The 72,089-nt window shown below is 41.8% G+C and overlaps 1 pseudogene; it reads left to right on the top strand.

Annotated features, from left to right (window-relative positions):
* Positions 1-24,158: 24,158 nt before the first annotated feature.
* LOC147429398 (very-long-chain aldehyde decarbonylase CER3-like) lies at positions 24,159-65,360 on the top strand (annotated as a pseudogene).
* The last annotated feature ends 6,729 nt before the right edge of the window (positions 65,361-72,089 follow it).

Raw genomic sequence — 72,089 nt, 5'->3', positions numbered from 1 at the left:
GTGACAGAAATGAAATGAATTCACGGGCTTGAAGTGCTCACTTTGTGGAGCATGTCAATCTTTTCAGATCAATGATCGGAGTTCCGATTACCAAGATATTGGCTGATAAAGATTCACCAAGGGCTGGTTCCGCACCACTCGGGTCCGCTTGGTCAATGAGCTGCAGCCAGGGTTTTGGAATGAAAAAGAGTAAGTGCTCAAGGAGAATCTTTCCAAAATGTTATCTCTTGCAATGCATTGCTAAGCAAGGTATACTTCCACCAGCGTCACTACTACAGTTTACATGTACGCCAAGCTTGGTGTACTTCTCATAAAGTATAAAAAGTTCTTGAAGAGCTTCATGTTCGGAATGTGATCTCTTAGAATGCATTGACTGCGGGATATACCCAACAAGGCAGTGCCAATATGTATGCCAAATGTGATGCCCTTGTGGAATTGCTAGGCTGCCCATAAGCCTAAATAAAAGGCCGCCCACTATGGGGAGGCTGCCTACTTCATAAATAAGTGAGTGTGAAGAAAAAAGGAAAAAGAAAAGCATGAGCAGGCGTGGACAAGCAGCGATGACGAGCTGCACAGGGGAAGAATCCCATCGTGGTGGCCGAGTCGAGCATGGATTGTGAGCATGGAATGAGGTCGCCGCAGAGAAGGAAAGCAAAGAACAGGCCATGGTGCTCCCTTCCAGCACGAGCGGGGTCGTGATCTAAGCTGTTGAAATCATCGATTTCCACGTCATAGCGGTCTTTCCCGTGCCACGTCAGTGGTGGTGCCGGCACTATTGAGGGAATGCTATTTTTAACAAGTGGGGAGGAAAGAGTAGGGCATGAAGGAGGGCATAACGATAACAAGAGGAGGCTATCAACGAAGGGGAAGAGTTGACGAGGAGGTAACGAGGAGAGCAAGGAGTCGAAGGGCGAGAGGAGAGGAAGCTCGCAGCTCATCCTCGACAAGAAAGTTCTTTCTCTCTCCCTCTCTCTCTCTCGTCCTCGAATAGGAGCAAACTGAGAATCTTTCTCTTGCTCTCGTCATCAAAACAAGCAAAGCTCAGAGGAAGGAGGAGGTGAAGAGAAGCACTAAAGAAAGGCTTTCTCTCTCGAGAAGGAGAAGAAAGGTGAGGAGCTTGAACAAGAAGGAAAGCATGAGAGGATCTTGGACAAGGCAAATCTTTTCTCTATCCCGCTCTCGACCTCAGCTAGCAAGCCGGCAAGAGAAGATTTGAAGCAGGATACGGCTATCTCGCTCTCGTGCTGTGATGCAAAATCAAGGGGCTCTTTCTCAACATAAACAAAGGAATCGAACTAATTAAAGAAGCAGAAGGAAAGCACAAGACAGGCCCAGCAAGGGTTAAGAAAATCGGAGTAATTGAGGAGCAGGAATCTGCAAAATAACTGACAGAGTTGAAGCTTGTTGAATCTAAGGGTAACCGAAGCAGATGAAGCAACATGATGGAATTTCCATCACCGTTATCCATTAGAGATTGAATTACCATTTTGTTAAGTTTGGTGTCATTAACGGCCCAATTAATCTTGTAAACGGGAGCTTAAACTCCTAGTTAACAGCTGATCCAAGTGACGGTGCTGTTAAGAGCCCACCTTGGCTAAGGACTAAGTTGTACTGAAAGTAATATTCAATTAATTGATGATTGTGGTGATTGCCAGAGTTATCAGTTGTTCTTGTTCTCTCTCTTTTACACATCCCACAACTAGAGGCCCGGTGCCTGCCCGCCTCACGTAGCGAACACATATCCCTCGACATCTTTGGTGAACTCAACGCAAAAAGAGCTGGGGTGGGAGGTAAAGATGGAGATGCCAGAACAATTAAAGCAGTTTATTGAGGATTTCATTTCTAGTGGATTTGATAAAAATCTAGCAGTTACAGATTTTCCAAAAATGATGGAATTAGTTTAGGGATGTCTGTAGGAAGTGAAAGCGATCCAGATAAAAAAGCAGATTGATGATGCTCTAGAGCTAGCACTTGATGCTGTTTGGGAGCAGTATTATATTTTTCAGAGATATGATCCAGAAGGTTTTATTACATGTTACGAAGCTGAGATGAAGAGCCAAAATGTTCCAGAAGATCGGATGATTGCATCTTCTGAGGAGGTTGTAAACTCGGATTTTAAAAAGCAGGTTCAAGAACTGACAGAAGCATATCCCACATGGTGGGAGTATTTTGCAGAGGAGTTTATTTACGAAATCTCAAGGATTCTAGATCAGGAAATAAAGGAGATTACTGAACGAAGTAAGGTTGTCTTCAATAAAGGTGAAGGGGATCAGATGCAGTTCCTCAACTATGATGAATTCTGGGAGCATATTTCTGCAAGAAGTAAAGCCAAAGAAAATGCTAAGCTGGAAGTAGCAGATTCAGTTTTAGAGGAGCTTAATTTGAGCAATGAAGAAAAGGTAAACAATGAATTTAATGCTCGAACAGATTTATATGATTTTTTTTCAAAGATTGCTTGCCTGGATGCTACCTCTAATAATGGTTCCAATGAGGACATAGACTTTACAGCAAGTGGTTCACAAGCTATTGACCTTGACATGGGTTATTCTAAAGGAGTTCATCAAGAAGATGAGCCTCTATAGGATATTTCTAAAACTATCAGCACTATATGCAAGCAGGATAACATGTTTGCTGCAGATGATTGCATAAACAAATCTATTATATGCACGGTAGCTGATGAAGTGACCAAGATTGTGGACCCAGTACATGATGAACCTGAGGATGTCAATGAACCTATGATTGCTAACTAACCATATGTTTGCAGATGCTATCATCATGGAAGAAGATGCCATAATCAATGATTTTTTGTCTAGATTTGAAGGAGATGATTATGACAGTATAGAAGAGTTTTCTGATGCATGTACCTCTTCAGAGGGGGTTCCAGATGAGCCTTTACAGTGCTATGATGTATTGCTAAGTAACATGGATGCAAATGAGGACTTAGAGGATGACATGGATGACTATGAAGACTGTCTAGATCATGTTGATTGTGAACAGGTTACCGATAGGGATTTTACATCTATGCTTGTACATGGGCTGCATGAGGAGATAACTCCTACAGTTTTGATTAATGTTGAGACTTCTAAGGGTGATTTTCTCAAGGATGCTACAGATGAAGATCTACATGATAAAGCTGTTTTTCACGATCAAGATGAAAACCCAACAGGTAAAAATTCCTCTGATGATACAGGAGAGACTCCCAAGGTTTTCAATGATGGCTATGAAGCTAGAGGGGGTGACGATACTAATCATCCTTGATACTATATAAAGTGAATAGGGTTTTTCATTTCCTTGGACAATGTGTCAAATGTAGATGGATTTGGATGCTATTCCTATTGATGCTTATGTCAGTGATGTCTTGGCTGCCAATAAAAGGGAGTCAGATTTCTTTAATGCTTTCTAGTAACGAGCTTAAGTTGTCAATAGTTTACGGGATGTGGGTGTTGCACTATGCTTCAGGTGAAGCTCTAGTATATTGTGGAGCCCATCAATGCTATGTGATCTCAATGGTGTTTGATCCAGGAGATTATAAGGATATTCATAAGCAGATTCAATATGCATGGATGCTGTTAAGTATGCATAGTAATTGCGTGCTATTTGAACCAGGGGTAGCATATCTGCACGCGAAATGCTTGATGTTGATTGATACAGGAAATGTATGCTCATGTGGATATTATGTTGCTCCAATGTGTGGACAATTTCTTATTATCCCATTTGATCCTGGGGGCTACTAAAGGGCAAGTTGCAGATGCGGAGGATACCAGATGTCTGTTGTAGCAGGTTGACACAAGATTTTGGTTTCTAGATGATGCTAATTCAGAAGAGTTTTTGGTTATGCATTCAATATGATTACATGGCTGGCTTCTAGTGGACTTCTTTGGATAATTGCTGAAGTATCTTTACATCTTTTGAGTTGGTTCTGCTACCAAAACTTGAGATAAAGGACTTGACGACCATTCCGTGTGCAGACAGAGTAAGGCATACTTGATCTTGATAGGGTTCCTTAAAGAGAGATTAATGGTCCATCCGTGTGCATCATTAACTGGAGCACTTGAGTCTGGCGGGGTTCACTAAACAAGTTATCCATGATTGAATGCTTTGAAGATACGGCAGATACAGTTCAGAGATTTTTGATGGACAGCTACCTAATGATTAAGCTAGAACATTGATTATAGGGTATAAGCCTTATTTCACTTTTCATATGCTTACTAGTTATGTGAGTCTGATGATGGAAAGAGTTTAAGGTACCTATAGCAGATGCAAATTGAAGTGCTGTTGGCACAGATCGGAGGCTGTGCAGGTTCAGAGGGGGTGGATGTCATGAAGATCTGCTTCCATGATAAGAAAAAGAGCAGAGAAATGCGAGCTAAGATTATTTGAAGCCTACACATTTTCTAAGCAATGATCAGGGCTTGTTAACAGGCCAAGTTTAATTATTAATGTATGCCAGATGCAGCTTAAAAGGGCCAACAGATTCCTTAATGATTCCAAAAATGATTATGGTTGAAGTGAGCACAAATGGGAGATTGTGATCTAGAACTGTAGTGCTTGAAGTGCTCTACCGGCCTGTCTTTATGGCTCGTCGATTGGAGCTACAATGAAGAAGTTATGGAACTTTGAAGTTTGAGTTAATGCAGATCTGTACCGGATTGGGCAACTGCAGAGCTGAGGTGACAAAAATGAAATGAATGCACGGGCCTGAAGTGATCACTTTGTGGAGCGCGTTGGTCTTTTCAGATCAGTGATCAGAGTTCCGGTTACCAAGATATTGGCCAATAAAGATTCAAGGGCCGGTTCCGCACCACTCCGGTCCGCTCGGTCAATGAGCTACAACCAGGGTTTTGGAATGCAAAAGAGTAAGTGTTCAAGGAGAATCTGTCCAAAATGTTACCTCCTGCAGTGCATTGCTAAGTAGGGTATACTGCCACCAGCGTCACTACGACAGTTTACATGTACGCCAAGCTTGGTGTACTTCTCATAAAGTATAAAAAGTGCTTGAAGAGCTTCATGTTCGGAATGTGATCTCTTGGAATGCATTGACTGTGGGATATACCCAACAAGGCAGTGCCAATATGTATGCCAAATGTGATGCCCTTGTGGAATTGCTAGGCCGCCCATAAGCCTAAATAAATGGAGGCCCACTATGGGGAGGCCGCCCACTTCATAAATAAGTGAGTGTGAAGAAAAAGGAAAAAGAAAAGCGTGAGTAGGCGTGGACAGGCAACGAGGACGAGCTGCACAGGGGAAGAATCTCATCATGGTGACCAGGTCGAGCATCGAGTGAGGTCGCCGTAGAGATGGAAAGCGAAGAGCAAGCCATGGCACTCCCTTCCAACACCAGCGGGGTCGTGATATGAGCTGCCGAAATCGTCGAAGACTACCATGTCATAGCGGTTGTTCTCGTGCCACATCAGTGGTGCTGCCACTACTGAGAGAAGCCTATTTTTAACAAGCGAGGAGGAAAGAGTAGGGCATCAAGGAGGGCATAACGATAACAAGAGGAGGCTATCAACAAAGGGGAAGAGTTAATGAGGAGGTAACGAGGAGAGCAAGGAGTCGAAGGGCGAGAGGAGAGGAAGCTCGTAGCTCATCCTCGACAAGCTCTCTCTCTCTCTCTCTCTCTCTCTCTCTCTCTCTCTCTCTCTCTCTCTCTCTCGTCCTCGAATAGGAGCAAAGGGAGAAGCTTTCTCTTGCTCTCGTCATCAAAACAAGCAAAGCTCAGAGGGACATTAGGAAAAATATGAACCCTCTAGGGGCCCTTTGGGATTAAGCTTAATTAGAGGCCAGCCAATGAGAAGAGGGTGGTGGACACACTCTATGCCACCAAAAATGTAGGGGGACAAAGTAGTCTTACACTTCTTAAATGGGCTCTTACCTAGTGAGAAGATGGGCGGGGGGGGGTGGGGGTTGGGGGGGCATATGGAACTTCCAACTTCCCTCCTTTTTGATCCGGTTTTGAAAAAATCCCAAAAATTTGAAATTTTTCAAAATTTTCAAAACTCAAATTTCATCTTCTTAAAACCCCCCTAAAACTATTTTATGGTCAAAAAAGCATTTTTTGACCTCAAAAAGTCAAAACGTGCACCCAAAAACCCTAAAATTCAAATTTTTAAAAAAACTTTTGAAAAATATTTTTTTGCTATCCAGAGCTCCCTCAAAAGTAGTTCTTAGGCAAAAAGTGATTTTCTCTCTCTAGAACCCCTTTTCCAACCCCTCCTTGGTTGCAATCATCACACTCATCCTCTACTCCAACACTCTCTCTCTCTCTCTCTCTCTACACCATCTCCATTGCTGCAGCAAGGAAGCTCCTCTCTTCTCCCCTACCACCTTCCATTGCCACACCAAGCAAGGGTTATCCACCTTCTCCTCCCATTGTCACAAGGGTTAAACACCTTCTCATATCACTTTATCCCACCTACATTGTAGCAACAAGCAAGGTCCTTCTCCTCCTCCTAGTTTTCTTTTCTCAACCATGGCCAACTCTACTTCGCAAAGGCGGCCAAAGGATGAGGTCACAACACTTGCATGCCACAACACTAGAGGTGTAGATGATGAGTGGGTGCCACAAGAGTTCACCAAAGGTGCTTGGGTATACATGCAACCATCTGCTATTGGCCCTCATCGTGTACGGAATTGTACAAACCTAGATCTTCATTGGAAAGGAAAGCTCCTTGGCTTCAAGAACCGCAAAGACAAGGGGACCGTAGCCATTGTGCAACATGTTTTCTCAATGTCAACCATGCATTTGCAACAACCACCTCGATTTCCAACACATTGTAAGTACATGTTTTGAGAATACAAAGCTAGGTGTGAAATCACAATGTAATGTTATTATGGATTCATACTTAAGATTTGTCATGCATTTATAGTCATATTTCCATCCATGTTGGTGGAGGAGCAGCCACTACATAGTCTCTCCGGCACATTCAATGTTATACATGCGGATATTGGAGCAATAATTTTCCACATCTTTGCCCAACCAAACTGGTTCAAAGAAGTATTTTCTTTTATTCTCACTCCTATATTGTCCCTACTTCTACACAAGCGTTTGGAACGCTTGAACCCATCAAAGTAACTTCCTTATTAAGTATGGAGTGGCCGGTGCCAGATTTGTGGTCGGTAGTATCTTTCAAGCAAAAGATGATAATGGATGTCCAAAACTCTTTGAAATACTCTAAAGATTCTAGGTTTGTGGGCTTGAGTTGGTGTTTGCCTATTCATTGTTTTGTGCACATTTATAAAGAGTTTGGATTTGTGGAGACTACCACAATGCTTGTATGTAAAGATGCGCATTACGAGGAATGAGGAAGGTTTTTAGAAGAGGACTGGGGTTTTGTGGAAAGCATGCACAACGGGGACCGGTACCGTTGTAAGGTTGGAGCTTCAGGTATTGGAATGCGCTATTTGAAATCCCGCACCTCCTTGTACATACAATTTCACTATGATCGTTGGATGTGCAAGCTTGGAGTGTGGACTCCCTTACAGAGTGTAGACGGCGCTACTGCAAGCTTTGACATTGCAATGAAGATGTCCAACGATGCTTTGGAGACAGTCCAAGTGAACAAGCATTGGACTCTCAGTAATGTTCGAGAACATTTGGTTATTATGGGTTTTGAGGCCCTTCAACAAGCACAATTTCGTTTACAAGGTCACAAGGTGAGAATCCTTCCACCACATTTTCAATACATCATGGTTTGTCGATCATTGGATGCTTATTGTAATGAATTTCTGCAGATTAGGAAGAGAATGGAAGACAAATTGAAGGTCGAGGAGGACTGGGGGATGGATGGAACTATGCTATCGATCTTATAACTTTGGTAACTCTTGAATTTTCAAACTGATCCCCGCTGTAATCAACATGATTTGCTTCGGCAAATCATGCCTTTGAATATAGTTTTTTGCATTGGGATGAGAAATTATTTTTTGGTGAAAGTGCCTTTTTTTTTAATGTCTTAAAAAAAGGGTCCATTATAAAAGGGGGCCACCTAACTCATTCACTATTTTCACTTTTGAAACTCTTGAGCTCCTCCACTCTCTATCCACACCCCAGGCTAGACATGGATGCTTCCACAGCCTCTGCATCTGTAGCCACATCCACCCCTTTGTCACGCTTCATCCTCTTCCTCGAGGACACCAAATACAAAGGGAAGTTGGACCTCCACACCTTTTTAACTCGTCTCCCTGACCTTGACGCCACAGTTGCCCTTCACATGGATGCATTTTCCGAGATTTTTGCGTTCATGGAGGAGCACATCATAAAATATTCTCTATCTATCCCCCCATATATAGGGATCTGGGTGCCTTGCGATCTTTTGCGCTATATACACAAAGGTGATCGCCCATTCTCCAAGCGGTTGCAACGATTCCAAGAAATTGCAACCGATGCAGGCCATTACTTGGACGAGCAAGCCCCAGGGGTGTCAGCGCTCAAGAAGCGCAAGTTGGGGGTGGAGTACCTTTCTCGGCTCGCAACATTTATCTTCTTGGTGAGCAAGGAACCTGATTTGAAGGAGATCTGCTTACCACACCTTCAGGCTGGGTCCTTTATCAAGGACACCAAGGAGCAGCACGTTATCCCCATGAACCCTGCAGCAGAAGGAAAGGCACACTGGCTCGAGTATCCTAGGGGTTTTGAGGAAGTGGTTAAGAAATCCATAGTTGCGGCTGGCCCTAGTGACACTCCAGTGCCACTACCACTGATGAATGTGGCTATCCTAGAGGTAGAAATCAGCCGCTTCTCCTCAGTGTTAGTGGATGGGGAAGAGTATGTGTTCCTGCATGATTTGGAGAAAGCATTTGGCCTGCGCATGGATGAATTCTTGAGCGTGCTATGCAACAGCACCAAATGTCCCTTAGACAATACGCCAGATGCCCTAGAAAGCAAGCTCTTGCCAGATGGGGACTCTGTTTCTGACACTATTGCTGTTGTATGTGCGGAGGTCCTGGAAGCAGAGCAGTTGCACGTGGCTAATGAAGAAATCGAAGCCACACAAGCCAAGGTTGAGGCTGCTAGGATGCCTATGCCATTATGCAACCTCCCATCTGATGATCCAAAGCTCGTATCTGTGGTGCATGGGAGCATTGACTTGGATGCAAAGGGCAACAAGGAGGAGGACGACAAGGAGCAGAAGGTAAACTGTCTCCTAATTTTCATGTTACTATTTTATCCTTCATTGTCTTTTTTCTCAACCTTCATCGGTTTATGACAGGATGTCGTGGAGGTTGATGATTTTGCTGCAAGGATGGGTGGCAAGAGGACGGGCTTTGGACCTCAAGCTTCCCTTGCGCATTACCTAGGACAACTCCCCCCTGGCGATGTGGCCATTATCCATAATGAATTTACTCCCCAAGCCCATTTTATGACTTGGTCGTTAAAAGCTTTTAGCAAGTTTTTGTGTTTGAGCACCATTGCTCAAACTGCGCATCAAGTGTTCCTAGTGCGTAGATCCCTTGTATGCACAGCGTTTGGCACTAGCTTTCGTGGTAAAGTGCTTGCCCACATAGGGATACATGCTTCCATTGGCTCAACTGACCCAAAGGCCATAGCACAGTCCCTCTTGACTGGGGAGTTGCCTTACGCGCAAAATAGGCTCCAGAAAATGGTCAAAAAAATTATGAACTCCTCAGATACATGATGTAAAATCACTCTTTTGGAAGTAATAAAAAATATTTGAAATTTCTCTCTATCTTGCAAATTCTTTTGAATGTGCTTTGTCAATCTTGAAAATTGTTTCAATTGGTGATATGAAAATTGTTTTGATTGGTGACTTTGTTATTTCAAGTTCTGTATGTAATTTAAGTCAATTTCAATAAATTTAGGTATTTTATGTTCCCTAGGGGGTAGATAAACCTACCAAGGGCCAAAAAAAGCCTGGCCACAAGGGCGGGCAAATGGCCCATCCATCAGTTTTGGATGGGCCATTTGTGCGCCCTTGTGGCCAGGCTTTATTTTGCTCTTGGTAGGCTTATCTACCCCCTAGGATACTTACAAAGCACAAATTTATAGAAATGAATTGGTATGGCATCATTAATTAGATGCACCCTTTTTATGGCAATTCAAGCATACTCAAGGACACTAGAAAAGGTGAAATCAATTATGAAATGAAGTTTCCAGCACACTATCACCTGCTTTAGCTCTACCTAGTACACCCCTGCATCAAAAAGTCCAATTACATTGGACATTTGAAAATTCCAAATTAATGTTGCATAGTCACTTGGTTTCACAATATACTATGTTTTTGATATCCTATAGGGAATTCAAAGCTTGAAATGGCCAAAAAAGGGTGTCCACAAGGATCCATGTAAAATAATGTTGCAAAACCAATAGGTTTTAGTAAATTTGTCCTTTTTAAGTACCCTTGGGTGTAGATAAGCCTACAAGGGGCAAAAAAAAGCCTGGCCACAAGGGCGCGCAAATGGCCCATCCAAAACTGATGGATGAGCCATTTGCTCACCCTTGTGGCCAGGCTTTTTTTTGCCCCTTATAGGCTTATCTACCCCCAAGGGTACTTAAAAAGCACAAATTTATTGAAATTAGTGAAATTACATACAGAACTTGAAATTACAAAGTCATTTCATTACAAAGATAATAGACACAGTAGACACAACTGTTGATCATATTGTCATTGGAAAGTCAAATCATTACGTCAAAGATAAGGGTGTGCAATACAAAAACACGGGTAACTTCGGCTAATGCTCGAAGTCTCGTCACAATCAACGTGCAATCTGCATATCTTTTGGCTATATTGTCACTCGCTTTGCATGAATGGCGCATTGGTTGGTATCTTCCAACACCAAAATGATGTGGGCCTCTGCAACTTCTTGAATAGCTTCTAGTGCTATTGCTTGCATTCTATACTGATTTCCATAGCTTTGAAGCACCTCCTTCACAATGCAAGCAAAGGGGGCACATCGAATCAAAAGCTCCGTCGTCTTCTGGTAGTGGCGGATTTCTGCAAATGCCCTTGCTATTTTTCGGCGCCGCTGCGGTTGTCTTGGGGGCACTTGCACATTTGCTGGCGGGCGGCGTTTAGGATTCTTGAAAAACTTAGACTTGCGCCTATTTACATGCTAAGGGGCTGGTTCTGCAGCCTCTTCTGATTCTTCCTCTTCCCTTGAATGCTGATCTTGTCGTGTGGGGAGAGCTCCCTGGCCTCGAGGCAATGTCTTTCCCCCAACGGCCACCCGGTGTGTGCGCGGTATTTTATCTCGCAGCCATGGTGGCTCACTCTCTAATTCAATGTCTGTATGGACCACCCAAGTCCTGGATGGTCCTACTTGTGATTGGTGGTGCGACGGCTACTCCCTATCGGACTCTTTTGTTTGCTGGCCCTCTTCTTCTCTCCAGCGCTAGGCACGTTGCTTCATTCTCCTTCTAGGTGTTATATCTTGAGGAGGTGGAGATTCAACAGTCGTGGATGACTCTCGTGCCCTACCACCATACCCACTACCAGATGAGTTCCTGGAACGGCCAGGCGTTCGTGGCGATTTTCTTGTGCCTTTAAGCCATGATGGCTTCTCACATCCTTGGAGGGTGTTTTTGTTCGCAGGCGGATGCTCTTTCGCGGTTTTTTTGGTGCGCGCCATTCGTTGGTAGGAGCTCACCTGTTCTTAAGAAATGAGTGGTTTATGAGAGCATACAATATTTATAAGGGCCCATTTAAAAAGGGCCATGTTCACACTAATTTTTTAAAAACAAGTATTATTTTTTAAATACATGTCGCTAAGAGTTGGATTCTGCGTTCACGTTTAGTGACTCGCATAGTATCCACTTTGATCCTTGTCACACTCTGCATCGTCGCCTTGCAGCATGCTTGGTGGGACCTTGCGACATTTTCCACTTGTTGGTATGATCTTGACGAATCTAGTTCCACACTTCAATAGCAATCTTGGATTGTCGCGCACGCTCCATTATGAGCTTACAAGCAAATGTTGTGCGAAAAAACCAGTTGAAGGTCTCCTCCAAATAATTGGATTGCACCATTCCACCACACCATGTCGAGTATTTTTTAAGTACACTCCCCTTGCTCGATAATGGGACTTCTCAATGCCTTGAGTGCTAAAAATTTCAAGCGATCCATACTTGTGCATAAAAAATGCACCATGCGTAAACAAGATATGTTGTTCACATGAGTAAACGATCCACATTATTAAATTAAAAAAATCCCTTTTAATGAATACACCATGTAAAATGACTTACCATGTAATGTGTGATGTTATTTTCACCCCAAGAAAGGGTGAAGACCTTGGTAAAGTCCGCCAAGGCTTCTTGAAATGATTGGCGTTGTTCTTCTATTGTGCTGTTAAGGCCCATAAGCTTGACCATTTTATCAAAATGTGCCCAAACTTGCTTGCGCTTGTTTGCAAGCTCGCCATTTGAATCATTGTCAGTAGTATCTTTGCATAACTCCTTCCAACGCTCCCAAAGGTTACCTACCTGCTGGTTGGAGCTGTTTTGAGCATCATATCGACTTGGCTTTCCTTGGAAAACTTTCTTGAAAAAGTGTCTAGCTTTTTGTCCACTCATTGACACTTGTTGAGCAATTTCATGGGCCTCCCCTGTGTTCTTTGCAGCAATGATAGACACATTTCCACCATGACAACCAATGGAATTCAAGAGTACCTCCACTCTTTCGATCGCTTCTTGGGACTTTTCCAACGGTTTCATTGTGAAAGCATAGTCAATGTGGAGCTTCAATAGCCTATCAAAAATGCGCATGAATGCGTGTAATGTACAAAAATGTACATTCGATAGAGGAAATCAAAATATTGGATTCCAAGCATGGTCCTTTTCATCACGGTCTGGGGCATTGATCATGGGACATCTCAGAATAGACGCTTCCCATTCTCTACCTTCATCTCCGACATCACGACAATCTAACCCTTGTTCTCCATGTGCTTGCCATGGAAGCATGGAACCGGCCTTTGTAGTGCTGTTATGTGAATTTTGTCCATTAGGTTTGTACCCTCGAGGAAAAAATGGACAAGGCATGAGAGAAGAAGCCCCTTGTTTGCAGCCAAGCAAACACTTTATGGTCTTCAAATCCCCACCTAAGTGCCACTCCACATCATAACTACCAAAACCCTCAATCTGCAACTTCTGACCTGCAATTTGGGAGTGTATTACTTTTGTGATCCATGGAGTTCTCTCAAAAATCCATGAAAGTACTCCATTGGTGTCTTTGGGCACCTCAATGGCACCCAACCACCAAATTTCTTTCTCTGATTGCACGCTAAAAGATGGGGTGGGAGATGGCTCGACTGAATCCCTTCGCTTGGTTTGCAGAAGGGCCTCATTCATTAGAGTGACACTTATCCTCTCTAACCTTCGGCCTTTCACTATTTGACACTCATCGAGTTTCAACACAAAAGTGACTTTTGTACCAAGCACTACAAAATAAATAGTGCTAAGACCTTAAACTTCAGAGTCTATGATAAGAATAATACCAAAGAAAAAAGTAAAGTGTGTCACCTTCTTCAGGTAACTCGTAAAATCTAAGCATGGCTTCCTGAAGCCTTCTAAGATCCACGAAAACATTGTTCCACATTGTGTAAGGAAATCCCTTCTCCGAAGGTCTTATGGATTGTTTCTTACCTTTTCCCCTTGTCTTTGTTGCGCACGAAGCATAAAGGGAAGTTGGCATTGTGTCCTCAATGTGTAGGTATGTCCCAATGTGGGAGAACACATCTTCGTTTGTGGCCTTCTTTGCGAGCTTAATCTTGTGAGGAACGGGAAATAGGTTTTCCACAATGCCATGTTCTTTGAGGGCATCCTTTAGGAGTTGTAAAATAGCCTGATAGGCTTTGGTGCTGATTCCAGCCTCATCACAAGCTTGTTGAACGTCATCATCACTAACCACATTTCTTAATTTACGCATAAGGTCCTTGGTGACTGCATCCTTAATGTGCTTACCTCCAGGTGATTGTAAGATAGAAATCACGTCCTGGGTATTGAGACAACTAGTGAGAAGGTTGACTCGATCATCTTGGCTTGTTCCACCGCATGCCTCCTGGATGAAGTTTTTAGCAACAAATAAACATAAATGTTAGAAAATAGAGTGAAGTAAGAATGCATCATGCAAGTAAAGACCAAATCACCTTGTGGCTGTAACTTGTCGTTTGCGTGCTCCTCCCGAATGTGCAAGAGTTTCAATGGATGAATATGTGCGTTTGCATTCCCTTGCGCCAAGGGGTGTTTCTTACAAGTATGTGATGGTGTTGGTAAGCTTCTGGATGTGGGACTCCTTTTCTTGCATTTGTTGTTCAAGAGTTTAACTACCCTCTCCGAAGAGGCAACACTCTCTTGTAATGCCGTCGTCTTGAGGTGAAGAGCTTGACATTCGTGCATCCACATATGCAAAGAAGCACCTGCACCCATACACAACCGCTTGCAATAGCCTACCAAGCCTGCTTTTTCCCTCCCAAGAAATTGAAGAAATATGGAAAGGCTATTAAACAGTGGATGGAAGCGTCTTATAGGATCATAAGGGTACAAATGGCCATCCACCCAAATGTCAACATTGGTCTCACAAGCGGTGCGACGTTCCTGTGATGACCTTTGATTACCTTCACTAGTGGTCTTCGGTGCAAATGCCGTGGGTAAGCGAACATGTATGCTTTTGGTGTGCGGAGTACGTGGTGGTGGAAACAAACCATTTGTGATGTCCGTAAGCACCATGGAAGCTGTTGCGTGAGGAAGCAAATGATAAAAAGATAGAGGGGGAAGGGTAGAGAGGTTGAGGAAGATGGGAGGAGAGAAGGAGGGAGGGGGGGGAGGGAGAGATTGGGGAGGAGGAGGAAGGTAGGGGCAGGGAGGGAGAGGGAGAGAGAGAGAGAAGGGAGGAGGGAGGAGGGAGGAGGAGGAGAGAACAAAATGTTTATTACTTTTTGGGAGAAAAGATTTTTGAAAAAATGGACTTTCTAAGCTTGTGGGTTAAAAAATGGGTCAAAAAATGAATTTTGGATATGTATATATGTTGGGAGGGAGTTTTAAGTAAAAAAACAAGTAAAAATAATTTTTTTAAAAAAAAATCAAATTTTGACTCTTTGTGACCCACGTTTTGCTGATGTGGACACACCCCTATGCTTCCTTCACTTTAAAAAAAGCTAGAGAGAGAAAGTAACCCTTTAGGTCCACATCTTACATTTGTCTAAAAAAAAGGCTAGAAAAGCCTACTCAAAACTACCTTCTTCAGTGCCCTTGCCCCCTAAACCCCACACAACATTAGACTTAATCCCTAAAAATTAGGATTCTTAACAAGGCCCATGCAAGGTTCATATTTCTCCTAATGAGGAGGAGATGAAGAAAAGCACTAAAGAAAGGCTTTCTCTCTCAAGAAGGAGAAGCAAGGCGAGGAGCTTGAACAAGAAGGAAAGCGTGCGAGGAGCTTGGACAAGGCAAAGCTTTTCTCTCTCCCGCTCTCGACCTCGGCTAGCAAGCCGGCAAGGGAAGATTTGAAGCAGGATACGGCTATCTCACTCTCATGTTGTGACGCAAAATCAAGGGGCTCTTTCTCAGCATAAACGAAGGAATCGACCTAATTAAAGAAGCAGAAGGAAATCACAAGGCAAGCCCAGCAAGGGTTAAGAAAATCGAAGCAATTGAGGAGCAGAAAGCTGCGAAATAACTGACAGAGTTGAAGCTTGCTGAATCTAAGGGCAACCGAAGCAGATAAAGCAACATGAGGGAATTTCCATCATCGTCATCTATTAGAGATTGAATTAGCATTTTGATAAGTCCGGCGTCGTTAATGGCCCGGTTAATCCTATAAATGGGAGCTTAAACTCCTAGTTAGTAGCTGATCCAAGTGCCGATACTGTTAATAGACCACCTTGGCTAAGGACTAAGTTGTAATCAAAGTAATATTCAATTAATTGATGATCGTGGTGATTTCCATAGCTATCAGTTCTTCTTGTTCTCTCTCTTTTACACCTCCCACAGCCAGAGGCCTGGTGCCTGCCTGGCTCACGTAGCGAACACATACCCCCCGACAACGCATCTTTGGCATTGGGTATGGGTGTCAAGAACTCAAAGCCCCCTATTTCATGTCCTACATAGCTCAGGATCTGGCTGCAAAGATTGAAGACCCGAAGAGCTTAGATCCATACAACAAGCGGCTGTTTATGAGGGAAAGAAGATGCTTGATGCCTGTGGGGATGCTGCCATCAACAGAGAAATGAGCTCGTCTACGGAGCTTGCGCATCGAAGAGGTACAGAGTGAGGAAGAAGGAGATGCATCAAAGAGAATAAAAACGACAGGCTCATGTCCATCTTTTTGTGCTCTTGACTCGTGACTGTTGCCACCTCGCATGGCGCTCCCCCACATTTGAATTTTCCCAAGCCATTTGTTTCTTCTTTGCACGGATGTGTTGTAAAGACCGTGTAATTTTTGAACTCTTAAGAAGCTCCTTCTGCCTTGCTCTATGAATAAGTCGTCTATAACTTCATTGGTGTAACTCTAATAGGCTATTGGCCTTATCCTTTCCTCCCCCATGTCTAGTGTGCTTAAAGTAACCTGTTCTTGCCATGTAGTGGGTTTTTTCCATGCCTTCTGTGGACCATATTGATAGTGAGCCATATTTCTTGGAAAAATATGGACCATGGTTGAATAGTATGTGCTACATTGAAATAAAACAAAATGGTGTGTAGAGTACAATTTTTATTTTTTTTGTATACATAGCATGCTAATCCACCATGTAATGTGTGATGTGTTGCCCACCCCACCCTGTAAGGTAAGCCTTCTTCCAATCCAGCAAGGATGCTTGAAATGCTGTGAGCTTACTTTGGTCCCAAGAATGTTGCTCAATGTAGTGGAAAATTATCTAGTGATTTTCACACGTTCGCCTTGTGATTTTGGATTGCCCCACCACCAACATTGTCTTTACCACTTTGTGTAACTATTTCCATTTGTTGAACAGGTTTCTCCTCTCCTCTCTATCTGAATCTTTGAGGCTAAACCCAAGAAACCTTATGGCCTTCATGCCCTATTGATGCTCTCCTAGGTACCTTGTAACGACTTTGAGACATCTTAGGGTCCCGAGGGATTCACTCTATATACAAAACGGGATGCCACTTGCGAGTAGACAACTTTGATAAAACCCCTATATACAACTCATATCAGGGAATATGACCCCCCTTTCTACGCTTATACGACAATCAATAAAGAAAACTCTCATACCCCTATCTTACATATAAAATTTAGGTCTCACATGATCTAAATGAGTAAAGCTAATCAAAGAGTGATTGGCAACGTACCTTTCCCAAAATTCATCCGAGTTCTAGTGCACACGATGACCAATGGTTACAAGTAGTCAACATGGGGCAGTCCCCCCCCCCAATCCCCCCTCCCCCTTCCCCATAAATATGATACCCCTCTCCCTTATTTTTGAGCATGAATGTAAATTATTGGGGGCCTGCCCCTAACTTATACGCTTATGTAACTTGTAAAAAAAAACCCTCCCTTGCACTTACGTGATGCGGTAAGTTTCCCGTGGTGAATCCCCAGGCTTAGGGTCCTCTTTGATTTTCCCTCTAATGCTTTGATCACTCTTTTCGACTCACTCTCTAGCTTTAATGTCCATGCAAAACATATGTACAAATGAACCACCTTTTCAATTATTTGATAGAGTGCATGAAGTGTACAAATGTAAACTCTACTGAGAGGAATATCAAGCACTCGCCTAAAAGTTTTATCTTGAAGATGTCTATTTGGATCTCTACTCCATTGCACACTCTCAAGAGATTGTGCATCAGCCATGCAATATAAGCATGGATTTTCCACAGCTGCACCATGTGTTATGTTGTACATACACTTAAGAGTCTTTAAGTCACTTGCCATGTGCCATTCCACTGTATAGTCACCAAATCCTTCCACTAAAAGTACGACTCTGTTTCTTTGATCACTGATGATAGAAGGAATTTGGGTTTGACTAAAAACCCAATTGAGGATTTCAAAATCTTCCTTATCAACCTGCAATGAAAATGAAAGCAAAAAATCAACAACCAAATAATAAAAAATTTTGTTATTATAGAGTGAACTAAGTATACCTGAAATGATCCTAGAGTTAGAATGTTGTTTTTGGATCAATTGCACGTTGAAGTATCTTGGATCCTCTTACATTATTGATGGATCCAGAGATCTGTACATGAGGGTGATGGTGACTCTCTCCAGCTTCTTGTTCTTCAAGACCTCGCACTCGTCGAGCTTCAAAACAAACTTAAGAACCCACCACACTCCTCTTGACTGATGTCAAAGAAGTGAATTGCATACCTTTGCAATGCTTCAAGATCAACACAGAGGTTGTTGTGCTCGTTAAACTGTACCTCTCTGCCACCCTTACCTAAGAACATTGCTTCAATATGGAATGGTGACCCAGGTTTCTCAAACACCTCATCGTTTACGTGACGACGAGCATCCTTTTTATGTGATGGCTTTGGCATCAATGATCCTCTCTGTAGTTTATTTTGAGACTTTTTAGTTAATGCTTTGAAGAGTGCCTTGTATCCCATCTGCGAGATGCCACTCTCATCAAGTATTGCTTGCACTTCCAGTGGTTCCAGTTGATTCTTGTTCATGAAGGAGGTAAGGAGCCTCCCTTTTAACTTATGAATTTTTTTCTGAGTTATCATCTCTTCAACTACTTCTTTTGGAACTAGACGGCTGTAATGCACTCTGGCATTGAAGCCTACACCGTTCGAGTTTGGATGCAGCAAAGACCTGCAAAAAAAGCACCATGTATTATGATCATGTATAGAAAAGTGTATCCGTTTCTTAGTGCACATTGAAGATACAAAAGCAGAAAAAAACTTTGAGTTACCTTAAAGCTCGTATTCATTTTTTTAGGCCACCACTACCAATCTTCATGTTCTCTATGTTGCATAGATCTCATTTTCTTTTTTGACTACCAAGCAGAGTGTCTTTCTCTTGCAAAGTTGCAATCTTCTTCTCAAGGCTTTGGATTGTCTCTTTGTTTGATGAAATCTTCCAAGATCGTGCTTCATTAAGTTTCTTCAACTGCATGTTCTCCATCGCCAAGAGGTTTCTTTGTTTTTCCGTATTCAATCCTCTCATTTCCAAATGTTCGGTGTATCCCAATAGCCTATCCTTGCCATCACTTGTGAAATTTAAGAGGTTAGTGATATTAGCAAAGAGAGGTTGTAATGGAATTTGCCTATTCAATTTGAGAGTAGCGGAATTTAATGAGAGTACTTTCAAGAAATGATTTTGTGAGCATAGCGGGTAGACATAATTGAAGATAGCAACATAATTATAGCAATTAGTTAACTTGGCATGGACAATAATTTTGCAAGAGAGAGAACTTAGAGAACATGACAACAGTTGAGGACCGGATTTATGTGGAGCCGGTCCCCCCTCCAATAGGCATTTGTATTATGATTTCTCCCATAAAGAGAGACTTGTTACAATACATTCTTTGTGTTCCTTGTGACTTAGGTGAAGCAATGAAGATGGAAAGCTTCATGCATCACCAACATAACATAAACTTGAAGAAAGCTTTAACTATCCCAAGCCTCAGTCCCAAGACCTCAAACACCTTCGAAGGTGGAGAGAGCTAGCAGGGAATGAGGGTAGGGAAGAAGAAGAAGAAACATTTCGTAGGAGAAAGAATTAGTTCCTCACTTATCATACTCTTGTTGCTAGCATACATAATAGCATAGTAATGAAGAAGAAGGAGATGGCAAGCTTAAGCATTGAAGCATGGCTCTTGGTTGGATTTTCACTCCATAGCCAAGAGTGTTGGTGTAGGCTCTCAACCTTTACTTGCTTGGAGAGGGAGCTCTTCCACTTTGCATAGCACACAATGAGAGTTCTTGTGAGTGTGTGTGGGTGAGTGTACCCCCTAATCACCCCCCTAGCTTGCTTGGGTCGACCCCCCCTTGTAGCTCATGCTTGAAGCTCATTGGACCCCTCCAGGCCTAGCCAATCACAAGCAGAAGCCATTACAAGCAAGAGGGATAGCCTTGGGACAAGTGTCCCCCTTTCCCCTTTGAGAGAGAGGACTTGATAAATGTAAAAACAATTAGATAATTCAAGTAATTTATCATTGGACCCCTTTGAAGCCTAGCCAATAGGCTTCAAGCAACACATGAAGGTAACATGGGTAGGGACCTGACATGTGTCCTTGCTGCCTCTTCAAGCTGGGGCTTCCCTTGTGAGTGAGTGTGTGTTCTCTCTCTAATCCCTAGGAAAAGGGCTCGCCCCCCCTCTTGTAGGGATGCTTTTGACTTTAGGAGCTCAAGCACCTTAGTCATCAAGCATGACAAAGCACTTGGACTAGGGGGTATTCCCACAAGCATCTCAGGCAAGCATGTCAAGGCACCTCAAGCACCTTAATCAAGCGGCAAGTCAAGCACCTCAAGCATGGAGTAAGTCAAGCACCTCAAGCACCTTAATCAAGCACCTCAAGCAGGACAAACACCTCGAGCTTGGGCCGGGTACCCACCTCAAGCTCAGCCCTAGCTTACCTAAGGTCAAAGGACTTTTACACACATTATTGGAGGTCTTCAATGAAGCTAACCCTAAGGTCTTATGCTCCATTTGTTAGCCTTGATCTTGATAGACCATCTCTCATTTGGGCCTCTTTACTATTGGCGCCGTGTTGAGATAGATCTATAAGCACATATCTATATCTTAACACTTGTTCCCGTTTATTCTCCCACATTAAGTGATCAATTTAATATGAGAAAATCATTTGGGTTGGTTAGATATTAGATTTTATGACAGAGGTGGCCCATTTGTTGTAGGATCCTTTGGATAAATAGACCCATCGGTACACAAATCCAAATGATATTCCTTTTTTGTCCTTCTAAGTTCTTTCTCCCATTGAGATAAGAAAGACTCCCTCCTACATTTTTGCAACGGTGCATACTCTTGCAATACATCAACATGAAGATGATGTGTGTTCTTTCTTTGGGTAAGTGTTGAAGATGAAGGGGTTGAGGATTTCAAGTTCAAATTGGTGTTTTCATCATAAAAAGAAGCATTCTCCATTCCTAGAGTTGATAGAGAAATAGATAGACACTCGAAACTCACGAAATATCTCAAGTTCTGGGAGGGAAGGCCATATTCTCATGTTTAGAGTTGATAGAGTTCCTGTGGCTTATGTTTTTGGAGGGAATGCTTGTAAATTGTCATTTCAAATCATTAGTCATACGTTTAGTTGGATTCTTGACAAGAGAACGAAGGATAAGAATGATAAAGACGGTGGCTACCTACCAAAGAATGTTATTTTGGCTTTTGGTTGGTGCCAAAAAGTATCACATAAGATGCACAATTTAACATTTTAATTTTCTCTCTCTATTCTGACGTGGAAATTCTTATAGAGCCCAAAAGTGAGTCCAACTTTCTCCTAATGAATAATGCCTCCCAAACGATGTCCTCTCCCTCATCCTGAAACTAGTAGAAAAGAGTTGACAATCCATGCTTCAATGCATATTTTCTTCTTGACGTTTTGGAGCATGCTTCATGACAAGTTCTCATAATATAAACAATTATTTATATGCTAAAAATTAGAAAAACATATGAACATACGCTATATTAAATTGTGTATGACACTTACAAACTCATGTCAACTAGTCTAGTAGCCTCCACTCCCAATATGAGATGATCTTGCAGCCTCCAGGCGTACTCTAGTTGCATCTCGCTCTATTGAAACCGCTTTGGACACTCCTATGCCTCTTGCAAAATCCCTTCCCACTCCTCTGTCTTCAACCATACTAGATTTGGCATATTATTCTTGTATCTATTTCATGCATCTAATCGACAATATGAAATTGTTGCAATAGCCATGCTCCAGCTGTTGGTATAACTGGGACTCTCCTTATAGGTGTGGCACCACTAGTTGGTGTGACTAGAATGCTGGATATAGGAGTCGGATTAGTTGTATCTGGTTTGGAAGGACCAACTCTCCCAAACTATTATGCATATGCACACTGCTCAGGAAAAACTGTGAGAAAAATATAGATCTTCTGAGGTGATATGCTGACCAGAGTAAATGGAAAAGTTAATCTTGAGAGTATAGCTCCTCCTCATCTTCCATGGCTATAAAAAATAAATTTAAAACATATATACAATACGTTAGTTCACTTAATTGTAAATAGCCAATTTAAGCAACACAAATCACTCCCAAATCACTATCAATTCAATGATATATAGTAATTAAAATACATTAATCATAAGTAGAAATCACAAAAAAGTTCTTAACAAAAATCACTGGTCAATCTCTCATCTTCAATGAGATCTCATGCACCAAAGATATATATCTCTATCTGAACTTCTGCATCTTTGTCACATCAAATTCCACGGCTCCATCTATCTCTACATCTATCTCAGTATCCAATTGCTCATCTTCAGGTTTAGGCATATGCTCACCAAGAGCACCAAATTCAAGCTCAATATACTCATCTTGATCACCCACAATCCGTGCACGTTACTCGTGCGTCTCTTTGTTCTCAACCTCCAATCCTTCACAAACATGTTTACTTTGTGGAGAAACTTGGACAACAAAGAGCTAGCACAGTTTAGTCAAATCTTCTTCATCTTTTTCCTTCCATAGTGGATCAATGATAAACACAATTTGTTCACAATGTTGCGAAAGTACAAATGTATCCCGATCATCCGTCCACACCCACCTAGAGGTCACTTGAATTAGTCCACTCCTATCTTTGCACACAATTGCACTGGGACCACTAGTAATAACCTTGAACCACTTGACATCAAAGATAAAAATATCAAAATTTCTAAAACTAATTTCAAGATGTCTTAGATGTAGCCAAAGTGTTCAAGATGGCCAATCTGTGTATTGTCATCCCTGGTACTACTCCACTTTTTTGAACAAAGATTTCCATGACCCCGGGGGATTCACTGTATTTTTTCATACGGTACCATGTGAGTGTACAATAGGGGGTTGTTGGATTTTTTACATAAGCGTATACAATAGGGGTTTTACATATTACCTCACAAAACAGGCGTTTATGTCCACAAAGATAACACATAACTAGTCATCAACAAAATGTCAATCATTAAAGAACAAGAATACATCCTAATTCCTCTCTGTCTTGCCACACATTGGCTAGAGAGAGAGAGAGAGAGAGAGAGAGAGAGAGAGAGATGGAGAATGTTAAGCTGGTATTTATTATGCTAGTTCAAATGTAGAAATGACACATATCATGAGAACATAGATTTTCACTCTATATTTGTTTCACCACCTTTCATGGCAACATGATGGTGTCCAAGCATCGTCTACCTGCACTATTTGAACATAGGGGATGCAGGAGATTGATCTTTTCTATCACCGCCGATTGAATATGAGGGCAGCACAAGATTATTCCAAGCATCTCTCAAGTGCACGATTTGAACGTAGAGAAGGTCGAAGTCACCTCTAGCCCTCTTCTTTTGTTGCATCGTGTGAATCCAGCCTACGTCTAGAAATCTTTATGCAAATTTGAATCAGCAAATTTTTTTTCCCAACTTTGGAGCATTTCCCAGGCTTTGTACAAGTAGAGAGAATTATTTACACACACACAATGTCACAGGCTGCTATTGGGCAATTAGCGAAGTGGGCACTAGAGAGAGCGCAACTTCACACATAGCCTGGACAAGCACTTGCACAGAGACATGCTTGCAAGCACTCACAAGAGAGAGAGAGAGAGAGAGAGAGAGAGAGAGAGAGAGGGTGCACATTGGGAAATACATATATGCAACTTGAAGAATTGAGGTTAGTATGCATGAGTGGGCCGAAGTTTCCAGGGTTTCTCTTCGTCCTCGCTCTCTCCCCCTCGCGAGTCGCAGATGAGCTTCCAAACTCCATAGCTAGTCTTGCAAGGTATCTCTCCCCTCCCTCAGAGCCTCCGATTTGACAAGGTATTGTGCTTTACCTCCTTTTCCGTGCATGCTTCCGATCTATCATTTTTCCACCTCAGGGCCTACTGCTTCAGAATGATCTACTTTGGCAAGCTCTGCCATTTAGATATTTAGAGTTAATACTTTCTATCAGAGTTCCACCTTGGAGACTTGCCCAATACTTATGGATATTTTTTCTCCATTTTCTCACATCATCAGTCTCAATCTATTGGAAAGCGGTTCATGTCCTAGGTTAGGCTCTTGAATCCTACATAATGTGGTACTATCTGCCCATGCTCCTCGCTTGTCAATCTCTACCTCTATCTCCTCTTCTTTGACTTCCTACATGAATATGGCCACTCCAGCATGGAGATAATTCCCTTGTCAGTCTTCCATTCCGATTTTCTCCTCCGATACATCCTCTACCTTGGGGGGTTCACTATGTGTAAAACTACCATATCACGTGCGTTCAAGAAATGTTTGTAAAACCCCTTATCTGTGAATTTTTTAAAGAATATAATGTACCCTTTTCTTTTAAAATTTGTAAGTATTTTGCAAATTTGAAAAAATAATGGCCTTCTGTATATACATTTTTGTAAGTTTCAAGAACTTTAATACCCTTCTGTTGAACTCCTGATACATTTTTATTAGGTGACCTCCCTGGGTCCTCTACACACCCTCGTATGGTCTCTATCTTTTGTGCAAGTCCAAATACACATATGGACACATACAAACACATTAATAGAGAGAGAATTTACTAAATCTTGCAATGTGTGCAGCTACCACAGGCTTCACCATGAGTCCCAAGACTCCAACTTCTGCTTGTTCATGCCCTTGTACGACTACCTTGGAAATTCCCTTAATCCAAAAAGAGAGGCCTTTCATGCCCAAATCCGACATGGTATGTAACATTTTTGTGCAGCTAATAGTGAGCCAGTGGAAGCTCTCCACATAATCAATGTACTAATTGCAAGCTTTCATGACACACTTTGGCACACTTCTCATGTGTGCATGTCGTAATCTATCTAAGCTTATACATTCTCAAGTGGATAATTTTGGTGATAGATAGCATAAATGAGCATGTCCCTGTTAACCCTCGTGGCTCACGGACACCCTATCGCCTACGACGGACACTGTAACCATATTATTTATTTAAGTAGAGTCAGGCATCGGGCTTGTCGGTCCAATAGGGAAAGGTAGAGTGATCGCCGATGAGAGGCGCACTCTAACACGAACATGTTAGGGTTATTTGGCTAAGCATGGGCACCCAAGTGTGAATGGGGTGAGCTCACATAAAAGCCAATCAATCCTAAAATTGAGTCATTCTCTCATTGTGCAATAGAAGCTGCTCTTGCTCCATCTCCACCTTCTCCTTCACCATCTCCTTGTGTGTGTGCGTGTGAGAGAGAGAGAGAGAGAGAGAGTGTGAGAGTGTGTGTGCAATCGAGCGTTGCGGCGGCACGACGGCGGCGAGGCGGTTGAGCGCGGCATAGCGGCGTCTCCCTCTTCTTCGCGGCGAGGAATCCTCTACGGCAGGAGCATAAGGCGGTGAGTGACACACCATTGCCCTCTTTGAGCTTACTAGTTAAACTAGTTGTGTGCTTGGAGCCGTCTGCGGCTCGTACACGGTGTATCGGCAAGTCCCTTGCTTCGACAGTGCGGCAAGGAGCGCACATTTTTGGCACCGCTGCCGGGGAATAGCCCTGCACTAAGCCCAAGAGGCACTTTGTGCTTCTTGTATGAGTGGTTTGCTGTAGGAAAGAAGAGGGAGAGGAAGGCGTATTTTTTCTGCAAGTTGTTAATTCTGTTTTTCTGTTGCGCACAGTTTGCATTTTCTGTTTTTCTGCTACGTACATTTAGTATTAGTTAGACAGTTAGCAAAATTCTGTTTTTTTGTTTGCACACAGTTAGCATTAGTCACACAGTTAGCATTTCTTGCATTTTTTTGCATTTTCTGTGTTTTCACTGCAAAGTTCTATCAAGTTTCAATTTCTGCATTTTCTGTGTTTTCTGTGTTTTCTGGTTTGTGCACAGTTAGGCGCACAGTTAGTTAATTAAGTAGGTTAGTAATTAGGTGAACCACTGATTAGCAGGTCAGTAGGTAGGTGGGATAGTAAATAGTTAGGTGAGGTCAACGCGTACCAAATAATATCTCCAAAAATAAATAAATATATATATATATATATTTTTGTTTTCAAAAAAAAATTAAAAAAATCGAAAAATAAAAACGTGAGCGAGGGGGAGGTTAGATTTTCGAAAATAAAAAACGTGAGTTATAAAAACGGATGGGTTGGTTTGTATAAAAGTTAGATCGGGATCGGGATCATTTGCTCAAGCCCAAGCCCAATCCCCAGTCCTCAGTCTTATGATATATACTAGACTCACTCTTATATATATACCCTACCTCCTCAAGAGGGAATGAGAGCATGTGGGACAAATCCTCCACTCTTCTCCCTTCTCTTCCCACTTGCACCTTTAGATTTGCTATTTGGAGCCTAGTTCCCTAGCTAGGAAAAGACTATTTCAAGCTTTTCTGGAGCAAAATAGAACCAAACGGTGGGCTGTAAAGCACAGCGCGTCCCTCCTAGCGATACGCTCGTTTCGAGCTATCACAAGGCCCATTCCACGACACGCTCTAAAAAATCTAGCAAAAAAACAAACAAAAAACACGCTAAAAACTAGTCACAAGGCCTCCTAGAGCAGCTTTTTGACACCTTAGGGTATCAAAAGCACATGCACTTACGCTCTGGGCGTGTGCTAGAACACGAGCATATTGAGGGTGCCTCTATTCATACGGACACCCATTACCCATCCACGATAGGCTCTAGACCCTCAGCGGGGACACAAGGTAGCACCACCCAAGACCCTAAAATAGCCGCTAGTGATTCCTCCTCCGACTCAGAAATCATGGAAGCATACCCTACCCAAAACACTGAGAGAGAAGGCCATGCACCTCCCGAAGCTCCACAGCCTAGTACTAGTATGTTTAGCCGTTTCATGGAAACATTAGGTGGAGCTACTCGCTCGGAACCTGATGCAAATGAAGCACACGAAGGGGGTGGGGAAGTGGACTCTCCTTTCACATCGCACGTGGACCCCACACCCCCAAAGAGTGTCCATGTGGATATCCTGCCAACTTCTTACCAAGAAGGCCCTGTTGAGCTGCCTCCTTCAGAAGTTCCCTCTAGAGTACCGTTGGTGACAAGTAAAACCACGGGGAGCAACATTGCTTCTACCTCACAAGAAACCGTTAACACGTCGACTCTAGAAGGATTGTTCATTAATGATCATTGGACATACGACCTCCACACTGAGGTGTTGACGGATCTACACTCTGGCCACGCCTACCATGTAGGATGGATAGAGATTGTACAATCCACCTCTAGTGCCACGAGCATCGAAGATCAACAGAAAATGATCTGTAATGTTATCCATAGCATTATTCAATCAGAAAGGCAAAACCGAGGGGTAAATATACTCTCAACTGGCCCCATGAGATTTCTGGATACGAGCAAGGCTCAACAGCCTACTCTATCACAAATGGAGACTCCTCCAATGAGCCCCATGGACCCATCTTACGTCATTTCACCTGGGGTCTCTATGCAATCTGAGCCTCCGAGCGACAACTTTAGCTTCCCTAACTTGGCTCAACCCTCTATTAAGGAAAACACAGTGCTCACTCCAGGGATAAGCCTGACAGAGAATGTACTGATGACATCTACGATTAGCGCAGTGCCACTACCTAGTGTCGTAGTACCTAATATGGGGCCTCGACCGTATGTGCCTAGCCCCTTATGCACACATGGCCCCCACACCTCCAATTGTACCACTTGTTTATGCTCCTCGAGTGCCGCTCCCTAGCCCTTATCCGAGTGGACCTATGCCCGGTTATGTTCCATATCCTGCATCATCCACACATATGCCAAGACCGGTACCCGTCCCTCTCCCACATATGATTCCAAGAGTACCTCCACCGGCCCTGCCTCCTCACATAGGTGACTTGACAGTGTTTGCTCAAACCATAGGTCGATCTATCGCGGAAAATATGCGTCATGCATCTGATAGAGAGCCTAGAAGTAAGGCAGTACAAATTGCCAAACTCACGCAAAAATTCAATGGGGACGAAGATGCTAGAAAACACATTGAAGTGTTTGAACAAGTATGTGATTCCTTAGGGGAACGCAACGAACTACATAAGTGCAATGCCTTAAGCTTGACATTAAGTGGGAAGGCTGGAGATTGGTATAGAACCCTAAGGGTGGACGAGAAAACAATCTACCCTACCCTTCGAAGGTTGTTTCTAAAGGAGTACATACGAGAAGGTGTGCTTTGGGGTGTAGCATCTCAGCTACAGAAGGCCGAACGTAAGGAAGGAGAGTCAGTAAGGGACTTCATTAGTCGTCTAAAGCACTTAAACTCTCGCTGCCCTGTAAATGAGCGCTTCAACAATAACTAACTGCTTGATCGATTCATTCGAGGGTTGAGGAATGAAGGAATCTATAATGGACTAGTGATTAGAGGTATCACAACCTGGGAAGATGTCACTGCCAATGCAATCCAATTAGAGGACAACTTGATGATAGCAGGCATGAGGGTGTCTACTGACACGAGATCCACTAGCTCACAAGCCATTGAGTATGAACCCATGACTGCAAAGCCCATTGCCAATGAGCCAAAGGTATTTGAGACATTCTTGACAGACCTCACCAAGGCAATCCAAGAGTCTCTTAAGGATAATCGACCCCCTCAAAATAGTCACATGTATCCAAGAAGGGAGCAACAATGGTGTTCCATTTGCTTAGGTCCACATAGCACTAGTGAGTGCCCTACGTTTAGAGTAAAATTTAATGGAACTTGCAACGCATGTGGTAGGTATGGTCACCAAGCTAAGGATTGTTTAATGATCAAACGTATGATGGAAAATAGACCACCTGTAGCCTGGACGGATGCACCTCGAGCTCCTGTATTGATGCCTGCTCTACCTGTTGAGCAACTACCACAACACATGGTCCCTAGATCTCAAAATGTTGTACAAGCTACACCGCTACCACCTCCTGTGCTAGGACCACAGCCCCCGCATCCAAGAGTCGCCCCTATGAACCAAGTGGGTTGCGAGCCATCAAATGCTTATGCAGATGGCTGTGAGGAGGAAATAGACACTAGTATTGCCTACGAACTTGATACATTGGAAGAGTGTCCTATATTCTACATGGAAGATTGTTGGGGGCAAGTCAAGCCGGTTTATCAAGATGCTGCTCTCGCATCTAGAGGTCAAAATATCAACACCCAGGCTAGGAGACCACCTCTTCAATGCTACGAGTGTGGTGGACCACATCGGGCAGCAGAGTGCCCTATTAGGCTGCAAAAGAATGCTGCACAGATGCAAATGAATCAAAGGAGCACGTCTGCAATGCCAATACTCACATGTAATCGTTGTGGCATAGATCACTTGATTGCCCAATGTCCCTATAACCCAAATGCGCCTAAAATCACACCCCTAAATTTGGTCGAAATTGCTAGTGTGACATCGCCAATACCACCCGTCGCACCCGCTTATGCGATTACACGGTCCATGCTTCAAGGGCCAGGCCATATCCTCGAAGAGAGAGATACCGCGTCGGTTATCCAAGCAAAGAAAAAGAAGACACGAAAGAAGAGGTCGCAGAATACGGGAAATTCAAAGCCAAGTTCCAAAACAAACATAGGAACAGGAGATGACCCCGTGTATATGAATGACCTCGAGGATGATTCAGATTCAATCGAGACAATGGAGACTAGAACCAATACCACAAAGGGAAAGACCGACAAAGAAAACCGTAACATGGAACCAAATGAAAACCGAATAAGAGAAAACCATAAAGAGCCTCTGAAAACACCACAAGTGTTTGCAAATCCAATCCAAGACCCCCAAGATAAACCGCAGAGGCAAAAAGGGAAGAATCGTAAAAAGAAGATTGGGACGTACGCAAACCCAGTAGACGAGATTGAGCGGGTGAAACATCTAAGAGGTTTAGTGGAGGAGACTCAAAGGAAACTAGAACCAGAACCCATGCATGTCAAAATTCATGACACAGTGTTTCCCACGCAAGTTCATCCACCCCACATGAACCATAGACCGTTAGCCATATCTAGTATCATCCAAGAAGGGAGTGAGGACGGGACATCAGAAAGTGAGCATACACCTTTCTTGTTGGAAAGGATGTTTAACGAAGGAATACTTGATCCCATTGAGGAATATGAGATTCCATCCTCACCAGTTCCTAGTCAAGGACCTACACCCTGCAAAATGCCAATGAATGTTGCCAAACTAGTGGACTTCATGTCTTCTGAGGTCCGAACCACGATCATAGCAAAGCTGTATGGAGATCCTGAGTTATTCCTTGCACTTTGAGCATTCCTTAACGGAGAGCTACTAACGGGATTACCGCAGTTTGCACAACCAAATAGGCCTGACTCGATTATGATTGATGAGGAAAATCATGTGCAATCACTTGACTTAGATGGACACGAGTCTGTGATCGAGGTACCCATTAACGAATTAGGGCAGTATTTTGAAGGCGACGAGTCTAATGCGACCCTACCCATCACTACCAAGGGATTAACTATAAAGGGAATTCTTGATGGTGGTGCGGGAGTTAGCATCGTTACAAAAGATTGTTGGGAATCCATGGGAAAACCCCGCCTCAGTGTTACTAACATTGTGGTAAAGATGGCAAATGGTACCATAGCCAAACCTATGGGGATGCTCAAGGATCTTAAGATCAAAGTTCTAGGACACAAGGTACGACATACGTTCATTGTAATGGATTTCTCTAAACACCTTATGTCATATGAAATGATTTTAGGACGACCATTCATGAGGGAAGCACAAATGGTTCATGATTGGTCTAAAAATCATGTCTATTTGCAATTCCAAGACTCTATCCTTAGAGTGGATTTGGTGACTAGTAAGGTACACCCCTTAGGGAGTAAAACCATTATTGATCATCGCTCTGACACCACAGTTCACTCGGTCCCACTACAATATTGTTACACTTGTAAGAAGGATACAGACATTGGCCAAGATTCTCCTTACATGGATGTGTTACCGGGTATGACAGAATCAGACAACGTAGACCGGGTACACCTAGCTGCAACCATAGATACCTGGGGAAATAGAGGAACCACTTGGGTCACACCAGAGGGGGAAGAGGTACCACAAATTGCACCTCTGAACATGATTAGTGCCATACATGCATCTTCTAAGGGCAAGGCAATTGTGGACCAATCTAACAGTGACACCGATAGCTCAATAGAAGACTTTGACCAACACGACTTGGACACTGACTCCCAGAGTGAAACGGATTCTGAATCTCATGAATTAGAGAGTGGAGCAAGTTCAGAGTCAAAACATTCGGAAGGACCGAGCACATCAACCGATGATAGCTCCCCCGAGAGTGAAGAGGACACCAACGAGGACTCCTGTAGTGAGCCAGATCTAAATGCAAATCAAAAGCAGTTCTCAAATAAGAAAAAGAAAAACCTTAAGAGGCGTCGATATCGAGCCAATGTACGTGCTAGGATAAAAAAGAAGAGATCCTCAGCAGAATGGCTCAGTTATATAGGAGCATGTGATGCTCATCGAAAATTGGTAGACAATTGGGGTGAATATCTCCAAAATGTTATGTGGTGTAGACCACGACCCCATGACATAGCCCAATTAGAGATCATAGACAAGCCAAAGTTGAGCCGCACTGCAAGGAGGCGTCAAAACCAAGAGTTAGCTCGACAACACAAGAAAGCAAAAATGGAAGCACAAACCAAAGCACAACCAGAATCCACAGACTTGCATCCTGCACTAGAACATTTCAAATCTTAAACCACAGGGGAAGCAAAGGTTGTGTACACAAAAGCCCAAAGAATACCTATCGATGGGAATAATGGAATCTATGATGGTATGGCAATAGTTAAAGAATAGAATTAGCTGACCCCGGTGAAGAATCAAAACCTGTTTTTATTGCCCAAGACCTCACAGAAGTTGAAGAGGCGGTCCTCAAAGAGCTTTTCAAGGAATTCAAGGACGTATTCGCTTGGACATACCATGATATGAAAGGTGTTCCACCTTCTGTGGTCCAACATACAATCCCTATGATTAGCACTGCGAAGCCTGTACAACAAAGACCCTACCCGATGAATCCTAAGTACGCAAAGATCATTCAAGAAGAACTAGAAAAGCTTATCAAATGTGGGTTCATATATCCTATTGAACACTCTGAATGGGTGTCTCCAATAGTTATCGTGCCAAAAAAGAATGGGAAACTCAGGGTGTGCGTGGACCTCAAAAAAGTTAATGCAGCTACTAGAAGAGACCATTACCCCCTACCATATTCCGAACATGTACTCGAAAGAGTTGTAGGCAAGGAAGCTTATAGCTTTCTAGATGGGTACTCAGGCTACAACCAAATCACGATAGCGCTAGAGGACCAAGCTAAAACTGCCTTCATCACAGAATTTGGCGTGTTTGCATTTCGTGTGATGGCTTTTGGCTTAACAAATGCCCCTGCTACATTCCAACGATTAATAAACACTGCTTTTAAAGAATATTTGAGAGAGTTTTGTGAAGCTTTCTTAGACGACCTTTGTGTTTACTCTTCTTGGAAAGAACATCTATCATGTTTGCGGAAGGTGTTTGAAAAGTGTAGGTTATATCGTATCTCATTGAACCCGTTCAAATGCCAATTTTGGGTCAAGCATGGAGTTATTTTAGGACATATAGTATCCAAGAATGGTATCTCAACCGATGAGAGAAAAATTAAAGTGATTCTAGAGTTACCACCACCAACCAATTACAAGGGAGTTCAAAGGTTCATGGGACACGTGGGTTATTATGGATGATTTATTTTATTTTTCGCTGAGATAGCACGTCCTTTGTACAAGCTTCTCATTGAATTTAAATGGACTGAAGAGTGTGACCAGGCCTATGAACAATTGAAGAAAACACTAGCAAGTGCTCCGATTTTAAGGACACCTAACTGGGATGTCATTTTCCATGTGCATATTGATGCATCAAACTTTGCTATTGGGTGTGTTCTCACTCAACCAGGAGAACATAAATTGGACTATCCCATTAGCTTTGCAAGACGTCAATTGAACGATGCTGAAAGGAACTACACCACTACAGAGCGAGAAGGTTTGGCAATGGTTTATGAAGTAAAGAAATTTCGCTACTACCTTCTGGCAAACAAGTTTGTATTTTATGTGGACCATCAAGCGTTGCTGTATCTGGTAAACAAGCCATGCTCCACAGGAAGAATCACACGATGGTTGTTAATTCTTCTGGAGTTTGATTTCACGATTGTAGTGAGACCCGGTAAAAGGCACGTCATGGCTGATCATTTGTCTCGCATACCCAATGGTGAAGCCCCTACAGGAGTTGATGATGAATTACCCGATACTTCCCTATTCATAGTTGAGACTATGCCTGAATGGAGTGAGAACATTGTTAACTTTTTAGTTAATGGTTTTCCACCCAAGGAACTTCATAAGGATATCGCTCGAAGGCTAGTAAAAGAATGTGAACCCTATTGTTTGATTGCCGGAACTCTGTATAGATTAGGCAAGGATGATATTCTTAGGCGTTGTGCCCGCGAGGATGAATATTTGTATATCTTACAAGAAGCACATATGGGCATAGCAGGAGGACATTTTTCAGGAGACCTGACTGCTAGAAAGGTGCTGCAATCAGGCTATTGGTGGCCAACCTTATTTAAGGATGCATCACTTTTTACAAAAGGGTGTGATGAGTGCCAACGTTACAAGACCACACAGCGCAAAGACAGAATGCCCTTACATCCTATTAAAGTAACCCAACCATTTGAAAAATGGGGCTTAGACTTTGTAGGTCCAATTAGTCCCGCAGCTCACAACACTCAATCTCGATATATTCTAGTTGCTACGGACTATGTAACAAAGTGGGCTGAAGCTAAGGCTTCACAAAAAGCTGACACGAGGACAATAGCTAAGTTTCTTTTTGAGAACATTATCACAAGATTTGGTTGCCCTTTTGAAATTGTTAGTGATAATGGTACCCATTTTATAAATGAGGTAATAAGAGAGCTTACCACGACCTTTATGATATCCCACCATAAGTCTACACCTTATTACCCGCAAGCTAATGGACAAGCCGAGATCACCAACAAGACTCTAATCTCTATTTTAACCAAGACAGTAGAAGCTCATCGCACTGATTGGGATTTGAAGTTGACATCTTCTCTATGGGCTTATCGTACTGCTTATAAAGTGGCTATTAATTGTACGCCATTCAAAATGGTATACGGCCAAGAAGCGGTTATGTCTTGGGAGTTTGTCATTCCTAGTCTTAGGATAGCTTCGCAAGAAGGATGGAATGGTAACCCCTTAACCGAGCGTTTGTATATCTTAAAAAAACTAGACGAAGAGAGACAGTTGGTTGTGCAAAATGCTCTTGTGGAAAAGGATAGGAGAAAGAAGTGGTTTGATCGCCATGTGAAGGACAAGGACATCAAAGTTGATGATAAAGTCCTTATGTATGGAGTACGTAAAGAGAAGAAAAAGTTGAAATATGCTGGTAAAGGACCATATAGAGTATGTGAAATTACCCCACAAGGTACCCTTCGTGTGGAAACTCTTGATGGAGTTGAAACCATTGGATTCCTCAATGGGAGTAAATTCAAAAGATATTATGATCCTTTAAGCCAAGAAGAACTACGGGCCATTCATCAAAAGAAGGCCGCCAAACCACAAACCGAGTTAAACAAGATACAAGCTCAAGCTGAGGCTAAGGAGCGACAACAACGTATAAGACAAAAACGAGAGGCTAACCTTGGAGTCACAAATGCATTCCACGTGGAAATCGAAGAGGATGGGTTGGACTCTGACACACCTCTACGATACCCTATTGAGTTAAATAGTGCCTATGGAAAAGTGCTATATAACGCCTTATTGGACACGGGTGCTAAATATAATCTGCTATCCTATGGGGTGTGGTGTCAGTTAGGGAAGCCACCTCTATCTGAGAGTATTATCCAAGTCAAGGGTGTCAACAAGAAAAAAACTACGGTTTTTGGAATCTGGCACACTTCTGTCAGTTATGACAATGGAATTGTAGCTCAAGACTTTTTGGTCATGCCTACTGGAACTATGGAGGGTAATATAAACCTAGGCCGCACGTGGATGATAGCCACCAAATGCACTATTGATTGGGGGACTGGGGGTGTTACAACGCAAAAACCAACTCTTAGCCCTACCACTCAAGCCATAGTCCCTGAGATATTGCCTAAGGAAATAAAACCCAAGACATTGCATGTCCAGGAGGTTGAACCATACGTCCCCATAGCCCAACTCTCTAGAGCTTCAACTGATGTAGTTGAAAGAAAGCTTGAGACACACAAGAACCATCCTAATATAACAGAGAAAACATACAAGTGGGTCCCTAAAGCCTCTGTAGTGAGCATGGTTGATGCAAAAAAACGAAAACCTAGTAAGAACCATCCCACTCACTCCAAGAAATGTAAAGAAACGTTGCGTTGGATTCCTAAACGACTATTGGAAGCCCAAGGATACTATGAAGGAAATGATCAAATCTGGGTGCCCAAACGTAAAGTGTACTCTTACCTGTCACCTGGCCCATGTAAACCCAATTCTGTGGCTCCAAAACAAATTGAAAATCGCGGAAAGGAAAAATGCATGGAATGTTACACACCCGATCTAGAGCTAGTTTGGGTACCAAAGAAAGAACGATTTGTTCCACCTAGCTCAGGAACAGGGAAATCAAATGAAGCTTCTTGCTCTTCATGTAGTTCCTATACGCAAATAGAAGATTCGACACAACCTCCACCTACCACTGTACATATCCATACAAGCACGAAAGAGTTTGCACCTCCCGGGGTAAGTTCACCACCTACAACAACGTTGCAAATAAAATCATGGGAGAGTACCTTACCACCCTTGGAACTAGATGAAACGCATAGGGCGGTCGAAAACTATTGGTTAAAACCTTCACCCATAACAACTTGGAACAATTGGTTTCAAAAGGTGACGACCTCATTCCAAAAGGTATGATCTACCCAAGGAAGGGGGGAGTGTTTGCTAACATCAATCATTCACTCGCTCCCCTCTCAACATTCCTCCCTGACCTCTCAATTCCAATCTTAGGGAATGTATATATATAGCCTTATACTCACAAAAAACAAAAATAGTAAAGAGCAAGAGCGACTAGCAACGAGAGAGCACCCTATCAGATCTTACATATAAGTCCAAATTCACCGTGTCAATTCAAGCAACACACAAAAACAACTCTTATGTTTTAAAGGCCTAACCAAATCTATCTGTCTTGTCAGAAATGGCTACTTCACCAGAGGCATGCACTTCTATTTTTTATGAAAGGTACCCTTTGTCTTTTCCTCAAGTGTTCTACGTATGCTACCCTATACTTTCTTGCGAATGGGATTTGATAGAGAGCCTTGCATGTGAGAGAAATTTTGAGGATTTGGAATGGCTGATACGTCTATGGCTAACTAGTGATCCCTACCCAGTAGCGAATGTGTCTCCAATGGCACATGCTTATTCTTTTGCACAAGATGAGTATCCACGCATCGCGAGGTTCTTGATTAGCATGCTTGCACAAGAGGATGATGAAGAGGAACTAATAGAGACCGAGGAAGACTATGGCCTCACGGACAACGATTTTATTTATCTAGATGATGAGGATAGAGGCCTAGCATTAGGGTGGCCACCCGGTTTATATAATATCCTCTTTCCTTGATTCTAAAAGGGGTGACAGATAGGTAGGTTAGGGGTCTAGATTTTGTTTTGAGTTTGTTTTTTAGGAGTTTTAATTTTTCACACTGACATGCCTCCTAGAGGTATAGTGCCTGTTTTTGGATGTGTTAGGTAGGACTTATATGGATCTCCATCCACATGGATGAGTACATCTGCTTCAACGAAATGAGCCACTCCATACCTCCAGGTGTACTACTTTCCATGATTCATGTTGGTGGATATGTGTAATTGCTAATAATGATTTTTCATTCTTTGTTTGAGTGCAATAGTTATGATTGTTATCTGTCATTATAGATGTATAAATTTGTCTTTGCTTAAGTTGATTGAACTCCAGTTTAATCTTATGGATGAGCCTGGAGATTAGGAGACCGTGACTTTAGGTTAACTCATTTACTTGACCACTAGGCCTAGCTAATAAAATTATCCGAGTATTTGAGACCTTAGGAATGTTTTAGGCAGAGAAAGACTTGCTCACTCAAACAACAAAAAACACTAGTGCGAATACCAAGGAAATGGAAGCAAAAAAAAAAAAAAAAAACATAAGTGCCACAAATGAAAAATCTTACGTTGGAAGAGAAATCCTAGCTTGAATTGGTACTTCACTCACATGTATTGTCTATGGTACTAGAGCCCTAGAGGTTCCCAGTGTGGGCGCTTTTCCTTGAGAAGCAAAAAACCCCGGACATACAAAATAAGCACACACGTCACATGATTGTGACCCAAAGTAAAAAAGTATTAAAAAATAAATAAATAAATAAAAATTAAAAGACTTCCATTGAGCTTACACTTAACATTTCAAGCTTTTGTTTGCAGTTGTGAGAGCGAGTTGGCTAATCAAAGCTGAAAAGCATAATTAGGGAATCTTGCATTTAGATAATCTTCTTAGCTTAGCTAGTACTAGAGTAGTTGTTTTAACCTTAGTCATAGCTAACTAATTGATAGACTCACCCATAAGCTCAAAACTCTTGATTAATTAATTTACTCAAAGTGCAATTTATTTGTCCTTAATGGCAGTCTAACATTTCATAAATCTTGCATTTACTCATTTCCACATGTACTTTACATTCCCCTCATGATTTATGGCAATATAATTTCGCTTGCTAAAACAGTGACTTTGCCTTGCAGATTCAAATCTAGATGCTCTACAACATGGACATACCAAGCTTCAACTCAATAGCTTCCGAGGACGGAATCTACATCAGGAAGGGGGGCAATGTTAACCCTCGTGGCTCACGGACACCCTATCGCCTACGACGGACACTGTAACCGTATTATTTATTTAAGTAGAGTCAGGCACCGGGCTTGTCGGTCCAATAGGGAAAGGTAGAGTGATCGCCGATGAGAGACGCACTCTAACACGAACATGCTAGGGTTAGTTGGCTAAGCATGGGCGCCCAAGTGTGAATGGGGTGAGCTCACATAAAAGCCAACCTAAAATTGAGTCATTCTCTCATTGTGCAATAGAAGCTTCTCTTGCTCCATCTCCACCTTCTCCTTCACCATCTCCTTGTGTGTGTACGTGTGTGAGAGAGAGAGAGAGAGTGTGAGAGTGTGTGTGCGATCAAGCGTTGCGGCGGCACGATGGCGGCGAGGCGGTTGAGCGTGGCGTAGCGGCGTCTCCCTCTTCTTCGCGGTGAGGAATCCTCTACGGCAAGAGCATAAGGCGGTGAGTGACACACCATTGCCCTCTTTGAGCTTACTAGTTAAACTAGTTGTGTGCTTGGAGCCGTCTGCGGCTCGTACACGGTGTATCGGCAAGTCCCTTGCTTCGACAGTACGGCAAGGAGCGCACAGTCCCAGACTTTGTATTCCTTCTACATGCAGTTGAATTCACCTCTGTGTTACATGTACATTTCGTCTTTCGAGCATACACTTCCCAACCATACAAGCCAAATATATTCTTGCTCCCATGGCTATCTGTAACAATACTCATTGGCTCAGCCATGTGGCTTTGGGGGACAATCTTCAAGTGTTGGAATATGACACTATCATCATCAAATTTGGGTGGTCCCTCGATATGGCTTTATGGCGAGTAAGTGGTTTTTGTAGACAACACTGTCTCTTTTAACTTTATTTGGTGTTTTACGATAATTTTTAGTAGTAGTTGCATGTATTGTATGTGTTCGATTTATTGATTTGTAGAAACCTCTGCACTGTATATGAAATGAGGCCAATGTAGAGGCACGGTTGCTTTTAAATGTTGATTTAAAAATTATTAAATGTGCTTATTCTATCTATGAGGTGTGCATAGCACTAGTGAATGCATAAGAATATAAACACACAATGGTTGCATACATTTGTGAATGCATATATAGTGAAGGTTTCATGTATGGAATGTATATTACGGAGCACATTAAACTGACACCTATATAAATTATGATTAATGTCACAAAAACTGGACCACTTTCAAAAAGCAGGAGATGAGGCTTGATCTTATCAACCATTTTTGCTCAAGGTTATTCATGACATGTCCGCATGATGAAAGTCATTAAACAATAGCAAGCTTGATTTCCTTTATTGTTGTTGTTCATTCTACAACTTTAAGTTGGAAGCCTAGGTGTTATGGGACACCCATTTTTTGGGCTTCCCGACCTTGCTGTCCTCTTGTTCCCCTCTTTCCAACACCGTTTGCTTATTTTGAACCCCTCTTATTTGAAAATTGTAGCAGAAAGGATGTAAAAATTCTATAGAGGCAGTTCTCAAGCAAAGAAAAATTGGAGACACAAGTCTTTATGCCTTATTGTGGTAAATTGACCGTACATATAGAGTAGGCTACTCAACCACTGATAATTCACAATTGAGGACGGTCCCATTTTCATGAAGCTTTGATTCATAATAAATTGTGGAAGGTTCAAGGAAGAGCATCATGTTTTGATACGTGGATTTTGCTTAATTGTGCTACAATATTTTCTACCATTTGCACACCGCAACATCAATTTTTTGATAGAGAAATCAATACTAGAGGCATACAAGATTGGCATCAAGGTCTTTAGTTTAGCGGCTCTCAACAAGGTAAGTTTTTAGGTCTTCATGTTATTTGGATTTTGTTTTGTACTATAAGATGTAGGCATGGAAGTGTGTAGATAAGCACTAAGCTGACGAGAACTGGTGGTGTACACATGCTTCAAGCATGCTAGCCGAAGGTACTTTTAGTAGATTCACATAAGAATTGGCCATGTTCACATTTGGTTGGACATAGTTCGAGCACCCATCCTGATGTTTGTTGTATAGCTTTATGAGTGTGCAGTTAAGTTGTATAAGTCTTGAAGGTGCCGTATTTTGTGTGTTTGTGTAGAATGAAGCACTCAATGGAGGAGGAAAGCTCTTTGTAATGAAGCATCCTCATTTGAGGGTCAGGGTGTGCCATAAAAATACACTTACTGTTGCAGTAATTATCAAGGAGATACCAAAGCATGTGACCGAGGTGTTCTTAATAGGGTCCACGTCAAAGTTGGGAAGGGCCATAGCACTCTACCTTTGTAGGAAAGGGATAAGAGTTCTGGTGAGTGATGATCACACTTTTGTATTACATGTTGGGATTAAAGCCCAAGTGGCCTCTTATGCGGATATGGCCGGCCGGCCGCCTAACTCACTTACCTCTAACTCTTTGTATATACTAACATATTCTTTGTGAATACTAAGGATTTGGGAGATAACCCTTCTAACATCTCTCTGCGTACTGTACTGTGTAAGCTCACTGTGTGTGTGTGTGAGAGAGAGAGTCGACCCACGCTCCGCTCCGCGACTTCAATTGGTATCAGAGCCTTGGTTCAGTGCGGATTTGCGCAATCGCGCGCGCGCGCACTTTTTCGACAGATTCTAGATCCGGAGTTCGAAAATTCACACTCGGCGTTCCGAGAGCGTTTCCACTAGGCGACCTGGTGTTTTACCCCCCTTTCGAAGCCGTTTATGCCCTCAGAATTTCGTTCTGAGCACTACAGCAGAAGATAGATTTCAGCCGCAAAGAAATCCGTCTTGTGTAGATTGGCAAGCAGGAGGTGGTCGACATCAATATCGACATCGACATACATCACTTATTCGTCTTCAGAGCATCATCTATAGACCAGGTACACATATATATCATCAGATATATATATTGCAGTCTGCATTGCTACTTCTTGTGCTTGCCAGGTTCCAGGGGAGGTGTGGCCATACGACGGCTTGACACCACTGGCATGTATTGCAGATTGATGTACTGTGATTGTGGGTCTGCTAGTTGTGAGTCACGCTAGCAGACAGACCGCCGCAGCGGTCATAGGACAGTGATTGGTCTATTATAGGATGTATGCTAGTTCTGGGCAGTTTGCTGAGCCATCTGAGAGGGTCGTGTGTGAGGTTTTTTGAAGCCAAGCACTGGGGGCTGGGTTACCCAGTGTGAGGTGGATTAGGTTGCTGGAGTTCCCCTCTACACGCATCCTCTTCGGCGACTTTTATCCCTTAGGATGTATGACTTTGTGTAGACACTGGATTGCATCTTATGCGTCAGGCCGTTGAGGCATTGTTCAGGGTTCAGTCTTGAGACAGATACAGGTTCTGTCATCGCCCAGAGAGGAGACAGTGTATGCTTACAGGACAGCATATTACAGGGATTTTTTAGATTTGTCATTGGTCAGCTATTTATGATTGTTTCTTGAGCTATCTTTTGGTTCCCAGAGCTCAGTTTACAGGGGAGACTCTGTCAAAAATTTTCAAAAATACTGACAGTTCCTGAGGAGAGGTGTTCAGCTTGTTGATTATAGCTTGTTTACTGTGTACAGAGGCCAGTTTACAGGGGAAACTCTGCCGGATTTTTCTCAGGAGTAAACAGTTTGGCAGATATGGCATCTTCTCACAGTGAGACTCTTTACAACATAAAGAAGCTGGATGGCACAAACTTTCCATTCTGGAAGAAGCAGATTTGGCAGGTTTTGGTGCAGAAAAAACAAGTGAAGCCACTGAAGCTCAAAGGGGAGAGACCAGAATTTATGGCTCAAGATGAGTGGGAAGAGCTTGACGAGTTAGCTTGTTCCACAATCATGCTGACACTGGCAGAAAATGTTTACTTCAACGTAGCAGAAGAGACTACAGCGTATGGCGTATGGCAAAAGCTATGTGATATGTACGAGAAACAAAGTGCTGCTTCTCAAATTTACTGGCTCAAGAAATTGGTGGATTTGAAGATGAAGGAAGGGACAGCCATGTCAAATCATCTGAATGAATTTCACTCAATTTTCAGCCAGTTAACAGCACAGGAGATAGTCTTTCCAGATTCAGTGAAGGCTATGTTTCTCTTAATCACTTTGCCAGACAGTTGGGATACTTTTCGTACAGCGTTAAGTAATTCTGTCGTGCCAGAAGGTCTTACAAGTGCCAATGTAGAAGGCAGCTTGCTCACAGAGGAAGTGAACAGGAAGAACATTGACAAAGGCAAAGGCAATAGTGCTTTGGTCGTTCGAGGGAGACAACAGTTTAAAGAGAAGAAGGGTAAGAAGGCACAAAACCGAAGTAAGTCTCGTGATTCGAAGTCAAAGGATGACATAGAATGCTACCATTGTGGCAAGAAGGGTCACATGAAGCGAGACTGTACGAAGTGGAAACAAGAAAAAGGCAAAACAAAGAGTTCTGAGCAAGATGAAAAGAAGAGTTCAGTGAAGATTGAAGAGGTGAATGTCACAGGAACTGGTTCAGACAGTGATTCTGGTATAGCAGCTGGTGACATCTTCCTTACAAGCAATCTTGATTCTGTTTTCTTGACTGCAGAGGATGGACATGCTATGAGTGATTGGATTATCGACTCAGGGGCATCTTTACATGTTTCTCCGCACAAAGAGTGGTTTACATCATATGTGGCTACTAAAGATTATGTCAGACTTGGCAATGAGCAGGTTTGTGACATACTTGGAGTGGGAGATGTGCAGTTGAAGTTTCAGAATGGCTCTTATTTATGGCTCAAGAATGTCAGACATGTTCCAGCAATCCGAAAGAGCTTGATTAGTACAGGGAAGTTGGATGATGCGGGTTATGTGACAGTTTTTGGGAACAGCGCTTGGAAGATCTCCAAAGGTTCGATGACTGTAGCACATGGCAGCAAGTCAGGAACTCTGTACACTTTACATGTTTCAGAGGTTAAAAACCATGTAATTAATGTGATTGAGCAGCCAAGTGTGTCACTGTGGCATCGTAGGTTGGGACATATGTCAAAAAGAGGAATGGAAATACTTTCTCATTATGGTTATTTGCCTGGCTTTTCATTTCAAGATTTCGAGTTTTGTGAGCATTGTGTTTATGGTAAGCAAACACAGGAACCGCACAGATCAAAGAGGAATCGTAGGGACGAACGGTTAGCTCTTGTACACAGTGACCTATGCGGACCAATGCCTAGTTTGTCACTAGGGGGAGCAGCGTACTTTTGTACATTCATAGATGACTATTCTCGCAAAGTATGGGTTTACTTCTTGAAGAACAAGGATGAGGTGCTCAAGGTCTTTAAGACATTCTTGCAGCTGGTGGAGAATCAGAGTGGTCAGAAGCTGAAGTGCTTGAGAACTGACAATGGTGGAGAGTACGTTTCCAAAGCTTTTCAAGACTTTTGTCAAGAAAAAGGGATTAAGCGGGAACTTACTGCACCATATAATCCTTCACAGAATGGGGTTGCAGAACGTATGAATAGGACCATACAAGAGAAGGTCAGAAGCATGTTGTCAAATGCTGAGTTGCCTGATGGATTTTGGGCGGAAGCAGTGGCTACAGCAGTCCATTTGATCAACAGGTCTCCTAGTAGGGTTCTGGATAAGAGTGCAGTGGCCGAGATGCTATGGACAGGCAAGGCACCTTCGTATAAGCATCTCAGAGTCTTTGGTTGTGAAGCTTATAGCCATATTCCTAAGGAGTTCAGAAATAAGTTAGAACCAAAGAGCAAGAAGTGTATATTTCTTGGCTACGGAGAATCGGGCGAGATGGGTTACCGGCTTTGGGATCCTGAGTCCAGAAAGCTTATTCGTAGCAATGATGTGCATTTCAATGAAGCCAAGTTTCACGCTAAGCCAGAGAAGACAGAGGAGATCAGAAGAGTTGTCTTCAGGGAAGATGGACCTAGTGCTAGCACATCAAGACAGCATGGTCAGGCTCAGGAACAGCCTATAGTGGCTAGAGAGGCAGAATCAGTTGTGGTGAGACGTTCTGAGCGTGTCTCCAAACCACCTGATCGTTATGTGCCATCTCTAAATTATGTCATGCTCACAGATTGCGGAGAACCATCTTGTTACAAGGAAGCATTACAAGTGGTTGACTCGAAAAAATGGCAGTTGGCCATGCAGTCAGAGATGACAGCTCTGCATAAAAACCAGACATGGAAGTTGGTTAAATTACCACAGGGCAAAAAGGCTCTACCTTGTAAATGGGTTTACAGGTATAAGATCACCGCTCATGATAGTCAGCCAAAGTACAAAGCAAGGCTTGTTGCCAAGGGCTTTAAGCAAGAACAAGGCATTGACTTTGATGAAGTCTTCTCTCCAGTGGTCAAGATGACTACATTGAGATGCTTTCTTACATTGGTTGCTATATTGGATTTGGTGTTGCACCAAATGGATGTCAAGACAGCGTTCTTGCATGGTGATTTAGATGTGGAAATTTACATGCAGCAGCCAGAAGGGTTTGTTGAGAAAGGCATGGAACATTTGGTATGCCAGTTGTTAAAGAGTCTTTATGGCTTAAAACAATCACCGAGGGCATGGTACCATAAGTTCCACCAGTTTATGCTTTCTCAAGGCTACAAACGTAGTGAGTTCGATCACTGTCTATATACAAAGAAGGCTAAGGATGGCAGTTGGCTGATTCTTATTTTGTATGTGGATGACATGTTGATTGCTGGCAAACACTTGGAAGAAATTTCAGCTTTGAAGTCAAAGATGGCAAAATCGTTTGACATGAAAGACATGGGTGAGGCAAGTCATATACTTGGTATGCGCATTGAGAGAGACAGATCAAAGAAGTTGATTTGGTTATCTCAAACAGAGTATATTGACAAGGTTTTGCAACGTTTCAATATGGAGAAGGGAAAGGCATTGAGTGTTCCATTGCCACCATATGTGAAACTTAGCAAACAAGATTGTCCTGTGTCTGAGGAAGAAAAGGCTGAAATGGATAAGATTCCATATGCGTCTGCAGTGGGTAGTTTGATGTATGCAATGATTGCTACACGTCCGGATATTGCATTTGCAGTGGGAGTGGTTAGCAGATATATGTCAAATCCCGGCAAGAAACATTGGGAGGCAGTGAAAGGTATCATGAGATACTTAAAACATACAAAGAGTATGCGCATATGCTATGGTAGTCAGGATTTGAGTGTCAGAGGATACACTGACTCAGATTATGCAGGAGACTTGGATAAGAGGAGATCTACATCAGGCTATGTCTTTACATTGGCTGGAGGTGCCATATCATGGCGATCTCGATTACAAGATTGTGTTACGCAGTCTACTACAGAAGCTGAGTATGTTGCAGCAAATGAGGCATGCAAAGAAGCTATTTGGCTTGGTAGATTGGTTGCAGACTTGGGAATCAATGCAGATATGCCAGAGTTATATTGTGATAGTCAAAGTGCTATACAATTGGCAAAGAATCCAGTGTTCCATTCGAAGACTAAGCATATTGATGTGAAGTATCACTTCATTAGGGAAGTACTTGAAGACAAGCAGATACAACTGCTGAAGATCCACACCAAGGACAATCCTGCTGATCTACTCACAAAGGGACTTCCAGGAGAGGGCTTTGTGCATTGTCGTGAGTTATTGGGCATTGGATAGATGGCAGCCATGTAAATCTTTGTACATTTATGTTCATAGATTTACAGTTACTTAAAGTGCCACATTGGACTTTAAGTGGGAGGTTGTTGGGATTAAAGCCCAAGTGGCCTCTTATGCGGATATGGCCGGCCGCCCGCCTAACTCACTTACCTCTAACTCTTTGTATATACTAACATATTCTTTGTGAATACTAAGGATTTGGGAGATAACCCTTCTAACATCTCTCTGCGTATTGTACTGTGTAAGCTCACTGTGTGTGTGTGTGAGAGAGAGAGTCGACCCACGCTCCGCTCCGCGACTTCATTACAAACACTTGCACACATATGCACATGCTCATCTAATGGTATAGAAAGGTTATATTATGTTAGGGCATGTTATGGTTCAAATCCCGTATGATTTGGTCAAGTTGGCAGGCCGCTATGGTCAGTTTTAGGTCGTAGGTCTTCGTGCACTGCTCGGTTTCTAGGGTTTTCTCTAAGGCTTTAGACTAGCTACCGGCCGTACAAAATAGATCATTATCGAGTAAAGAACTTACCCCTCATGTCTCGTGTGAGACGGTGCTGAAAAAGGTCAACTGTCGGCTCTGGAAATGACGCTTGAAGGAAGCCGAAAACTCTCTCTGCAAAGGCTTCAAGTGGAAATGAGGTGGTTTTAGCCTACCCTGGATATCTATACCTGGACTTCCCGAACCAAATTTTCCCAGATTCTCCCGTTAGTCCTACTAGGCCGTGAAATCTATGTTAGACTCAAAAATTTCCTTCATCGGATTCCTGTAGCTCATTCTGCAAGAATTTTGCAAAAGTAGGCCTAGCCGCCTAATTTAGGCTTCCCGCTTCCGTCTTCTGATTTTGTTGAAAATTTTGTGCTTGTCCGCCTTGTCTTTCTGATCACCATCGTGTCTTTAATTTTTCCATCTGAGCTTTCTTGCTATTTCTTATTAATTTTGACCTATTTAATTGAAAAAATAAAAGAAAATAACAAAATTCTCTAAAAAAGTAAAGTAAAAATCCAATAATTAAGAAAATTACTTGAAAAATACAACTTTATTGTTTTTTGTTGGATTTCTCCATTTTTAATCCTCCTTATCAACAAAAATGATGAAAAATACCCAAAAAGGGACTATTTTTATGATTTTCTGATAGTATATACACTATTTACACTCATCGAGAAGATATTATCAATGTATTTTCCCTTGTCGATGAATTATAAGGGTATTATTAGGTAATTTTGCAAAAAATCACACGTTAACATGGAACTTTTTCCTCCCTCTTCAAAAATTACCCTTGATTACTTAGTACTTAGTGCCCTTCCACCCCTCCTAGATGGCGTACTCCAGGACGACTATGTGCATGGGTTGAACAATTGTGTCTATGCATCGCCATGATTGGCTCTACCATGATATGAAGATCTATGCAATTCAAACCAATATGCTGTGCAAGAGCTGGGTCTTAAGTAAATAACTCAAGGGTTTTCGATGTCGAGGTTTGCTGCTGATGTCTTTTAAAGAGCAAATCCTATAGCTTTTGTGCTCTCTATTTGATTGTACCATCAGGATGTTTTAGCACGCTGATTGCTTGAGCTATTGGTAGCACGTTAGACTGTTGTCGAGTTTTTTTGCTCCATTGGTAGCTCGGTTGGCTTGGTGCTGCATGGTGTGTTGGAGTCTATTGAGACTTAACTCGCCATTGCTTGATTGGTTTCGCGGCTTGCGGAGAAGATAAGTGCTCTTTTTTCCTCCAAACCCTTTTCCTGTTAGGTTCCTTGCTCGTAGATGCTCGATTCTGTGTTGAATCCTTGGAACCGTCTTATGTTTCTTGAAGTTTTAGGTACCCAGATCTGATTTGGTTTATTCTTAAGTTGTGCTTTTGGTACTCAAATTTTCATGACTCCTTGCATGCTACTTGTAGCATTTGTTTGTCGTGGAGATGGAGAAGATTTGCTTCGTGAATTGGTCTTATGATTGCATCTTTTCCATTGCTCCTTGCTTGGTGCAACTAGAACAATGAGTTGCCCTCCTTTAGGTGATAGCTTTAGCTGTTTCGTATCCCAATCTGGTACTGCTTTGTATGTACGCATCCAAGGAATGCCAAGAATCATCGTCTCATTCATGTGTTCATCTGGCAGCATACAAACTGATGCGGACATGAATATCCATGTACTACCACGTAAGTTGACTACTCCCAATGTTGGAGTTGGATTCTTGTTGCATCCTTTGATTGTCGTTATTCCTGTGGCGGTCAATGCTTGACTTGTTGCCTTCTTGTATGTGGAATAACTGACTGCATTCACTCTAGCTTCTGTGTCTACCAAAGCATTGGTGCTATGATTGTTGAGCTGTACTTTGATGTGCAGATCCATTCCATCTAACCAGTCGTCATCTGTTGAAACTACGTCTTTGGGTAATTCCCATTGTCGATCATCTATTTCCAAAGTGTTGATGGGGATCGGTATCTGTTGATTCTTGAGAGCGGCTTTACGCTTAAGTACCCGAAGTCTAGCTTCCTCTTGGGCTTCATCAATAACCTGTCGTCGCTTCATCTTCCTTTGTTTGGCTGCATGCATTCTCTCTAGCAATTCATTGGTTAGTGGCAAATTGTATTTCTTTAAACGACATCCATGAATCCAATTAGCAATTGGTTCACCATCTAGGGTGGACAATTTTACTGCTCCACTTGGAGATACATCTTCATTGATAAGGGAATAGACTAGAACTAAGTCCCCTTTTTTGAAGATTTTGGTGATTAAGTGGGAATCAAAAAGCTGTTTTTGTTTTTGCTTTTGTGCATAGATATGAGCTATAGCAGTTAGCCTTTGCTCGTCTAGCTTTTCCAAATCTTCAAGTCTTTCTAACAATTCATGTCCAGTCCACTTAAGAGTCTGTGCTACCCTTAATGTCGGCAATATAAATTCTATTGGTAGTATGGCATCAAGACCATAAACAAGGTTAAAGGGTGTAGCATTTAGATCTGTTTTGAATGAAACTTGATAAGCCCATAGAGCAGCATGGGGATTCATTTCCCAGTTTGTCCTCCCTGAAATAACCACTTTGGTCAGTACCGAGCTAAGAATTTTATTTGTATGCTCAACTTGTCCGTTTGCTTGTGGGTGATAGGAAGCTCATTGGTTATGGATAACCATAAACTCATTAAGCAAATACTCTATTACCTCGTTGAGGAAATGAGTTCCCCGATCACTGACAATCTCTATTGGCAGTCCATATCTTGTCAATACATACTCATATAAGAATGCAGCAGTGGTTCTGGCATCATTCTTTTGCGTCGCTTTAGCCTTGGCCCACTTGGTCAAATAGTTCGTAGCTACCATGATATATTGAGCTTGGGTTCTATAAGCAGGTGGCTGTATCGGTCCAACAAAATCTATACCCCATTTTGCAAAGGCTCTAGCCCCCATCATTGGTCTTAAGGGCATGTTGTCTACTCCTGTTGGCATTTTTTATTGTGGACAAGCATCACACCTCCGAACATATTCTTTGGCATCTGCAAAAAGTGTTGGCCACCATATGCCTGCCATCAAGATTTCTCTTGCGGTGGTCTCATTAGAAAAGCGACCTCCAGCTAATCCAGCATGTGCTTGTTCTATAATTGGAATATACTCGTGTTCATTTGCACAAAGATTGATCTTTACCTCTCTGATACATTTTTTCCCAATAAGAGCATAGTCTCTTGCTTCAGTTCCAATTGCTCTTGGACGGTGTTTACTCATTTCCTCAGGAAACGTTTGGCTCGATAAGTAAGGAACCGGATAATTACTCCACTTAGGAACATGTGACATTTGAAACAATGTTACATGAGGAATGGGTGGTTGTTTCTGACATTGAGGGCAATCTTTTACAAAAGATCTAACATCTCTCCTCATAGCCGGCCAAAATACTCCAAGTCTTAAGATTCGTTGCATAGTTTGGTCTTCCGCAAAGTGAAGTCCTACTATGGTAACATGTGCTTGACCTAGGTATTGATCCTTTTCTTCAGGGTTAATGCATAAAAGTAATATCCCGTCTCGATTTCTCTTATATAGCCTTCCAGCTAGTAATTGATACATAGCCAATTGCTCGATTAAATCAATTGTGATAGGAAGTGGTGAATCCACTTGAGCTATTGTCATCAATGACACAATGTTTTCTGACCATCTAGGTATCATTTCCACGGAGAACAAATATGCATCTGGTAGATCATCGTCTACCCCTTTAGGTGATTCCCCTGAAGCAATCCTTGACAAATGATATGCTCGTTGATGTGTAGTATTCTTTTCTACAACCACAGTGAAATCAAATTCAAGAAGAATGATGAACCATCTCACTATTCTCCCTGTGCTGCATGGCTTGTTGACCAAATATAACAAAGCTTGGCGGTCCACAAAGAACACAAACTTGTTGGCTAATCGGTAATGTCTATACTTTTTAATAACATAGATCATTCCTAGTCCTTCTCTTTTAGTGGTGGTGTAATTCTTTTCTACCATGTTCAATTGTCGGCTAGCATAAGAAATAGGAAAGTCAATTTTTTCATCTCCTGGTTGGGCTAGTATACAACCGATAGCAAAGTTTGAAGCATCTACATGTACGTGGAATACCTTATCCCAATCGGGTGCTTTAAATATTGGAGCTGAGGTGAGAGCTTGCTTAAGCTTCATGAAGGATTCTCCACATGCCTCGGTCCATTTGAAGTGCGTAATCAAGCTATACATGGGTTTTTCAATTATAGAGTACATGTAGATGAACCGTCGGTAATATCCACAATGTCCCATGAAGGCTTGTACCCCCTTGATTGTTGTTGGTCTCGGCAAATCAGCAATGACATGAATCTTTTCAATATCGGTAGCTATGCCATTTTTAGACACTATATGTCCAAGACTTTTCCCTTGTCTTCCCATGAATGTGCACTTTTCAGGATTTAAGTAAATCCCATAAAGTCTACATTTCTCGAATACGTTTTTGAGGTGTTCAAAATGATCATTCCGGATTGACGAATGTACACATAGATCATCCATGTATACTTCCAAGAATTTTCGAAGATACTCTTTGAAAGCATGGCTCATCAATCTCTGAAAGGTGGCTGGAGTATTAGTTAACCCAAACGGCATAACCCGATAGGCAAATATACCCCATTCTATTGCAAAAGCAGTTTTATGCTGATCTTTTGGGTCAACCAAAAGTTGATTGTATCCCGAAAAACCATCTAAGAAGCTGTAAGCTTCTTTTCCTGCCACTCGTTCTAAACCATGCTCAGTTATTGGAAGCAGAAAGTTGTCTCTAATGGTAGCTGCATTCACTTTTTTGATATTAACACACACTCGTAGTTTCCCATTCTTCTTAGATACTACCACAATTGGAGACACCCAACCTGTGTGTTCAATTTCGTAAATGAATTCAACTTCCTTCAGTTTTTCAATCTCTTCTTTGATCTTTCTGGCAAATGTTTTGTTATAATTGTATGGTCTCTGTCTACTTGGTTTCACATCGTCTCTCATGGGTATAGTATGTTGATAGCTTTCTGGATCGACACCCTTGAGATCCTTGTAAGACCAAGCAAGTATATCCCGGTATTCCTTTAACAAGCTTAGCAAAATATTTTCTTCTTCTTTTGTTAGGTCATTTGCAATGTAAGCCAGCCTAGGCTCTTCCCCTGGTTCAGCCAAGTCTACCCTTTTAGCGTTTTCAGGTCCTTCGTAAGACTCGCCTTGTTTTCATAGTTCCCTAACAGGTTGTTCGATTATGATTTTCCGATCTTGGAGAGTATACTTTTTGTAATGGGATGGAACATGCATCACATCCTTACCATCCTCTTCCGTGGTTTCCATTTTGGTTTTGTATATCTCTTGATATTTCTTTTTCTGCTCGACTCTGGTCATGAGTGGTTTTTTATCCAGAGATTTTTCATGAGTACACTTCCTTGCTTTTCTTGATGTCTAAGACATTTCTAATTTTCTGTTTGAAGGATATCTACCCATTATTTTGTCCTTGACACAATCCTTGACACAATCATTAGCATCTATCTACATCAGGAATTGTGTTTTACTGGAGACTGATGGCATAGGTCGTGTTTTCATGATTTTGGTGTCTCTCTTTCTTCTATACCATTTTTGTCTTCTTGATTTTTGGTTTGGAAAGTCAAAAAACTTTTCCACCCCTCCCTTTAAGAGTAACTGAGCTCTCGTATGCTCTTTTTCTGACCCCGAATCTTTTGAGGTAGTTGAGTGTTCGTCTAACTCATCAGTTGCATCATAATAGAGGTCAGAAAAGACTTGTTGAGCTTTCATCAAGTCCTTTGTTTCCTCATCTTTGTTTTCAATGTTAAGGACTGACATCATTTGGATGGGAATTATGTCGTAGCCATCCTCATTGCAAAATTGAGTAGGCATAGATGTATTCACACATACATCCATTGTCGCTAAAATTTGAGTCCACTCAAATGGTTCAAATAAATGCTCTGGAAAGGATTCAGGTATGTAGGCTTCGTTTGTATAGTCCCTTTCTAGGATACATTCCTCTCGTCTTAAGATTCCATTTTCTAAAGCTCCGCACATCCAAATAGGAGTGTCTTTGTTTAACCAAGATGGGAGTTTAGTTTCAGCCGAAGAGATTGACTCAAACTCTTGGATGGGTGTTTTCAAGACATCTCTATAGGTGTGATCTTTTAGATTGACTCTTGTGATAGATCCCACCTACTTCAAGTACAGATAGTCGTTTCCCCAATATTGGATAAGCTGTACCTGTCGCATGAAAGGTCTTCCCAATATGATTTCATAGTTGAGTTTTTTCCCAAAGTCTACTATGGCAAAAGTGTGTTGATATTCAATTTGTAATGGAATTTGCCTATTCAATTTGAGAGTAGCGGAATTTAATGAGAGTACTTTCAAGAAATGATTTTGTGAGCATAGCGGGTAGACATAATTGAAGATAGCAACATAATCATAGGAATTAGTTAACTTGGCATAGACAATACTTTTGCAAGAGAGAGAATTTAGAGAACATGACAACAGTTGAGGACCGGATTTATGTGGAGCCGGTCCCCCCTCCAATAGGCATTTGTATTATGATTTCTCCCATAAAGAGAGACTTGTTACAATACATTCTTTGTGTTCCTTGTGACCTAGGTGAAGCAATGAAGATGGAAAGCTTCATGCATCACCATCATAGCATAACCTAAACTTGAAGAAAACTTTAACTATACCAAGCGTCAGTCCCAAGACCTCAAAACACCTTCGAAGGTGGAGAGAGCTAGCAGGGAATGAGGGTAGGGAAGAGGAAGAAGAAACATTTCATATGAGAAAGAGCTAGTTCCTCACATATCATAACTCTTGTGCTAGCATACATAATAGCATAGTAATGAAGAAGAAATAGATGGCAAGCTCAAGCATTGAAGCATGGCTCTTGGATGGATTTGCACTCCATAGCCAAGAGTGTTGGTGTAGGCTCTCAACCTCTACTTGCTTGGAGAAAGAGAGGGAGCTCTTGCACTTTGCATAGTACACAATGAGAGTGTTTGTGAGTGTGTGTGGGTGAGTATACCCCCTAAGCACCCCCCTAGCTTGCTTGGGTCGACCCCCCCTTGTAGCTCATGCTTGAAGATCATTGGACCCCTCCAGGCCTAGCCAATCACAAGCAGGAGCCATTACAAGCAACAGGGGTAGCCTTGGGACAAGTGTCCCCCCTTTCCCCTTTGAGAGAGAGGACTTGATAAATGCAAAATCAATTAATTAAATATCCTTTATTATCATTGGACCCCTTGGGTGGCCAACCCATAGGCTTCAGGTACACCATGAGGGTAACATGAAGAGGAACTTGACAAGTGTCCTTGCTGCCTCTTCAAGCTGGGCTTCCCTTGTGTGTGTGTGTGTGTGTGTGTTCTCTCTCATCCCCCCCCCCCCTTGTAGGCTCGCCCCCCTCCTTGTAGGGATCTTTTTGACTTTGGATGAGGAAGCCCCTTAGTCATCAAGCATGACTAAGCACTTGAAGTAGGGGGTGTTCCCACAAGCTTCTCAAGGCACCTCAAGCACCTTAATCATGCACCAAGTCAAGCACCTCAAGCATGCACCAAGTCAAGCACCTCAAACATCTTAATCAAGCACCTCAAGCATGAAAAGCACCTCAAGAAGGACAAGCACCTCAAGCACGACAAGCACCTCGAGTTTGGGCCGGGTTCCCACCTCAAGCTCAGCCCTAGCTTACCTAAGGTCAAAGGACTTTTACACACATTATTGGAGGTCTTCGATGAAGCTAACCCTAAGGTCTTATGCTCCATTGGTTAGCCTTGCTCTTGATAGACCATCTCCCATTTGGGCCCCTTTACTATTGGCCCCGTGTTGAGATAGATCTATAAGCATATATCTATATCTTAACACTTGTTCCCATTTATTCTCCCACATTAAGTGATCAATTTAATATGAGAAAATCATTTGGGTTGGTTAGATATTAGATTTTATGACATTACCTCTCTCTTGAAATCATAGTGGTCCTCGAATATGAGGTAGAAGAGATAAAGCCTTAGTCATTAGTCAATCGTACTTAGCGGGTAGAGGATCCCTTTTTTACCCTACGACATCTTTCCAAGATGGATGACTAATCCATTTGGTGCTTGGGAGACATAGCTGCCGCAAGCATGTCTGCTCTTTAGTCCATTTCATTCTCCCTAAGTAGAGTGACAAATTCTACTTGGTGTTTGAGAGACGTCTTCATCACAAACATGATTCTAATCATGCATACTAGTTAAATTTGTGCACAATTAAAAAGAGGACTAGTCTTATAAGACAAAAACATGAGTCATTTAAAAGAAATTTGTACATTTGCTTACTCTAATGTAGCATTGTAAGCATTGACAAGGTTCATACTATCCTTAAGTTGTACTCCTTGCATCCATCTAGCATCTTCAAAAGGATAATTTTTGAACTTAATAACATACCGTCAGATTATCTTACCATGTCGTAGTACCTTGTCTTCATGCCAAAGGACAGCTTCGGGTTGTAGCACCTCTTCTTGGTCTTCAACTTCGGGAGGGTCTTCAATAATTGGTTCAGTTGGTGGCTCTCCTTTGTAGGGCTTACATGAAAGGCATTGTGTATAAGCAAATGGTTGGGCAACTTGAGTTGATAAGCCGTCTCATTGATGGGCTTCAAGATTTGGAAAGGACCATAGTATCTTTTTGCTAGTTTAGCATAATACTTTTGATGGCCCGTAGGATTTTTGCCCGTCGTTTGCCTTAATCGAGCCTTTGGAAACTTGAGTAAGACCCAATCATTTTCGTTGAACATTAAGTCTCTTCTGTGCTTATCAGCAGCAGCTTTTTGCCTTTGTTGAGAGATGGATATAGCCTCCCTAATCTTTTGAAAAGATTCTTGTAGGTCATGGCTATACTCATCGGCGGTGAAGATCTTCCCATGTACTTTGAGTAGCAAGGGACTTTTAGGTCTTCCCTCTATGATCTCGAAAGGTGCTTTCCCCGTAGAAGTATGGACAGTATTATTGTAGACATACTCTACTAGAGGTAAATACTTTTCCCATTGTGAGCGTTGATCTACTTCGGTAACATAAGTCTTGAGTAGATCGAGTATCGTAAGATTGGCTATCTCACTTTGGCCATCCGTTTGTGGGTGATAGGCCGAAGAGAAATTCAATCTTGTTCCTAGATTTTCAAAGAGACCTTTCCAAAAATTACTGGTCATTCTAAGATCTCTATCTGACACGATGGATGTGGGTAATCCATGGTGCTTGAAAATCTGAGATATGAAGAGAGTTGCCATTTGATGTGCCTTAATAGTCTTTTTGACAGGAATAAAATGTGCTTGCTTGCTAAACCTGTCAACTATTGTCCATATTCCTATATTCCCATGGATAGACTTGGGTAATCCAAAGGTGAAATCCATGGATATACTCTCCCATGGTGAATTTGGAATATGCAATGGCTGGAGTAATCCAGGTTGCTTCCCTCTATCATACTTGGTCTTTTGGCATACTACACATTTTGAAACATACTCTTGTATGTCCACTTTCATGGTAGGCCAATAGAAATACGTCTCTACTCCTCGGAGAGTATGTTGAATACCTCTATGCCCTGCATATGGAGGAGCATGGGATTCATACATAACCTTCTCACGAAGGGAATGGGTAACACATAGCCTATTGCCGTGGAGAAGATAACCATCTTGCAAGGTGAATGGTTCCTCTTTATTCCCCAAAGCAAGGGCTGACATTATGTCTCTAAAGTCAGGGTCAGTAGCATACTCATCTATCATAGAGGATAGATCATTGTGAGTAGCTATAGACACCGCATTAACTTTTGGTCATCGTGAAAGTGCATCGGCAACTTGATTGTGGTTACCAGCTATGTGAGCAATATGGATATTAAATTGCGAAAGAAAATTTGCCCAACTCATTTGTTTGTCGGAAAGCTTGGTTTGCGTCATGAAATACTTGAGACTTTGGTGGTCGGTTTGCAGGATAAATGGAGTCCCCAATAGGTAGTGCTTCCATGTGTCTAGGGCATGTAGAACAGCTAAAAGCTCTTTCTCATAAATGCCCAAGACTCGTTCATCACTATTGAGCCTTCGACTCTCATATGCTATGGCATGCCCTTCTTGAAGCAAAACCGCTCCAAGGCAATCACCACAAGCATCACATTGGACCTCAAATGGCTTTGAGAGATCCGGAAGCACGAGGACTGGTTGGGAAGTAAGCTTCTCTTTGAGTTTTTCAAAAGCATTTTGCTCCTTAGCAGTCCATACAAACTTAACGTTCTTCTTTGTTAAGTCGTGTAGTGGTCCTGCTACTTGAGAGAATTTTGCTATGAAGCGTCTATAGTATGCACACATACGAATAAAGATTCTTAGCTCATGTAGATTCCTTGGGTTAGGCCATGATTTTATTACCTCTAACTTTGATGGATCCATACGAATACCATCGTGAGAGATATTGGAGAAAGAGAGGGAGCTCTTGCACTATGCATAGTACACAATGAGAGTGTTTGTGAGTGTGTGTGGGTGAGTATACCCCCTAAGCACCCCCCTAGCTTGCTTGGGTTGACCCCCCCTTGTAGCTCATGCTTGAAGCTCATTGGACCCCTCCAGGCCTAGCCAATCACAAGCAGGAGCCATTACAAGCAACAGGGGTAGCCTTGGGACAAGTGTCCCCCTTTCCCCTTTGAGAGAGAGGACTTGATAAATGCAAAATCAATTAATTAAATATCCTTTATTATCATTGGACCCCTTGGGTGGCCAACCAATAGGCTTCAAGTACACCATGAGGGCAACATGAAGAGGAACTTGACAAGTGTCCTTGCTACCTCTTCAAGCTGGGCTTCCCTTGTGTGTGTGTGTGTGTGTGTGTGTGTGTGTGTGTTCTCTCTCATCCCGCCCCCTTGTAGGCTCGCCCCCCTCCTTGTAGGGATCTTTTTGACTTTGGATGAGCAAGCCCCTTAGTCATCAAGCATGACTAAGCACTTGAAGTAGGGGGTGTTCCCACAAGCATCTCAGGCAAGCTTCTCAAGGCACCTCAAGCACCTTAATCATGCACCAAGTCAAGCACCTCAAGCATCTTAATCAAGCACCTCAAGCATGACAAGCACCTCAAGCACGACAAGCACCTCGAGTTTGGGCCGGGTTCCCACCTCAAGCTCAGCCCTAGCTTACCTAAGGTCAAAGGACTTTGACACACATTATTGGAGTTCTTCAATGAAGCTAACCCTAAGGTCTTATGCTCCATTGGTTAGCCTTGCTCTTGATAGACCATCTCCCATTTGGGCCCCTTTACTATTGGCCCCGTGTTGAGATAGATCTATAAGCACATATCTATATCTTAACACTTGTTCCCGTTTATTCTCCCACATTAAGTGATCAATTTAATATGAGAAAATCATTTGGGTTGGTTAGATATTAGATTTTATGACACAATTCCATAGGAGTTGACTATCACTTTTTCTAGTATCCCTAGTGGTCTCTCAATGTGTCCATCAGCCCACTGCAATTTCATTCGCGTTTGTCTAATGGTGGCTGGCTGTCCCCAGGATTCCCATATTGCTTTAGTGGCTATGGCTATGCTAGCCCCACTATCCAGTATTGCCATGGTTTCAATGCCATTATATTACACTCGGAGGGTAGTGTTTCCTTCTTCCTCTTCATAATATTCTCTGACCCTGTTCATAGGAATTGATCGAATCTCTTTGTTTTCAATTTCATTTTTCATTTTTCCCAAATTATTAGAGATTAACCCCGTTATCCCCACCTTCTCTAGGGTTTTCTGTAAATCGTTCCATAAGTATGGCCTGAGTTTCAACAGTTCTCCCAAAGTAAGAGTGCATTGGATAGGTGTACATATGATTGAATGAATGTTGTCTACTCCTAGGGTCTGTTTGGCTCTTTTTACTTGAGTAATCTTGCAAATGATGGATTCATCTTCATTATCTCCCAAGTAAGAAGGTAATGTATTCCTGAAGCCTCTGATACGCAATCCCCGTACAAGGATTGTAAATCCATGTTCATATCAGATGGTAGGTTATCTAACCAAACTTCCTCTATAAGAACCGCCTTTAAAGTTAGGCTCCCATCATTGATCTCTCTTACTTTTTCCCATAAGTGTCCTAGCCAGTCTTCCTCTACGAATGGAATTCCGTCTAAGGCTTCTTCGCTGTCCGGCACTATGAGCTCTGGTTCATTTGTTTCAAGGTGGGGTTTTGCCACCACATCGGATTTTTCTTTCGTTTCTTCTACCGCAAGCTCTTCCGGTTTTGGAATACTTTCAAGCTTGGGTTTTTGTTTATCCAGCATTTCTTGCGTGATTCTTACCAAGTTTTTATAAGCTTCCAGCTTCGCTGCTTCCATATCTGGGGATGGATAGTTTTTCCATTTGTTTTCCATTTTTTGGCCTCCTTTAAGTCCTGCTTGGTAGGCTTCCAAGGCAGCATTAATAGGCTCAAAAATTTTATCAACTAGAATGGATCCTCCAGATTTCACGATTGTTTCCTTGAATTCATTGCCAGTTTCTTTCAGCTTGCCCTGGGCTAGCATTTTTTCTTTCTCTTCATTTTCAACCCGTTGTTTTTGTTTTCTCATCTCATATCTTTTGCTTCTGATCCTTTTGATTCTTTGAGAAGAAACTTTTGTGTTCTCCGAATCATCAGAGGAATTGTGGTTCTTTTCCTTTGCTTGGGCTCTAGTGATTACCTTGATTGGAACAATTGGTTTACTCTCTCTGATGAGCTACTAGGCATCACTTGGACTACGTTTACAACAGTTTTTCCCTTGTTCAAAGGATTCTTAGGACAATCTTCCGAAAAGTATCCTCCCTTTTTGCAACATTGTATGCAATAGGCTTCAATTGGTTTGAGGTTTTTATCAGGCTCTAGACATTCGTTCTTCTAATGGTCATCAACACCACAATTATGACAGTTTCCTATTCTGGGCTTCATCATGGGTCTTCCCATGGGAGGTCTGACACCTTGATTAGCTACATAATACTTTGGTGCGAGCTCTAGTGGAGCATAAGTCATGGTTTCTTCCATTGGTGGTGGATGTGCACTATACCATTCTCCCTCTACCATTATTGTAGATGGACTAGGCTCTGCATAGGGTGTAACAGGCACTAATGCTTGTTCATCTATGACTCCTTCTGAGTGCATGTACACTACATGCACCGCATTATGTCCTAGATATAGAGGTTGTTGTCCCAACACAGGTTGAGGTCTTTCCATACCCATTGGTGGTCTTTGAGCTTGGGCCATATTAGGCTGATATCTGTACATGGGTTATCCTTGGGGCCTCATGGGCACGTACTGAACATTCCCATCATACTTTGGTCTGAAGTAGCACTCGTGGGTCTCATGGTTGGTCCATTTACCCTCGATTGCACACCATTTTTGTGGCATAATTGGTTGTCCCTGTGGAGGTATCCCTTGTCCTGGTCCTCTCATAGGTGCTTTTTGCATATTGTTCATCATGTCATTCATCCTTTTTAGCATATCTTCGATGGCTGAGAATGGTGCCGCCGCACCCGTTCCCACTTGTGCTGGTTTTGTGGATGTTGTCTTCTTGCTTTGGTTATCCTTAGGGACATCCTTTTCATTGAAGATCTCACAATTGTCTCCTAGGTCAATAGCATCAGACACACACGCTTATAGAGTTGTGTGCTTTTTACTATAGAGTATAGCATGAAGTTCTTTGTTTAGAAATCCCTCCAAAAACAAGGATACAAATTGTTCTTCTGCATGTATCTCCATCTCTGGGCATCTGGAAATGTATTGTTTCATTCGAGTTGCACAATCCCTAATAGACTCACCATGTTTCTGTTTAAAGCTATAGATTTGAGCTACCTGTTTAATCCCTGTTTTAGAACAAGCAGCTACAAATCCTTGAGCTAATTTGTTCAAGTCCATGATCGACCTTAGTGGAATGTTTTGGAACCATGTCAAAGCTTTTCCTTCAAATGTCATTCCAAACCCCTCGAATTGAGTATGGAAATCAAATATACGCTCTGCTCTTAGTACTTGCTTAAAGCTTGCTAAGTGGTCATAGGGATCCCCTGATCCACTGTATTTTCTGACCCATTTTTGAAAATCAGCTGGTCTGACACGTCTATTTGGTTCAACTCCAGGTCTTTTGGGAGTTGTTCCTATTCCGAATCCTTCAAACCAATCTGTTGAAAATAGTGACTCATGTAGCCCTGGACTGGCCTTAGTGTCACCCGGTTTTTACGTGATAAGGTGGTTTCTGGTTTCTTCACATTACTCTCAGATGATCTCTCACGATGTTTGTCTCTTGGAGTGGTTTTTGGTCCTTGACCCAATATCCAATCCCGTACGGAATACCCCTAATATTTGGTTTGTTCTACCTCCTCAGGAGTCATCATAACAAAGTTGTTGTTATAACAATCCTTAAACAGGTAAGTTGGTAGATCCGCAGGTCCCTTATCTTTGATCTTGAAGATATAGATGATCTTCATGGCCGTTAATTGTCCTGATCTAGCATGAGAAGTCCACAAAAGATCTTTTATGTTCCTATCTTCCCAACAATAGACTTCGATTCTAGGATTATCCGTACTAAGCCGTTTCAAAGGCTTCAAATCTACTTGATCGTATTCCTCGAATTCCAAGGTTGGTGGTCCTTCTTTTGCTGACATATCTGGGATTATAGTGTTTACTTCTAACCCCCATTTGTCTACCACATCAGGATTTTTGACTTGTACATATTGAGTTCCGTTTCGATCCATGTACATTTTTCCTTGTTTGTTTGTCCTAACCTCTTCTTCGAACTTAATACCATGGTCATCAATGCGAATAGCATACTCTTCGTTAGGATCCAAGTAAACCTAGGCTCCATGATGGTTAGTTTTGTAAAAAGAGAGTATATGCTTATAGCGCATTGTCGTTCCGGTTTCCGAGTGAGTCGAGTAAAAAGACATTTCGGATGTTGAATCTGAAAAAGTGTCCGAGACTTCTTCAAGAATTGTGTGCAAGGAATTGCCTTGATTTACGCTTTCTTCGGTGGATACTCTACTGGTGGTTTCTCCGAATAGGCCTTGATTTCCTAGTACACGACCAGATCTAAGGTTCATATAGACTTATGAAGCCCTGGATAGAGTACTCACCTTGGATTGACTTGTCGTCAATTTTCACTCGATTCAATTGCAACTTTCTGCCATGCCACATGCCTCTGATTCTTGTACAAAATTAATCAAATTAACTATTTTTCTATAAGGACAGTAGAGCTCTTGAGAACCCTCGTGATTGGTCTCTGTATATCACTTCAATTCGTGCTATGTAAGTCACAATTTTGACTTTCAGATTCAGTTTTAGCAAAATCAAAGGTCTAACCTGCAACCTGTGAACTGAATGTATCTGTACCAATTTTGATGCGATTGAACCCAAAATTGCCCTATGGCCTTATTTTATGCTGGTCTAACACTGTATAAGCCCAAAAGTCAAAATTGAAGTCTCTGGATAGCATAAGTAAATAATTACAATTATTTACTCCTAACAATTTTTTGTAAATTTTTGCCCCAACTTTGACACAGATCTGTTAAGCACCGTAAGTTAAGGTCACTAGCCAATTTTCATCAAGTTTGGATAATTTTTGGTCAAATGGTCATCAATTATCGGTCCGCAGACTAACTTTGCAATTTTAGTCACAATTTTCAATCCAGTGATCCAAATCTTACCAAATTGGGCTTGTGGGCTTATTACAACATGGTAAAGCTAGTGATATGCCAACTTGGTCAAAAAAGTTCAAAAACATGGCAGATGTAAATAATCGTGATTATTTACTTTTGCCAAAATTTTGCAAGTTTTTGGTCAACTAAGCATGTACACATGTTTATCACATCAATATAAGCCTATGGATCAGTTTTCAACAAGTTTGGACAAATTTTCCCCAATTTATCCTCAAGATTCAAAAAGTTAGTACAAACTTTAGTTTTTACCCATTTTTTTGCCAATTTAGTGATCCAAATCTTTTGGGCGTTTACAAAAGTTGTTAGTACACATGCAATGAGTCAATGTTATGAACCTTGGCCAATTTAGAGCAAAAAGGTAATAATCGGGATTATTAACTTGACGCTTGAAATGAGCACTTTATTGCAATTTTCTCAAAGATAGTCTTTTTATGATGTTTTTTAAGCCTATAAATCAAGTCAAAACTTAATTTGGCCTAAAATGTCAAGAAAAAGTAAATAATCTGAGTTTTGGTCAACTTCTTGAAATTTTTACCTCGAAGTGTCTTTGAGTTTACCCACTGGTTTGGACAACTCTTAGGCTTACTGTCCAGTCGGATTGAGTGAATTCGAGTCTTTTCAAGCTATTTCTAGCCATAGACCTGAAATTCTGCAACATGACATAACAACTCACACTTGATTCCTTCATAGAGAGCAATGTTCTGAAATCAACCTTGGATCCTACTTACCCTACTCCTAGTTTCTCATGCAATGGGGTTGTGGAAGGTGTCCACAAACACTTGTTTCCTTGTGTTTTTATGTTTTTCAGAGTCTTGATCTTAAGACTTGTCTTGTCTACCAACCATTCTCCAATTCCTAATCTAAATCTACAATCCTATAGTCCTAAAGGCACTTAGCAAGTACGATTACTTCCAAGCTACCTTTACACAGCAAAAGACGACACTCTTAAGCTATGCGGTTTTTAAAAGAGAGAGTTTTACTCTAGGTGAACCTAGAGGAAGTTAATAGACAACTACACAAAACGCTCGTGTTTTCTCTAGTTTAGATCTATTCGGTCCTCGGAAATGATGCCAAATGTGGGACGCATGTCTAGCTTCACCATCCTATCTTATTGCAGTATTAGTGAGAACCACGATTAATTTGTCAAACCATGGGACGAAGCTGACTCGACTAGTGCATAGAGGCTACAAGAGGTTGTCAATTTCTCGGAAAACAACTAACAACTCACATCTAACTCAAGCTACACTCAAGTGATTGAAATCACCAGAAGCCAATCGCTCATCGGCTAGCAAATCACATCCGTTACAGCATCAAATGATATCCAAATGTAACGAAACTTCTAGGACAAGTTTATAAGACCTAAGGTCATATACCTATGGACTCAAACCCCACTTTAGGTCAAGTTCCAAACTTGCGATTATTAACAGCAGTGGATTTTTGACCTAGTCATTTTCGACCCAGAATGCATCTAAATGCTTAGCAATGATGCCCCAATACCCCGCTTATGCTTAGTTTTTGATTTAAAAGTGTAAATTCCTAGTTATGATGAAATTAGGCCGCGGGTCGACGACGCCAAAAGCTACAAAATACTGTGAATGGCTTACGTCAATGCGTAGAGCTCTTACCTACGGTTGCAATGCAACAAATGCAATCGCAATGTGACAACCGAGGAGGGAGTAGGAAGCGCGAGAAGGAGAGAAGTGAGCGGCGTTAGCTCACGCTGTGTATTTCTTATCCAAAAACTTGTAAAAAACTTACAAAAATTGGCTTTTATACCTTAGCCAAGGTTTTTGAGTGGTCAAAACTAATAATCTGGAGTTCTACCAAAGCTGAGAATTGACTGGCTGATACAATCTAGAAGCTTGTAGCCCCAGCTCATTAATTACAAAGTTTACCAAGAAAATAGGAGTTACAATATTCTCGATTTATCAAAATAATAATTGTTTTACAAGGAGAACTCCGAAAAATGGTGTCTGCGTTAGCTTGTTGCTTACTTGTTAGCTTGCTGCTAACAAGTAATCTCTTGCTAATTGAGCATTTTTTCTATTATAGACCCTTGCTCTCTCACAAGGCCTGGAATTAGCTTATGAACCTCTTTGTAGCAACCTCCCTTGTCCTCAGATGTATAATCAACTTGGATGCTTCTCAACTTATTTATGAATCGACCTTAGCTACATATAAAAAGTCTTATATCTTGCACATGCTTTCTTTTAACGATTGGGTCAAAGTCTTGGCTACTCTAGAAAAAGACACCAAAGATGGGGTTGCTATGATTACCCAGTACATTGGCCAACTACCCATACTTTGGTTACAATACCAACAAGAGCAAGCTCAGTTCTCTTCATCAGGAGCGGAAATAATCTAACTTCCTCAAAAAATTATGTGGTCTTAACCCAACCTTTATTAGTGCCCCCACTACTCCTGCTATCCCTCAAACGGGGGGATAGTGCTGCTCTGGCTAAGTTGCATTATATGTTATATGTAAAATATATAATACGTCATACATGAGCGTATTTTACATTAGCTCATATTATACGGGCGTATTATATGGTGCCCGAGCAACATATTTTTTTCCTAGTTTTCGATCGAAAGAAAATTCAATCGAAAAAACTTTTGATTAAAAAATATTTAGGACAAATATTTTTCAATCAAAAAATGTATCGATTTAAAAGAGTATATATATTGGTAATGCGCTTTGTTGAGACTAGTATTCATCACAAAAGGTATTCCACGTCAATAGTAGACTCAAAAAAAGTAAAAAATTATAATTTAAAAATATCAAAATTTAAAATAGTTTTAAAATATTTTGATTAAAATCAATTTAATGTTTTGTTAAAATTTGATTGATTATTTCTTTTAAAATCAAATTATGTAAGCTTTGTACGTTGTGTAGACCTAAAACTCTCACTTAGACAAGGTGTTTATTTTTAGGAGTCTTGCTACGTTCTCAGTTTACTGACATATGGAAGTGAATTAGTGATATAATTTAGAGATTGCTGTTGTACGCAGAGTATACTCTCACATGAGGTTATTCGTCTGCAAAATATAATAGAATAGAGGTCAATTTTATTTAGGTAGGTTTTATTTTGACGTGCAAATAATTTCTCACCTCAAAGTGAATATATATATAAATTTTTTGGTCCTGTGTAGAGCCATCACACTATGCTCTCACTGGAATTTCATGTCCAAATACATTGATATTACATTGTTTTTATTTGAATTGCTACGTCTATCATACTATGTGATCGTACACGTGCATGAACTGCAGATAGATAAGGTTTCAAAGATCTATCGTGGAGTGTGAGAACTTCATGTTCGCACTTCAGATAGATATGACAATCATCAAGGTTTGCAATTAATCCTCATGTTCCAATGAGAATCAATTGCAATACTTGATCAAAATTATTGATTATCATAATGTGTGAAAGCCTTAAGCTTGCACTTTAGATAAATCAATATAGTGCAACGTGATGATGAGTTTTGTTTGTATTGTTTTAAATAAGTGATTAAGATTATCGATTATCGTAATGTGTGAAAGCCAAAAGCTTGCACTTTAGATGAATCGATATAGTGCAATGTGATTGAAATGTTTTGTTTGAAGTGATGAAGTTATTTAGCGCATCAAAATATAATTTGATTGACATGAGTTTATTGAAGAATGCTAAGAATATCATTGTTTATTGTTAATAAATAATGTAGCATGAGACTGATATAATGTGGATAGATTTTGATCACTATATTGATCAATAGAGCATTGCTTGTGTAGTTTGTTGCTTTAAATTAATTTTGACCCCTCAAAATTAACAAGTGGATTTGTTGATCTGGTAGTTTAAATTTATATGTCAGCATGGTGAAAGGACATGAGTGGAGTTACGTCCACGAGCTGCCTACTGGAAAGAATACATCTCGATTAAAATGCAAGACCTGTGGCGATGAGTTCAGTGGTAATGTGACCTAAATCAAAGAGCATTTGTTTAAAGTCCGTGGTAATGTGTCCGAGTGTATGGCTCCGCCAAGAGATATTCATGCTAGATTGCCAAAGTATGCTTGCATAGAAGAGCAAATTCTTGCAGCTAAAAAGAAAAGTGCTAATGCCAAACAAGTTGCAACGTATGTTGAAATGTCTGTTGTCAATGAGAGGAAAGAGCATGTGCCTACGAAAGCAAATGATCACACTCCCCATTCAACTCCTTTTCATGGACATGCTTCAACGTTAGCAACAACAAATCCTAGCTCAACTAAAGTTAGTAAATCACCATCCAATGGCCAAACGCTATATGAAGCGATACATAAGCAATGGTTGCTTGAGTTGCACTTGAAATGGATGCAAGCTTTTGTGGCGTGCGGTATACCATTCAATGTTATGCAGCCCCATATTTCAAGATGCTTTAATGGGCATGGGGTTTGCGCTTCCTGATTATAATAAGATGTCCACATATTATCTAGATAAAGTGAAAGACAGTACTGAAGCCATCCTCAAGTGCACGGTGGTGGACTTTGTTCATGTATATGGTTGATCATAGTGTTGGATGGATGGACCAACTGTCAAAAGAAGATGCTCATCAATGTGATGCTTATCAATGCTAGAGGGTCTATATTTGTAGAAGCCATTGAAAACCTCTTTAAAAGAGAAAACCAGTGATTATCTAGCAAGCATATATGAGCGCGCCATAGCAAAGGCAGCTGGGCCAAATAATGTGACTGCAATTGTCACATACCAATTACAAGGTTGTAAGAAGGGCTATCCAAGTTAAGTACCCACAAATTACTTGGGTGCCATGTGTTGTGCATACTCTTAATTTGCTATTAAAAGACATTGGGAAAATGGCCATCATAAAACAAACGCTATTGGATGCAAATCATGTGGTAAAATTTATTAGAGAGCATCAATTTTTGTATGCTCTTTTTCGAATAAAATCACCCAACAAAACTTTGCAGATATTTTGTGCGGCAAGGTTTTCAACCACATACTATGTTCTTTCCACCTTTTAAGAAGTGAAGCCTACATAGATTGAAATGGTAGCCAATAGATGATGGGATGCTTGGCTTAGCAAATATCCTAGCTACCAAGAGGCAGCTACAAGATGTGTACAGCTTGTGAACTCGCAAGTTTTTTGGCCCAATGTAGAGAGAATTGTCACCCTGGCCAAACCATTTGTAGATCTTTTATGAATAGTCAACAAAGACTCTTTTGTCTTTGGTCGAGTCTATTGGTATATTTCAGAGGCATTATGAACAATAAGAGAGCATGTTGGATTTGGTGCAAAGGACAAAGCTTCCATAATCACAGCTACCAACAAGCGATGGGTGAAATTGCATATGCCATTGCATGGTGCTGCATTTGTATTGGATCCCAAATTTCAAATGCACCAAAAATTGGCCAATAAAGAAGTCATGAGTGAATTCAAAACAATGTGCTCTCAATCATAAGGACAAGAGGATGGGAAGACTGCTTTTCATCAACGAGTTGATTATGCTAATAGAACTAGCATGTTCTAGGATCCATGGCATATAGATGGCATTGCACACACAAGTGCACCTCTATGGTGGAAGGAGGATGGGGGAGAAAGAAAAGCTGCAACACATTGCTATTAGAGTTCTATCTATTTCTGCATCAAGTGGAAGCTGTGAGAGAAATTGGTTGGCTTTTGACTTCATGCATACCAAGAATCAAAACCGGCTTCATCCTAAACGTGCTGTTGATTTGGTTTATTTTTTTTGCAACATGAGACTTATTCATAAGCCAGTGAGCATTGCTTTGAGAGTAGCACAAAAGTACTATGGTGTCTTTCAAACCCATGAAGGTATAGCTATGGAAGTAGACAATGAGGATGATATGGAATGGGAGATAGCTTTAGAATCCTCTGATATGGATGAAATAGATGATATGATTGGTGTGTTTGATGGAGATGAAGATGTATGACTAAAGGCCTATAAGTTCTGCTCGCTGTGAGTATGTGAAAATTATGACGCATCACCATTTTACACTACAAGATGTTCACCTCTCTCTCTCTCTCTCTCTCTCTCTCTCTCTCTCTCTCTCTCTCTCTCTCTCTCTCTCTCTCTCTCTCTCTTTGTCAAGCTACTTTTGCAATAAGAGTCATAATTATAGTTAGATACAATACAATACAATACAATTTGTTTGATTGAGAATACAAAAATGGACAGTTGAGTGGATAAATGACAAGATGTGATTACAAAATCTATAGCCCTTTGCCAAAATAGATAGGGGTAAAGTCAGCAAAGTGCTCAAGCCAAAGATTGAGTCAGCTCATTGAGTAGTTCTTCTATGTCAAACTTAGTACTTTTAGGCGCAGGAGATGGGCCTGCAGGTTCTTGTTGTGAAGGACCAACCTGATTTGGCAATGGTCCGTAGAGTGTTGCATACTGTTGCAGCTTGGCTTGGGCCTCTGATAGCTCTATCTCAAGTTCAAGGATTCTGCCGTGAAAAATATCAAGTGTCTCTCCTTGGCTTGCAAGATCTTGCCCTTGGCTTGCCAATGCAACGAGCGTCTTTGATTCTACAAGAAGCAGAACTATGGGACGTTTGCGTGCATGAATTGAATTATTGGTGTGACTTGCTGCCACTTTCTCTGCAATCCGACCATGCTCAATGCCAGAATTCTTGGGTGGTCTGACCAGTCTACATGTCTCCCAAGGATGTTGTAAACATATCTTTGCTGTATAACATAGAGTGCCATTTGGTTATTGTTTGGCATAACTCTCTCTCGACGTATGAATTTTTGTAGCAATAATCATGCGAGTCCTTTGTGTTGCAAATTTGATAGCTTTACAAGAGCTGATTCCTTGGCATTGCCGCTGATTCAAAATAAATGTTGGTGCACAAAGTGGCTGGGACATAGCTTCCCACACTCCTTAAGGCTGAGAGGCTTGCCTTACAACCCGGACTCGTCCTCTTTGATTTTTGCAATAGATTTGAGGTCTTTCTCTTGGCAATAACGGTCTCTCTCTTCTTTATAGATGGCCTATGCTTCTGGTGGTTAAGTTCTTCTTCCATATCTATCAATCAAGCGAATATGTCATCATTAGAAAGACTTATCATAAAGTTAACAGGTTATCACTTTCAAATCTTCAAAGAAATAGATAGGATAACTTAATCATGCTACAAGAAAGAGACATAATATTTATCACCATGTCATTGGAAAGAGTTCAAAACTGTGGCTTCGTCCTTGACGTGCTGATCCACTGTGGGTTCGTGCAAGTGGACTTTGAAGATCTTCGCTGCATACAGTGGCTCTTTAAATGCAGGATGTATGACACCTACACGCTTCACGTGTGCCCATCTCCCTTCTCCCAACTGCGGAGCATGTATGTTGAAGATTGGCAAAATATGTAATACAAGGGGAGGTGAGACTAATTGAGAGCGAGAGTGGCACTAGCAGTATACTCTATTCTAACCGTAGTTTCTAGCTCTTCAATAGCATCAAAAGAGCTGGCCTCCACTCTCGTGCGCTTTGCTGCTCTTTTCAGCTTTCCCTTGCACTTGAACTCAGTATACAACTGTTGCACAAGTTGTATGCAAGTAGCTATGCGTGACAAAGTAACGATTTTAGGATTTTTAAGATCCTGAAAAATCTTTGCAATCTGTCCAATAAACTGCTTGACCATGTTCAATAATGAACTTGATGTCATTAGAGATGTCAAAAGCAACGGGCATCAAGCGTGCTGAAGCTGCTCAAATATAGACTTTGCTAAGGCCTCTGTGAACTAGTAATAATGTTCCGGAGCAGAGGGGTTTAGGCAACGACAAAGCTCAGGCGGTCTGACACATGATGAAAGTGACGTACTATCACTTTGAAGGCAAATTTTTGTTAATGTTTTTCCAGCTTAGTATCCGCCATATCTGCAAGATATAATTTTAAAACATAAACGTTGTTAGAGGAGGGGGGAAACTATCAAAATCATGTCATGATTCGAATCCACACACAATTGACATAATTCATAGCAAATGTTGATATATTATGATTGCAATACATACATTGTACAATAGAGAGGAGAATACACAAAGAGAGAGATGGAGAGAGGTAAATAGGCCAGGAGTGTGAGGGACACTCATCGCAAGAACTGGACCCTGTTATGTGCGTTACATAATACATGTAAACGATTGGAGCATGAATATGAACAATCCAGCTTGTGTGAGGTATGCTCAGCACAAGTCCTGGACGTTGTTGTAATGTTGATTGATAGTTCAATCAATATAATCCCTGATGAAGTGTGTGGAACGCACAACAAAACCATCAGCGGATAATTTAAGAATCTCAGATTGTGGCCAAACATTGTATATATTTACATCTAAGACAACACCAAGTCATCTATTGATGAGTGGCGTATCTACTACGAATCAGAAAGTACAAGGGCATGGCGTGTCACGCTAAGATGAAGAGGACATAGGTATGCATCTCTCCACTCTTAGGTAGACAAACGTATCTCTCATATTTCTATGTAGTAAGAATGATGATGTGACTTAATCCAATCCCTGATGAAGTGTGTGGAACTCACAACACAAACATTAGCTAACAACTTAACAATCTCAGATGTAAGTCAAATATCATATGTATCTACATCCAAGACAACACCAAGTCATCTAGTGATGAACAATGACGTTGGAGAGGGGGAATAGGAAACACACCCAGCACACAAAATGTTTGCCTCTCTATAGCCCAGGGATTCCACAACACCCCTAACCTCTCTAATAACACCTTCAAATTGGCTAATTTGCACTAACAATTCCACTTTAGCATACCCAACCACCACCTCACACCTTGCAAGAAACACCCTTCAGCACGAACACACCCACACTGCTCAACTCACCCTTTCTTGCTCACAAAACACCCCAATTCTACCCTCTTAGTGGCACCCTTCAAGTTGCAGGCAAACCCTCTGCAAACACCGACAAGTACACAAAGAGCAAGAGAAAAGGAGGGGGATGGGGAGAAGCAACACAAGAAGTAGGGGCAAATATTTGGTATTATTGCATAGGGGGTAGTACATTAAAGTATGCAGCTCCAATGGCAAGCTTGCAAAACACAGGCTTGAAAACCTTCAATCTCTCCCTCTGGCAAAAAAGCCCCTGAAAAATCACTTCCATCTCCTTTTATTATGCTTGACTAAGGCTAAAAATGAAAAAAAAACAAGAGCTATCTAGCTCGTACAACTTAACTGGAGCTTCCTTTAGAAATTTCCATTGCATGGCTACCACTTGGCATTTTCTTGGTGTTTGGTATCTGCATGGTGCCCACTTTGCCTTGTCCGCTCTTTTTGCCAACCTTGCACTTGGATTTCCCTTGGACATGCTCTCTCTTTCTCCTTTTCACTGCTTCTTGTGGCGGGCTAAGCCCCTTAAATTCCTCAAATTTCTCCTCTCTCTGCCGTGGGACACATCCACTCTTTTGGGCAAACCATCGCCTCCCAAGCAATATCGATGTCGCTATTGGGGGGGAAGGTCTCCTTCAAAAATGGTGTCTCAATGGCCGTGGGAATGTGCCCCTGGCTGCATTGCCACGTCATCACTGTCACAAAGCATCGGACCACCACCGGCGGGCACGTGCATTGCGCAGTAGCCACCACCACTGGCCAAAACCGCCGCGGCCTCAACCCTGCACCGCCAGGCACAGTGCCAACTGCGTCGCCAGGTGCTACCTCCATAGCTCGCGCCACACGGGAGCTCCTCTCCCCTCTTGATGCCTTTGAATGGCCACGGGCCAGGCCATATACTCCAGCCTCCGGCAGCCGGCTCCCCCATGTGGGTTTTTATAATGCCACATGGCAACACCACCAAGCTCCAGTCTTCTAAGGCTTTTGAAAACCAATAAAAACCATTTTTATCCAAAACCTTGTTCCCTCCAGTTTGCAACGCCTGCCATTGATGGCTCCAGTGCCGGGTTGTCAGACTGCAAAGCCCGGGCATAACTCCATGTTGTCGGTTGCAAACCCATCTGACTTCATTGTTTTTTTAGTTCTCTAAACCCTCGAATGGAGGCCGCAAACAACTGATCAAATCATCTACAATCCAACCCGGATAAGTGCACCTCATCTTTCGACTTCAGTATCTCCCCGCTTTCAAATACAACTAGTTTCTCAAAACTTTGAAGGATAAGTTACTTGGATTCTTGACAATTGTTCTGTCACCTTCTGAGGCCAATGTTTTAACCAAAGCCTTGGCATCCCTATGGGTTTTTCTCGCTCCTTCCTAATGTGTAATTTACATTTAGCTTTCTTCAAATACAACTAGTTTCTCAAAACTTTGAAGGATAAGGGTAACTAGCACAAACTCTCCATGTTTCAACATACTTATAGATACATGGATGACATTCTAAGCCTCAACAATAAATCTTTTTTAGAGGAGATTAACCTCATCTATCCAAACTGCCTTAAAATTGAACCAACTTATGGTAAAGGTTTCACTACATCCGTTGGTTTCTTCTCCACCTCTGCTCAATTCCTTAACTTTACAATTAT

The sequence above is a fragment of the Adiantum capillus-veneris genome, chromosome 22, assembly GCF_014529385.1.
Source record: "Adiantum capillus-veneris isolate H3 chromosome 22, ASM1452938v2, whole genome shotgun sequence".
Lineage (NCBI taxonomy): Eukaryota > Viridiplantae > Streptophyta > Polypodiopsida > Polypodiales > Pteridaceae > Adiantum > Adiantum capillus-veneris.
This window is presented reverse-complemented; position numbering and strand designations above follow the sequence as displayed.